Below are 72,089 nucleotides of genomic sequence, written 5' to 3'. Positions count from 1 at the left end.
ACTTCTGCTCTCAGGCTGCAAGGAAAAAAAAACTTAAGAAGGAGGCATATAGCATCCTCGTAGCCGGACACCTGAAGGGACTTTCCTTCGGCTGCTGCTAGACTCTTGCGGATATTCCAAGCTGCTTAAAAAAAAAAAAAAGGATTTTATAACAGTCTGAAAAGAGCCATTTTTAAAGACAATGGTGAAGAGGAAGTTTTCTAATTTGCTGCCAAAAAGAGAAGAGCTTCATTGCTTGGGGGTAGTTTTCTCGTCATGGAAATGGTAATGCCCAGAAACAGCCAAGTCCTTTCCTTGCTGTTGCATCTTCATAATGCATGGAATAAAATATGTGCCATTAATGAATGTACATTATAGGTCTGTGATGGCGAACCTATGGCACGCATGCCACAGGTGGCACACGGAGCCATATCGGTGGGCACGTGAGCTCAGCTGATTTTCGGGCCTTCTGGACCCAGGAGGAAACAGACTGTATCCTGCCTCCGGAGGGCCTGGGAAGGGGGGGAAGGCCTGTTTTTTGCTTTCCCCAGGCTCTAGAGCCTCCCTAGGAGCCTGGGGAGGGTGAAAATAGCCTTCCCCAGCCCCCAAGAGGCCCTCCAAAGGCTGGAAACGGCCCGTTTGCCAACTTCCGGTGGGACTGGAAGGCCTGTTTTTTGCTCTCCTCAGGCTCCAGAGCCTCTCTAGGAGTCTGGGGAGGGCAAAACGGAGTTCCCCATTCCCCCCAGAGGCCCTCTGGAGGCAGGAAATGGGCCATTTGTCACTGTGCCATTGTGTGCCAAAAGTGGGGGGAGCATGGACTTGGTCATGCGCGCATGTGCAGGGTGTGTGGCATATATAATTATGGGTGTGGGCACGCGCACGCGTGACACCCCCCCCCACACTTCCCCTGCTTTTGGCACGTGATGGCAAAAAGGTTAGCCATCACTGTTATAGGTAGTCCTCGGCTTAGGACTGCAATGGTTCTGGCCTTTCCATTGCTAAGCAAGGTGGCTGTTAAATAAACCGTGCTTGATTTTATGACCTCTTTTTTCCCTGTGGTTGTTAAGCAAATCACATCGTCGTCAAGTGAATCCAGCTTCTCCGTTGACTTTGCTCGCTGGAAGGCGACTGGGAAGGTTGCAAATGGGGAGGGATCGCCTGATCCTAGCCATGTTACAACAGGCATAAATACATACAAGTTGCCAGGCACCTGAATTTGATTGCACAATAGTAGAGATGCGATGACAGTCATCAGTGGGAGGATTGGCTGTAACTCCCTTTTTTTTTCCAGTGCCATTTGGAATACTGAAAGGTTGCTAAATGAATGGTTGTAAGTCGAGGACCAACTGTATCATCCTTTTTTTCCCCTTTGCTTTTTGTCCTGATCGATGTAAAAAAAAAAAAAAAAGGAGCCGGGTTTGATTGCATGTTGTAGTCATACTCCCAGACTGCAATATTTATTGTCCTGGCATGGAAAGTTAGGGAAAATGCTCTATTGCCAACTGTCCAGCACAGCCAGATCCAAAGGACTGGTGCAGACATTTTTTGACGTTGAAAGTGCAAAGAAAAGCAACTAAAATGATGAAAGGCCTAGAGATTAAAACATATGAAGAACGGTTGCAGGAACTGAGTATATCTAGTTCAGGGGTCAGCAACCTGCAGCTCTGGAGCCGCATGTGGCTCTTTCACTCCTCTGCTGTGGCTCCCTGTCACTCAAAATATGCATCACAACTGCCAATGTGCGACACCTGCCAGCACATGATTTATTGAGCTTTTCAACTCCCGGTAGGCCAGCCATGGATAAATCCAAGAAAAGAAAAGTTTCAGAAGAAAACAGAATGTTTAATTCAACTACATCTGCTAGTTTTGTGGCCGCTCAAGAAATAGTCAGGCACGGGAAGGGTTTTGTGGCTCCCGATGTTTTCTTTTCTGTGGGAAACGGATCCAAATGGCTCTTTGAGTGTTTAAGGTTGTAGACCCCTGGTCTAATTTAATGAAAAGGAGGACTAGGGGAGACATGATAGCAGTGTTCCAATATCTCAGGGGCTGCCACAAAGAAGAGGGAGTCAAGCTATTCTCCGAAGCACCTGAGGGCAGGACAAGAAGCGATGGATGGAAACTAAGCAAGGAGAGAAGCAATTTAGAACTAAGGAGAAATTTCCTAACAGTGAGGACAATTCATCAGTGGAACAGAAATTGCCTTCAGGAGTTGTGCCTCCCTGGAGGTTTTTAAGAAGAGACTGAAATGTTCAGGATCCCCTGATTAAGCAGGGGGTTAGACTAGAAGACCTCCAAGGTCCCTTCCACCTCGATTCTGATTCTGATTCATGGTAATGAAGGACAACTTTAAGGGAGGGAAGACAGAAAAAAAAAAGTTCTTTTCTCCATTCTCCAATCCCACAGAGGAACAAGATTGGAGATCAGAGAACTGGCACCGATACCAGTATTTTAACCCATTCTAACCCAAGCCAGGTCTAATGGTCAAGACACCACACTAGAAACCAGGAACTTGTGAGTTCTAGTCCCGCCTTAGACACAAAAGCCAACTGAGTGACTTTGGGTCAATCACCAGGAGACAGTGAGTTCTAGTCCCACTTTATGGCATGAAAGCCGGCTGGATGACTTTGGACCAATCACCAGGAGACGGTGAGTTCTAGTCCTGCCATAGGCATGAAAGTCAATTGGGTGACTTTGGGCCAATCACCAGGAGACGGTGAGTTCTAGTCCCACCATAGGCATGAAAGTCAATTGGGTGACTTTGGGCCAATGACCAGGAGATCATGAGTTTTAGTCCCACTTTATGGCATGAAAGCCGGCTGGGTGACTTTGGGCCAGTCTCTCTTTCTCTCAGCCCAACTCACCTCACAAGGTTGTTGTTGTTGTGGAGAGAGTAAGAGGAGGAAGGAGTATTAGGTATGTTCCTTGCCTTGAGTTATAATAAATATACATAATAAAAATGAATAAAAATTAATTAATTATTCTCCTCGGCTTCTCCTTTCCAATAGGAAGGAGAAAATCCCAGTTCCCAACAACAACAACTTTTTCCTTTCTCCATGTAATTTTACGGGAGTGACGGCCAATATTTGTTTCTCCCTGCTTCAGTGGTGGGTTTCAAATTCTTTTACTACCGGTTCTGTGGGTGTGGCTTGGTGGGCATGGCTTGGTGGGCATGGAAGGGGAAGGATACTGCAAAATCCCCATTTCCTCTCGATCAGCTGGGACTCGGGAGGCAGAGAATAGAGGGGGGGGCAGTCAGAATTTTCACTACCGGTTCTCCGAACTACTCAAAATTTCCGCTACCGGTTCTCCAGAACTGGTCAGAACCAGCTGAAACCCACCTCTGCCCTGCTTCCCTTCTCACAGAAGTGGGGTCAAATTGCTGTTTCCTGGAACCTCACACCTTTCCCCACTGACCAGGCATTGCAATGTCTACTCTGCCTTGGTCAAATGTTTCAAAATTATTTACACGAGGCACGGGACTTACTGCAAACTGATAAGATGGGAACTGTCATCCTTTGAAGTTCCTCCTTGCTTTCTCCTGGAATAGAAAGTCAAAACAGTTTCGCTTCGTTTCTCTGGTCCCGGACTTCATCCAGTTTTCATTTTGGGAAGCAGAAAAATGCAGAGGGGTGTCTGTGTGTGTGTTTGTGTGCGTTTGTGTGTGTGAAGGGTGAACCACATAGGAGGACAATAGGAGTTTATATTCGAGTAGGGAAAACACACTTCCCCAAATGCAAACTTTTTTTAAAAGTTTTTTTTTTTTACAAACATATCTTTAGCTTAACATATTTTTAAATTTTTAATTTTTAATTGGTTTGTCATTTTAAACTGGGGCCAAATTAATATATATTCTTTTAATTGTTCTTAATGTTTGTATTGTATGTTTTTATCTGGCTGTACACCGCCCTGAGTCCCTTGGGAGAAGGTGCGGTATATAAATTTGAAATAAAATAAAAATAAAATAAATATCAATGCGTGAACAATGTGACGCCTGGGAGTCATACATTCTAATACAATTAAAACTAATAGCATTAGTCATAGTTATTACTTTCAATCCAACATATATTTCTAATAGTGATGCATATTTATATAATCTATCTTTCTTCAATTATTCCATGTTTTCTCTTATTATTACTCTTATTTTGTTATATTCCAATACAAATAAAACTAATAGCATTGGTCATAATTATTACTTTCAATCCAACTTTTATATTTCTGACACTGTGTTTCGCTGAAAATAAGACCCTGTCTTATATTTTTTTGAACCCTGAAATAAGCGCTTGCTGGCAGAGGGTTGCAGGAGGCTATCATAGCCAAAAACAGAGCTCAGAAGACCATTTTGGCTAGCAGAGGCACTTCGGGCTGGTCCTTTGCTGTTTCCAGGGCGGCCCTGTGGGCCAGATCTAAGTATCTTGCAGGCCGGATCCAGCCCACAGGTTTTGAGTTTGACATCCCTGAACTACAACATTTTGTCCTGCCGACTCGGTGACAGCCCTTCAAGATGCTGTAAGATTTCCCCTAGGCCTTCTTCTTGTTAGGCTAAAATGTAAAGTTTCCTCTTCAGGATCTGGACTTCTAAAGAGCAGTCCAGGGTTGATCTCCTCTAGGACTGACTGTTGTTTTTTTTTTTTTGTTTGTTTGTTTTAAATTTGATTTATATGCCGCCCTTCTCCGGAGACTCAGGGCGGCCTACAATGCGCTAAGCAATAGCCTTCATACTTTTGTATATTTATACAAAGTCAGCTTATTGCCCCCACAAACTGGGTCCTCAATTGACCTACCTTAGAAAGGATGGAAGGCTGAGTCAACCTTGAGCCTGGTGAGATTCGAACTTACAGTAATTGCAGGCAGCTGGTGTTAATAACAGGGTGCTTTAGACCACTATACTACCAAGGCTCTTGCAGTCCAAGGGACTCGCAGGAGCCTTCTCCAGCACCAGAGTTCAAAGGCCTCCATTCTTTGGTGCTCAGCCTTCCTTATGGTCCAACTTTCACAGCCACACATTGCAACTGGGAAAACCATCGCCTTGACTATACGCACTTTTGTTGGCAGGGTGATGTCTCTGCTTTTTTAGTATGCTGTCTAGATTTGCCAAATAGATGGGGAAGAAATGGAGGTGGTGACAGGTTTTATTTCCCTGGGCTCCAAGATCACCACAGATGGGGACTACAGCCAAGAAATTAAAAGACGCTTGCTCCTGGGGAGGAAAGCTATTGAGAGATAGATATGCCAATTCTTCTCTACTCAGAAGATAAGACGATGTGTCCTTGGAGGGCAACCTCCAGGATTGTAGACTAGTTGGGGAAGTAGAAAAAAAGAAAAGACACCCCAACATAAATGGCAGTGATTCACCACGTTTACATCACTTCGAAGATCAAAATGCAGAAGATGTCCACCAAGTCACTACTTGAAGGAGACTTCTCCTTGATAGAAACAGAGTCAATTAGATTGAGAAGGTCCTTCTCAGCTGCCCAGATACAATGAGGGAAGGTTTCTGGGCCTTTATAGAAAACTTCCCCCTTTTAAATTTCCCCCCTAGTCAACAGATAAAACGGTATAATTACTTCTGCTTCAGAGAACACCAGGAAAAATAAACGCGTGCGGAAGTTTATACAGACAGACAAAGACGCATATATTCATAAGGGGATTTTTTTCTTTCAACCAGACTTTTAAAGGTCATATCTGCAAGTTCCCTTTAGGAAGGAAAGGTTTATAAGGCGAAAACACTTCTTCAAACCATCCTTATTGGGAACGGTACGATCCAGCGGCGATGAAGGGCCTGGTTTTGATACTAACGCTGGTCATAATAGCCAATCATATCAATCAGAACTATGGTAAGTCTCTTTTCTTTAATTTCAGCTTGACCCCATTGGGCTTAACGACAGAACCCATTTCCTGATACAGAATAACAGACATGGAAGGGACATTAGAGATCTTCTAGTCCAACCCTCTGCTTAAACAGGAGACGCCGTGTAACATTCCAGATCTCTTGTCCAATCTCTTCTTAAAAGCCTCCACTGTTGGGAGCACTCACAACTTCTGGAGGCAAGTTATTCCACTGGTTATCCCAAAGGTGCTTTTTTTCAAGAGGCAACTGGGCTTTCTGGTTTTTACAGGTTAACAGAGTTGGAAGGGACCTTATAGGTCATCTAGTCCAACCCCCCGCTCAAGCAGGAGACCCTACACCATTTCTGACAAATGGCAGTCCAATCTTTTCTTGAAAGTCTCAAGTGAGGAAGCTCGCACAACTTCCAAAGGCAACTTCTGTTCCATCGGTCGATTGTTCTCACTGTCTGAAAGTTCCTCCTCATTTCTAGGTTGAATCTCTCCTTGGTCAGTTTCCATCCGTTATTCCTTGTCTGGCCTTCAGGTGCTTTGGAAAATAGCTTGACCCCCTTCCTCTCTGTGGCAGCCCCCAAGATATTGGGGATATTGAAATGTTTTAAATTATGGGCCAAACTTTATTTAATTATTTTAAATCTATTTTAACTTTTGTGTACAAATGTTTTACTTTGGCTGTTCACCGCCCTGAGTCCGAAAGGAGAAGGGCGGTACAGAAATCTGAAAATAAAATAAAGAATAAAAATATTGGAAGGCTGCTATCATGTCTCCCCTGGTCCTTCTCTTCACTTGACTAGCCATGCCCAGTTCCTGCAACCGTTCTTCATATGTTTTAGCCTCCAGTCCCCTAATCATCCTGGTTGCTCTCCTCTGCACTTTTTCTAGAGTCTCAACATCTTTAGATGTTGCTATGGTTGCGTGAGGTCTGGTTGTAAGTCCTTTTTTTCGGTGCCATGGTAACTTGGAACAGTCACTAAAGAAATGGTTGTGAATTGAGGTCTACCGGTAAAGTTTTGCTATCAGCACTGGGTCTGCCCCATCCAAAAAGAACAGCTGGGTGTAATGAATTCGCTCCCATCATTTCTGTTCCACCCTGAAACCTGGCTTAAAGGAACAACGCTAAAAAGAAGGAAGATGCCATTTGAGACACATGATGGCACCCTTAGACAATGATTGGAGTACCTCATCTTGCTTTGCACATTCTAGATCAGTGTGCTGCCCAAACATTTTGCCACCAGGGACCCGTTTTGTGGAAGACAGTTTTTCCATGGAATGGCCAGAGGGTGGGTGGGTGGGAAACGTGCTACCTAGATCAGGGTGTCAAACTGGATTTCTTGGAGGGCTGGATCAGCATTGTATTTGTCCTCCAGGGGCTGGGACAGTGGGAGGTGGGGGGAAATAGGACAGATGGCCTCCTGTAGCATCCTGTTGGCCAAAACGGGGCACGCCCCATTTTGGCCGGCAGTGTGCTGCAGGAGGCCATCCAGGCCAAAAATGTGGTGTGCAGGGGCTACCCATGGCTCCCCTGTGCCCCATTTTCACTAGCAGAGGCACCACAGGCCAGTCCTTTGCTATTTCCACACTAGCCCCACGAGCCGGATCTAAGCACCCCACAGGCCATTTGACACCCCTGACCTAGATCCTGCAAATGCCCAGGGATTGGGGAACTCCTGTTCTTGTTAATACGCCGCACTCCAAGGCACAAAAATAGCTGGTTAAAAAGACTCTCTTAAGATGCATTACAGCAAGGGCAGCCATCAAAATACCCTGTAAAAAAAAAAAACTATAGAAAAGAAAAGATCAAAGAAGAGGGTTTAAAAAAATAAAATAAGCAAATGGTTTTTCAACGACAACAACAGCAAAAGAAGTGGCGTAATAAATAATGATAGATTTGTATTCGCCATGCTGGTACAGGTGCATGCCCCATGCAAGTATTGCCCTACTGCAGGAGTCCCCAACCAGGGCGTGGGATTCTACCGGTTCGGACCGGTTCGGGAGAACCGGTAGCTCCGATGATCAGCTGGGAGCGAACCGGTTGGCCCCGACAACCAAATGGCCTCACCCATCCCCACCCGCGCTATTTTCCTACCTTTATCTTCTCAGCTGATTCGCGCGGCAGAGCAGATTGCCGCGCCTCAGCTGTGTTTCTTTTACAAAGAAACGCGGAAGTGAAGATTTCTTCAAACTGCACACGCGTGCACAGCACACGCATGCAAAGCGCGTGATTACCGAACCGGTTGTTAAACTGGGAGGATCCCACCACTGTCCTCAATCCCTGGTTTGTGGGCTGCAGCATGCCGGCAACCAGGCTACACAAATAAACAAAGTCCCATCTGTGGGATGCAAGGCAGCACATGAAACCATGACCCCTCCGGTCAGGGTTTATTTATTTATTTATTTATTTATTTTTCATATTTGTATACCACCCTACTCCCGAAGGACTCAGGGCGGTGAACAGCCATAATAAATACAAATACATATAGAAGTTAAAAACTATTAAGAAACAGATTAAGTAATTTAGGCTCAAAGATTAAAAAACAATCCAAATTTATCTAAAGAGGTTTAAAACCCAATTTAAAAGACAGTTTAAAAGCCAATTAAAAAGGGAGAGTTAGGCCAGACCAGCTTGTTGGAATAGAAATGTTTTCAGGGCTCGGCGGAAAATGCGTAAGTCTTGGATGTTTCGTAACTCCGGGGGAAGCCCGTTCCAGATGGTAGGTGCCCCCACAGAAAAGGCTCTCCCCCTGGGGGCCGTCAGTCGACATTGTTTGGCCGACGGCACCCTGAGGAGTCCCTAGGGTTGAGTTCTACTTACCTTTACTACCGGTTTGGTAGTAGAAGAAGCTTTTGCGCATGCGCAGATCGCCAATGATGACATCCGGGGCAGTGGGCGGGGCTTCCTGCTGGTTTAACTACCGGTTCTTGCGAACTGGTCCGAACTGGGGGCAACCCACCACTGCCTCCGGTCCACGGAAAAATCTTTCTCCCAGGAACCAATCCCTGGTGCACAAAATGTTGGGGGCGACTGCTTTAGTCGTTCTCTTTTGTCCACTAAAATTCTGAATTTTTACCTTTGCTGCTGACACCCGAAACCCGAGCAGCATTTTCTTGTAAATGCATTTCTTTCAACTATTCAACATTGTGCAACAGTTACGAGAAAGTTTCTTGGTTCATAAAGTCACTAAGAATCAAGCCCAGTGAACAAAGTTTGCTTACCAATCTTTTAATTTAGATGGTTCAGTTAAAGTTTTCATTGTTTTAAGATACTGTGCCTGAAAAATCCTATGCCTAAAAAAGAAATGGGGAGGAATTAAAAGAAATGTTGGAAGAGTAACAGCATATTTAAGGTTTCTACACCTTGTTAGAGATTTGTAGTTTTGGTGGCATTCATACAATTACTTTCTGCATATGTACACTGCCCAGAGTCACTGTGTGTGAGTTGGGTGGTTATACAATTTTTTTAAAATAAATAAAAATAATAATAATTATACTTGGGTGTTTTTTGAATGTATGCAATTCAAAGTCCAGAAAGGGTGCATTTGCTCAATTTCTTAAGCCAACAGAAAACCTACACTTACCTAGCTACACTTTGCTAAACTTTGACTATTGTGCAAATACAACAATTGGGCCAGTGGGAGGTTTCAATTTTTTTTACTACTGGTTCTGTGGGCGTGGCTTGGTGGGCATGGCATGGCTTGGTGGGCATGGCAGGGGAAGGATACTGTAAAATCTCCATTCCCACTCCAATCCATGGGGAGGTTGGTGCAAAATCCCCATTTCCTCCTGATCAGCTGGGACTTGGGAGGCAGAGAATAGATGGGGGCGGGGCTGGTCAGAATTTTTACTACCGGTTCTCCGAACTACTCAAAATTTCTGCTACCGGTTGTCCAGAACTGGTCAGAATCTGCTGAAACCCACCTCTGAATTGGGCCCTCATCTGGAGAGGTGTGTTATTACAGATTTTGGATTTATGCAGTCACAATGGCTAAGATCCTATATATCATGCTAACCCATTGTTTGTTACATGAATGGCTTGTAAAGAATCCTGAGCGGCTTGTTACATACTTCAGGCATAAACCATGGTTTCCAGAACCCAAGCTTGGAACTCATCCATGATGCTAGGCAACGAAACAAAAACAAACACATCGCGACATTGTCTATTGTGTGAGCCCAGTGAATTGTGGTTTATCCATTAAACTGCAATTAAAACAATAATTTACAGCTATTCTTTCAGCCTGGAGCGCTTAACCGGCTCGAGGGCGATGACCCAAAAAAGCGAAATAGTTAAACTGTGTGATACTGAAAGCTCTTTGGAGGAAAAAATTAAGATCAAGATGTCAAGAATACACTAAGAATACATTGCAGTAAATTATAAAACGTGTGTATTGATTTGCAAACAGGTATGGCATTCGAAGGGCATGTCGCCCACTTGGGAAGATGCAAGTGCTTAAAGCAGATTTCAGGGTTTTTTGGACTCAGACAAGTGAAACGCATTCAAGTCATCCCCAGAGGAATACACTGTCGAAGAACCGAGATTATGTAAGTGAGCTTCAATCTGGATTAAACCGTCTAGAGCAGGGATGGCTAACCTTTTTGCCATCGCGTGCCAGGAGCGGGGTGGGTGGGTGTCATGCACATGTGTGCCCACACCCATAATTCTATGCGCCCTGCCCCTGCACATACACATGCGACACCCCCCCCCATGCTCCCCTTGCTCCTGGCACGTGATGGCATGGTAGGCCTATTTGTTGCTCTCCCCAGCCTCCAGAGCCTTTCTAGGAGTCTGGGGAGGGTGAAAGTGGCCTGCACCACCCCCCGGAGGCCCTCTGGAAATGACCCGTTTGCCAACTTCCAGTGGGACTAGTGGGACCGGAAGTTGGCAAATGGGTTGTTTTCGGCCTCTGGATGGCCTCTGGGGGGTGGGGAAGGCCGTTTTTGCCCTCCCCAGACTCCTAGAAAGGCTCTGGAGGCTGGGGAGAGAGAAAAAAACGGGCCTTCCCCACCACCACCCCCGAAGTCCTCTGGAGACAGGAAATAGCCTGTTTCCCTACTTCTGGTGGCCCAGAAGGCCCAAAAATCAGCTGGGAGTAAGCTCGATATGCCCACCGATATGGCTAAGTGTGCCACCTGTGGCACACTTGCCATAGGTTCTCCATCATGGGTCTAGAGCAGGGGTGTCAAACTCAAGGCCTGTAGGCCGGATGTGGCCCACGCGGTGCTTCGATCCCGCCTCCCGGGGCCGGCCTGGAAATATCAAAGGACTAGCCCACAGGGCCTCTGCCGGCCAAAACCGGGTGTGTTGCAGGAAGCTGTGAAGCAGTGGTGGGTTTCAACCGGTGTTACCACTGGTTGACTTTGCGCACACGCTTTGCGCACGCTTCGCACGTGCAGCCCCCCACCCCAGCAGCCCATTTTTGGTCAGCTGTGTGCTGCAGGAGGTGTCCATCCTGTCTCTCCCCTCACCCCCCGCCCCCTCCTCCCACTGGCCCATGAAGAAGAACTGCAATACTGATCCGGCCCTCGAAGAAATCCAGTTTGACACCCCTGGTCTAGAGGAAGCTTGTCATGTGGAACATGGGTCCCCCCCCTAAACCAGTGGTGGGTTTCAAATTTTTTTTACTACCAGTTCTGTGGGTGTGGCTTAGTGGGCGTGGCATGTCTTGGTGGGCGTGGCTTTGTGGGAGTGGCAGGGGAAGGATACTGTAAAATCTCCATTCCCTCCCCAATTCAGGGGAAGGATAGTGCAAAATCCCCATTTCCTCCCGATCAGCTGGGACTCGGGAGGCAGAGAATAGATGGGGGCGGGGCCAGTCAGAATTTTTACTACTGGTTCTCCAAACTACTCAAAATTTCCACTACCGGTTCTCCAGAACTGGTCAGAACCTGCTGAAACTCACCTCTGCCCCAACCCCCGGGCCGTGAACCGATATTGGCTTGTGGCCCACCAGAAACTGGACCACGGAAACAAGCGAAGCCCCATCCACGGGATGCAGGCAGCACACACAAAACCACGACCCCCTCCGATCCGTGGGAAAACCTCTCTCCAGCGGTTGAGGGGGCTGCGGATCTGGAAAGACTAACAGCTTCCTTTCTCTTTCAGATTCACTCTGGTAAACGAATGGAAATATTGTGTCAACCCTGACACTCCTTGGGTGATTTCATTGCTTAAAAAGCTGACCAAGAGGTACAGTCTTGCATATTTTTATTTATTTGTACTCTGTCTTTATTTTTACAAATAAGGCGGCAAACCTATCCAACCCGCCTTCTATTTTCCCCACAACAATAAACCTGTGAGGTGGGTTGGGCTGAGAGAGAGAGAGTGATTGGCTGGCTTTCGTGGCTAAGGTGGGACTAGAACTCATCGTCTCCTGGTGATTGGTCCAAAGTCACCCAACTGGCTTTCATGCCTAAGGCGGGACTAAAGTTCAGAATCTCTGGTGATTGGCCCAAAGTCACCCAAACTGGCTTTCATGCCTAAGGCGGGACTAAAGTTCAGAATCTCTGGTGATTGGCCCAAAGTCACCCAAACTGGCTTTCATGCCTAAGGTGGAACTAAAGCTCAGAATCTCTGGTGATTGGTCCAAAGTCACCCAAATTGGCTTTCATGCCTAAGGTGGGACTAAAGCTCAGAATCTCTGGTGATTGGCCCAAAGTCACCCAAACTGGCTTTCATGCCTAAGGTGGGACTAAAGCTCAGAATCTCTGGTGATTGGCCCAAAGTCACCCAAACTGGCTTTCATGCCTAAGGTGGAACTAAAGTTCAGAATCTCTGGTGATTGGCCCAAAGTCACCCAAATTGGCTTTCATGGCTAAAACGGGACTTGAACTCACAGTCTCCTGCTTCCTAGCTTTGTGCCTTAACCACCAGACCAAGGTTTCCGAGAGCCAGCCTTGTGTAGTGATGAAGGAGCTGGCTTAAGAGCAGGGGGGAGACCATCTCCCTTAGGTATGGAGGCCACTTGGGGGAACTTGGGCCAGTCACCCCCTCTCAACTTGATCAGTTTCCGTATATGTGAGAAATGGCCATAGTCCAAAACTCTTATTTGCATTATGTATATTGGTGACTTCACGGTGAGAACTAGGTAGATACAGTACAAGGCAAGATTCTCAGAAAGGGAACAAATCAGAGGATTTCATGTAATCTTCACGTAGTCCTTGACTTATGACTGGTCACTTCATTTTTAGGATCTTCCCAGGGATACCTATCAAGGGTGAGCTGATGGGTATTCGGGAGAATCTCTAGCTAGGTTTCTGTATAGTTCGGAGAACCCCCAAATCCCACTCCTGGCTGGCCCTGGAAGTCTGAAAACGGAGGGTCTCCGGAGCCTGGGGGGAGGCCACTTTTGCCCTCCTGGAGGCTCGAAAAAAGCCTCCAGAGCCTGGGGAGGGTGAAAATGCCCCCCCCCGGTGTAGTGCAGAAGGCCGAGTAGGCCACGCCCACCACGGCCATGCCCACCCAACAACTGGGCAGAGAACCAGTTGCTAAAATTTTTGAATCCCCCCCTGACTTATGGCTGTTTTTAACACTTAAAATTGTCAAAAACTTTAGGTTATGTAATAACAACAAATTTGCTTTGATTGCAGCTAATTGCAAATGGATTCCCCCCCCCCCCCCCCCCCCCCCCCCCGGGGGTGAACACCTTCTTAAGATGTCTTGAGAAAACAGCCCGTATCCTGCAAGCATCAGGTTTATCTTTCCATATGTACAGATTTAATTGCATCCGTTCAAGTGGCAATTTCTCCATTCCTTGGAAAAAGCTGGGGGCAGAAGGCAGACACGATAAAATAATGACTGTTTTGGAATGAAATGCATGATATTGTTCTGTTTGCTTAAAGGAAAGTTAACAATTCTGGCAAAGCTGCTATTGAATAATTATACTATGCAGCTACTCTGCAGTTACCACCCAGAGCTACGGCTTCACAGCAGTTTTGCTTCTAGTTGGTTTCTAAGAATTATGATGTACTCAGCATGTAGTCTCTGCCCCCCAGGACTCCACATAGTCATAATCCTGCTCGTATCCTACATATTCCCTCAAATATTTTCTTTCTATTTTGTACTCTGCAAGAATGTCTCAGCTGTTTTGCTGAAAAGAGAGGGAAATTCACAAACCATTCAGAAGTCGATAAAAATAACGGTTAATTTCGTATGAATGAAATTAACCTTTCTGGTTGTGGCTGATGGGTAACCAAGCCAGGCCTACTCTTTCTGACTTCACTTTCCAAACCACTATGCATTGCTCTGTTTGTGGTATGTATCCACAGGGGTGGGTTCTACTTACCTTTACTACCGGTTCACAACGGGAGCGCGCGTATGCGCTGATCACCCGTGATGATATCGTGGTGGGTGGGTGGAGCTTCCTACCGGTTTTACTACCAGTTCTATAGAACCGGACCGAACCGGGGGCAACCCACTACTCAGTGGTGGGTTGCCCCTGGTTAGGACTGGTTCGCAAGAACCGGTAGTAAAACCGGCGGGAGGCTCCGCCCACTGACCCGGACGTCATCAGGAAGCTTCTGGGCATGTGCAGAAGAGTGCGCGGCCCCATTGTGAACCAGTAGTAAAGGTAAGTAGAACCCACCCCTGCCACCACTGGTATCCACAATGTATTATGTTTTAGATATTTGCCGCAAACTATAACAATGCCTAATGTTGTGTTGGCTGTGTGATGAAAATATATATTCCTTTTGCAAAAAGTGCTACCAGCTTTCTTTGACATGTTGGATACATTTGGAGTTTCGAAACAAATCTTAGGAGCTGTTGCAAAACTGATCTTTATAATGGAGGCTGGCAAGAGGATTATATAATTTGACCCCGGTGTCCATTAAAAAACAATTTAAAAAAAAACGACCTTTTCCAACTAACTGAATTTATTAAAAGACATGAAGTTTGTTCAAAAGGCATAAACTATCCAGCCGCAGACATTTGGAGATTATACAATTCTTCGTTTTTTCTTCTTTCACTGCTTGAAAACATCCTCTTTTTTTGAGCCAATCAGCAAACAGGGATGACTGTCCATGCTCCCCAGAACTCCATCAGTAGCCTAGAGCAATGATGGCTAAACTTTTTGCCGTCACGCACCAAAAGCAGGGAGAGTGCAGGGGGGGAGGGTGTGTGCGTGGCCACACCCATAATTAAATGCACCCCACCCCCCGTGTGACCCCCCCCATGCTCCCCACGCTTTTGGCATGCCTTGACTTATAACAGTGTGTTTAGTGACCATTCAAAGTTATGGCACTGAAAAAAGTGACTTATGACCGTTTTTCATACTTATGACCGTTGCATACGATCATAGTCATACGATCAAAATTTGGATGCTTGGCAACAGTTGTTTCAAATTTAGGAAATCTAAATTCTTTCTTACACCTCAGGATGTTGCATCTGATGCTCACTCACTTAAAAATCGTTCCATTGTAGACTCCGTACATTTCTGCAATTTTTTTATTTATTTCAAATCTCAGGATTTTCTCATCTCTTCCATTTCTTTTGTTCTTCAACATTAACGGAATTGCTGTAAATTATTTGTACATCGATATAATTATTATTTTATTAGAATGTAATTATAAAATGTTTGTATTCATAAAATTAAAGTATATATTCATCATCACAGTGAAGATTATGCCTATCAACTGAATCTTTTTTTTTTCTTTTAATCAACACAGTAGCCAAAATTGTGGAAAACTTTTGAGAAAAGTGGATTTTCTAAAACTAGTTAATAACACCACTTTTTTTTTGGGAGTAGTACCATAACATTATACATCAATGGAAAGATAATTTAATGAAGAATGTAATGCAATAACTTTTATGAAGGATTTGCTATTAGAATAGCAGTTACAGTATAAAGAAGAAAAGGGAAACACGTAGAAAAAACGAGATATACAAAAATGATCACCATAGAAAAAAACGAGACATAAAAAAATTATCACCATGTCAGTTAATCCTTAGTTGGGTAACCTTTAGCATGAATTACGGCCTTACGACGTCTTCCTATGGAGTGAACCAAGTCTTTTAGTTCTGCAGCTGTTATCATGTGAAGCCAAGATTGAAGGATTGCTTCTATTAACTGGGTTTTATTGCTGGGTCGCTTCTGACTAACAAGTTTCTTTAGTCGGCTCCATAGATTTTCCATTGGGTTAAAGTCTGGGCTATTCCCAGGCCATTCCAGCAGTAGGATTATCTTGAAACTCCAAAAAAAAGTGGTGTTATTAGCCACCAAACCTCAAAAACACACTTTTCCCAAAAGGTTCCCACAATTTTGGCCACTACTGTAATAGGAGCCCAGCAGAGTGTCATGCCCTCGTATTTAAAACTTCATTAAACTTCTCGGGAGAGGATTTTAACTTTGACGTTATAAGGAAAATGGCAGTAAAATGCTTGTTATGCACCTCAATTTCTTGGCTTTTGTGGTTTGTACATGGAAATAATGAGTATATTAAAAATAGATCTGAACTTTTTGCCCACACACACAAAAGAGACCACAAGTGAGTTGGATTTGGTCCCCAGGAACCTAGCACCTATAACGGACTGAAGGACAGTCTCTGGTTTCTTATTTAGCAAAGAGCAAAAAATGCCAAGTAAAAAGCTGAAAGTCCCTATTTTTCTCAGGAGGACGCTGATCTTGGAGGAGGAATTAAGACAATGCCTTTTTTTTTTAAAAACCAACTAGCTCAGAGGTCTTCAAACTTGGCAGCTTTAAGACTTGTGGACTTCAACTATGCTGGCTGGAGAATTCTGGGAGTTGAAGTCCACAAGTCTTAAAGCTGCCAAGTTTGAAGACCTCTGAGCTAGTTGGTTTTAAAAAAAGAAAAAGGCATTGTCTTAATTCCTCCTCCAAGATCAGCGTCCTCCTGAGAAAAATAGGGAATTTCAGCTTTGGGGACCCCTGAACTAGCTTTTTCTATAGGTGACAAGTTCTTTCCCATTGACTATATTGGAGGGGAAGTTTTTTTAAGATACATATAAAGCCTTGCCAACTCTCTGAGCCCTTACATTCTCAAACACAAACCACTCTAAATGGAAAGTAGTGACTTCCCACCCAATAATAGCCATTATCCTGTTGATTGCACCATTGAAGCCATGGCTTGCATCCAGATTTGGCCATACTTCAGAGCACATCCCAATGAAACCAATGAGCGTCTCGAGATGCATAGATCTTAATGGGTCCTTTCTAACTAATTTTGGATCCCATCCATGAAGTCACTTTCTGAAAAGAGGTGGCTAGATAGTTTGGGGGTAACGACGAGCTGCAAAGAATTTATTCTAATAAAACGTAGGGGAGAGAATAAATGGCTTATTTTCAGACGATCTATCGATTACTGAGATGAATCCTGTTCTTTATTAAGAACTAAGAGCAAAGACAGGGGGGAAAAAAAGAGAATTAAGCTTTGTGACTAGAAATGTTCCATTATGACCAACGGCACAGTTTTCATGGATTCACTTTCGTGGCAAATGCCCAGGTGCCTGTTTTGAGTAGCCCTTCAAAACCCGTAATCCTCAGCTAATACATCCAATACTTCTGAAGGAAATGATGCAAGAGAGAGCATTGGCAGCTGCTCTGGGATGCCATGAATTCCATTTGTGTCGAAGCGGACTTTTCCCCATATTGATTTTGACCAATCTAGTTTTCTACTAAAGATAAACTACGTCAACACTTAGTAGGTATGGATTTTGTTTGCTTGCAAAGAATCTGGGCTCACATGTGGCTTGAGGTTCATGAAAGGAATGTCTAGTGCAACATCTGGGGAACCTCCGTGTGGTTTTCACAAGAGGCGGTGGCACCTGTGAGAAGTGCACATCAATCACCTGTCATTTCCGTAACCATTCCAAATGTTCAAACATAGGACCATTCTTTGACCCGACTGTGCTAAACCAGAGCTCCTGAATGAACAGAGGGTTACAAATAGATAAAATTCACTCTGTGTTTAAATTAGCTTCTATCCAATCAACCTCGCAACTGAGGCTGTAGATTAGAAGCACTGTATTGCAAACCCAACAATACATTTCAACATCCAGATAGCACCATTTATGGCTGCCCAGCCATCAGAAAGGTAATCCGTTACTCTTGCAAATCCTTATTTTAGAAAGAAAAGTATGGGCTCAGATGCAACATCAGCACTTCAGTTCGATGATCCTTTTTATTCACACGTGAGCAGCTAAACAGCAACGAAGGCTGTTTTTGCCTGTGTTAAATAGCAGTTCTTTGGCACCCTGTTTTATAATGCGCTCCCCATTATTACTTGTCTAAAAAACTGCATTTGGTTCTGCTTGGGAACTCTGGCCATCTTCCTTGTGTTTTCCTGGACCGAGACGAATGCAATGATTGTTTTATAAATAGGTAAACCAAAGCCTTGTGCAATTTCTAAAAAGGCACAAAGAAAACTGCAGAGGCCTGTTCCAGACCACACCGATTACCCAAACTGAAACCAAACCCCAAAAGGAATTTTAAGAAGTATACAAATGTGCCCAGTTTTTTTAAATTTTGTCCCCTGCTTCCTACCCTCCCAACAACATTACAAAACATGGCGTGATTTTTGTATTATTTAATAAACCGGCTCCTTTGCAGTTCATATACAATCACAGGCGATTTTTTTTTTTTAAACTCCATTTTATACAAACATCTCCAAAAATAGTTGGGAGTGAAGTATGGTGGGAACTATTGCTCACTCTGCTAAGTTAACATGCACGTATGAGAAGGAGGGAAATTGTTAGTGCATACCTCCAGAGCATAAAATAAAAGTTAAAAAAAGGAAAAAAAAATGCCTCCAAAATGATACAGATGACGACTCGAGAGCACAAACCGGACTAGGAATTCTCTTGTTCCAGCCCTACAGAAGCAAATAGGAGTTGGGGACTCTTGTATTCACTGCATCCAGGGCTGGGGCAAAGACCAAATTCTCAAAAAGGTTGTGCCCTTACAAAAACAAAACCGAAAAGGGTTAATGTCCACAAAATTAAGAGTTTTTGTCATGCTAGTTGACTTCCCAGTACTGTATCGTAATTGGCTTGTCCATTTATATATATCTTATATAATGTATCTATATACATGGCCATTTTATATAGAACCCCCTTTTTTTTTTTTTTGAGGTATGTAAGAGAAAATACCTGCACCAATGTTGAGGGTAGGGGGAATGTGATCTTTAAAAGGAGAGAAACCTTCTCATGCTTTATAATTCGATTTTAGCCTTTGGTGGGGATGGGGGTGGGAAGAGGTTAAAACAGAGCTGCTTCTTGCAAACTTGTTAGCTGGTGTGTGCAGTGTGTGAGATGCCTTCCTCCTTCCACCAAAGGGAGCCAACATGGGGGGGGGGGGCAGCGATCTGTAAAAAAGCACATTGAAAGGCCAGATGGATCTATCAAAAGTCCTGCTCCAGATTAAAGGAAGAGTGCGGCTGTCATTTTGAGTTTTCTTACACCAGGGTTGTTCAGCTGAGCTGGAAATGAATGGACCTGCACCTCTTGGGGATCTGTTTAATGCACTGTGTGAATCCAAAACTCTTACTTGTTTCCCTTGGAACCAGCCGCAAAAAGAAACTCAAAGACAACAGAATTCCTGGTTCACATACATGTTAAACAAACCACAGAGGATGTTAGCTGCCCCGACTTGCAAGAACAGCCACCAAGAAAGTTAGTGTTTAAAGCCACAGGATGATTGGGCCTATTAAAGGACTATTGCTCTGCTTAATAATTTATTTTCTTCTACTATGTAATGCAGCAAGTTGCAATTGATGGAGACCAATTCCGTTTGAAATTGGGTTGCATTCTTCAGTCATTCATTCCACTCCACCTCTATCCCCTTTACAAGCATGAGGGAACGATTCGGAGCCCGATTCTCTTTTCCCTTTTGTTATTTCAGACGCAGTTAGTCAAACAGAAAGGAGAGAGGGGAAGGTGATACCTTAAAAGCTATCCGTCTGCAGAAGCGAGGGTTCCTTAGGATTTAAAATTAACTACTTGACTCTTTTTATTTTCCTTTTTGTTTAGCGTATTTATGAGACAAATATAGCTCCTTTAAAAATTTTCATTCACATAATGGAAACCTCATTTATTAAAAATATCACATTTGTTTTTTTCAGATTAGAAATAGTAAAGTGCATGAAAAGTTTAAAATATAAGCTCAAGGAATCTCGTATAGCAGCAAAGCAGAAATACCCAAAAACATAAAAACAAATTTGCCTTTGTTGCTGCTGTTGAAAAATTAAGTGTAACTCTACCCACTAAGGCAGGGGGTGGGGAAACCTGTGGCCCTTTTACGACTTGTGGACCTGAGCATGGCTCAGGAATTCTGGGAGTTGAAGTCCACAAGTTGTAAAAGAGGCATCGTTTCCCATCCCTGCAATTAGGGGCTTACTGCTAAATGTTTTTCTTTCGCCGATATGGCTAGGCAGCAGCGACAGGTACAAGGGATCGAAGTAGGCAAGATGGAAGATGCGCCCCCTTCCAAGAGCATGCATCCACCATCTTGCTTGCTTAGTACCCCTTTTCTCTGTACTGGAACTGCCAAGCCCTACTATTCTGCTCAAGCCCATCACAATAGCAGTTGCCCCGAGTGGATAAAAACCTCATCTCTCTCTTAAAGAGATGGCATTAAAAGAATTTTTTTTTTTTTTTGGGCACCCTCCAGGAAAAAAAAAAGAAAAAAAAGAAAGGTTTTAAAATGGCCACCAGAAGCACAAGTGCACGCGAGGGGATGCTTGAAGATTTCTTAAAAGAAAGAAAATTAACAGCTTAACCTGCAAACAAGCAGGTTCCCTTTTTTAAAAAGAACAAAAAACAAACCCAACTTGATAGAAGAAGAAGAAAAGAAAAAAAGAAAGAAACAACAACAACAAAAGAATTAAAAGCCTGACATGGCTATTTGGCGACTAGGGTTCAGGAAATAAAAAAAAAAAAAAAAAAAAGGGGGGGGGGAGGAGAAATGCTGAGGGAATGGTTAACATTATTCTCATTTTTCGTATTGAAATAAAAAAAATTGCACCGAGAAAAAAAAATTGCTTGTTTTGCCTGAAGGAGGCTGAAACTAAACATTAACCTCCCACTTCACTTCTACTAACCTTTCTTAACCCAATACCTTAAAAGGGGCAAGGGAAGGGGTTTATAATTTACAAAAGATAAAAAAGAAGGGTCGCGTTTGGGGTGGAATCTCTTTGTATATGGTGGACATGTAGCAGAGGAATTCTCATCGCTGATTTTAAATGCAGGAATTCAACGTTTAATTGGATGTGCTCAATTATTGTGGTTCCCTCTCGGTCATCTGTCTCACTGCCCCCGTGTTTCTCTGAAGTCATCCAATTTGTAATTCCCTTCAAGTAAAAGACAGATGCTATCTTACTTTTCTGGTAGAGAACATGGCCTCAGGCCAGAAGTTCAGACTCATCCCTGCCCTTTAGTGCCATGGAGGTGATTCAGTGAATTTCAGACCAGAGCATGCAAACTTTTACAGTTCAGAAATGGAGGTGGTGCAAGCAGGGCAAAAGACCCTGGTGTCTTAGTGCCAGATGCAATCAGATATTTATGGAAAAGCTCTCTCCTGCATAGAGCAATTTTTTTTTTTAATGGCAGGAAGACTAACATCTCGCAACTTTGTTAGCTCAAATGGGAAGTGAACAAATTTGAACTCAGAATCAACATTAAAAACAGTAAGTGTTATTTCCAATGATATACAAATTCCCTACAGCAATGTTTCTCAACTTTGGGGATTTTTAAGGTGTGTGAAGTCCAGACGTTGTCAGCCCTGAAGCCATTTTGGGAGCATCTTAAATTCCCAAGGCTGAGAAACACTGCCCTGCAGGGCCAACACATCTTTCTAATCTAGTGCAGAGGATTTTTTTTTTTTTTTAATGAGTGATTTCGGAGCAGGGGAAGGGCTTGTCTGGCTATGACTGATAAAAAAAATGGGGGGAAAAAATACAAAACCTTTAGCTATGGATGTATACATGTAAGCAAATCCCTCCTTTCTGATTTGACCGTTGATTAAGGCAGCTTTCTGTTAAAACACGTAAAGCCCACCGCCTTTTCTCTGTATATCCTTTGTGTCTGTACCTTCAGAACAAAACAAAAATTAAAAAAAAAAAACACCCCATTGAAAAAGGGAACGAACAACAACTTTGGTTCCAGCCCTAGTGCCAAGTGGTACCAATATGCACCGAAAAAAAATGTGCAAAATTGTACTGTCAACACACACGAAAAACGGAAAAGGAGCATGAAGCAGCAGCTATTAAAAGGTTGGCCATACTTCACTCCTACAGACTTTGATTTACAACTGTACAAGTCCATAAACAAATGAACGGGGTCCCTGCCCTCCAGAAAGAGCAGCACTATCTCCTGTTTGGCAAATGGATGCCGTTGATGGGAGGCAGGAACGGAGGGTGGAGCTCAAGCTGAGTCAACAGTGAGAAGTGGTCGGAAGGGATGTGAGGGTGGGGGCACCCCGTGATGTTGTTTTCAACCAGCCAGTGAGGATCCAAAGGCCCCAGGACACCAAGCACATTCATGTGAGTGTTGGAATAAAAAATATAGTCAATTACACCCTAGAAAGGGAGAGATGGGGGGGGGGGGGGGAGAGAAAAAAAAAAGTAAAAATACAGACAGAAAACACAAACCTGCCAATAGATTAGCTTATGTTCCCCTTTAAAGAAAAAAGAAATGTTCCTTTTTATCCCTTAAATATGAAGGGGTGTGAAATGAGTGGTTTCAGATTGACAATCTGCTTGTGCTTTGATCAATTTACCAGGGAGGAATATAAAGCCTCCAATGGCTTGATTTAATTCCCAGAGGTAATGAAATGATGGTTTGTTGCGATAAAAATGATAGCTGCACAAAACACAAAGGTTGCATTGGCATCAGTGGTGGGTTTCAAATTTTTTTTACTACCGGTTCTTTGGGTGTGGCTTGGTGGGTGTGACAGGGGAAGGATACTGTAAAATCTCCATTCCCATCCCACTCCGGGGGAAAGATACTGCAAAATCCCCATTTCCTCCCGATCAGCTGGGACTTGGGAGGCAGAGAATAGATGGGGGCGGGGCCAGTCAGAATTTTTACTACCGATTCTCCAAGCTACTCAAAATTTCTGCTACCGGTTCTCTAGAGCTGGTCAGAACCTGCTGAAACCCACCTTTGATTGGCATCTGTACAGTTAGTCTTCAATTTATGATTGTAACTAAGCTTAGAGTTATGGTTGTTAAGTCATGGTGGCTAAATGCATGTGAATGTACCCAATTTTATAACCTTTTTTGGCAACAGTTGTTGAGTGAACCTGTTTCCTTCAATGGGTGTTTTTTTAAGAATCTGGAAGCAAATGCTGGAAACTGGCAGAAAACGCCAAAAAACCAGTCATGCGGGTTGTGGGATGCTGTAAATGCAAGCCAGTTGCCAAGCAACCAAAATGTGATCACATGACTATAGTGTGTTTGTGTGGCCATTGGAATCTGGAACCGGGTTGTAAGTAGCTCTGGGAAGATCTGCTGTATCTTTGAATGGTTGTTAAGCAACTATTCGTTAAGCAAGGAAACATATGATGGTCTCCTTTAGTTAAATTATACCAGAGTTCTCCAAACATGGCAACTTTAAGGCTCGTGGACTTCAACCCCCAGAATTCCTCAGCCAGCCATGCTGGTGGGGAATTCTGGGAGTTGAAGTCCACGAGTCTTAAAAGTTACCACGTTTGGAGATCCCTGAATTAGACTGCAAGCCAATCAGAATCCAGCAGCATTCGGTCATTTAGGAGCCCAGCTCTACTCGTTATGAGCTTAACGTGAAATGAGAACTTGCAACAATGAATGAATCTTTCAACTGTCAAAAATGGGTAGATTCTGCTGTGGAGCACTAACTTACAAAAACATCAGACTAAACATTCTGATCCAGAATTTATATCTCCTTTTAAATATGGTGGCAAATGTGGACTACCCGCAAAGATTTATGGGTAGTCATTCTTTTTCCACCTGGGAGTTCACAAACTACCTTGGATGGTGCAGGTTTTACAGTTCTTCTGGAGCTATTTTTTTTTTTTATCAAACAGCACTTACCTTGAAATCAAAAGTGTAATTAGTATAAGGCATCAAGTTGTTTTCATAGGCGCTCTTGAGTTGGAAACCATGGGTGATTCTTCCTTCAGAAGCCCCATTCTTTCCATTGCCACTGAAGTTCATGAGACACTCATTATAACGCAGCTCCTTGAAGTCTTTGTGGTTGTCGGCCACTATTCCATTGCTTAAGTATTCCACCACACCTGGTTTGAATAACCAACAGTTGAAAGACTGAATTGTGCCTTTAAACTCTTCAACGTTTATTGGGCAACAGCAAGCAAACAATTTCTTTTTCCTTAGACAATTATGAACATTTACAAAAAAATATTATTCAGTAGTTAAGAGCCACAATTGTTATTGAAGACCCGCTAACTGGATTTACTGCACTGCAATTAGAAAGTTGCTTAATGTCCTACCACATTCTTCTTTATGGATAAAAAATAACTGGTACACCAAATGAGAAATTACTAGTTTGACCGAGGACTTGTACATATTCACTCAGGTCAGCCTACTTCAAAAATCTCTGCCGATATTAAAATACTAATCTATACAATCTAAGCAATATGTCAGACAAAGCTTAGCTTTGAGAAGGGAAGCCACACTGTTTCAAGAACACAGATCAGAATTTAATTGTGAAGCTGCAATCCTGTCTTCACTGCATAGGAGAGAATAAACTTCCCAAGAAATAAACACAAAATGTGGGTGTGCATCTCAATTCTCGGAACATTTCAACATTTTCTCCATAGCTGACCTGGTTCAATTATAGGCTGCCTTTTTCAAATTACTTTTTTATTTATCCAATTGAAACCTCATTTTTCTATTTTGGCAAAAGCCGGAGTGGCTAATAATCATGCAATCATTCTGCAATTATTTTGGCAGAAATGCATTTTCTAGCATGCTCCTCTCTCCAAGAAAATTCGGACACTCTTATATACCTATAGTCACCATTCCCTATTCTAAGCATTTTCTTAATAAAAATATTGCAACAACCTTATAAATTTGTTATCAGATATTCTCTAGATATTAATTTTAATCTAAAAACCAATGCTTAGATCCATTTCTTCTACTCAAAACAATTGCATTCCCTAATAAAACCCCTTTTTCAAATTTAATCATGTAGAGATACCTTTTTAAAAACTCTGAGATACATAAAGAAAAGTAGATGCCATTATTGCTTGATCTATTTTGTTCTTTATTATCTAAAGAACAGCCTCTGGAAAAAACAGAGCAGGCATAAAATATCTGATTTCTAATTCCCTCTCACTCAAGTAACAATCATAATTAAACACAGTGTCTTAAACGCTGAGAGTGGTTCTTCTAAGAATATTTTTAAGTTTTGCACAAAGGTTAAAATCATTCTTAAAAAATAAAGATGTTTGGATCAAATCCAAAGTCAAGGCAACTGCTTCCAAATTACCTGAATCAGGCAGTGAGTTGAGATCTGCACACAGCACCAGAGGAATGGAATTTGTGTCTGCTGTTGGGCTTCCAGGCCGACCAGAGGCTTTTTCAAGGATATTTTTAAGTTCGGAGACAAACATCATCGTCTGGACAAGCTTTACGTCTGAATATTCAGGGTCCCAATGCATATGGGCATTTGCTATTATAAGCAGCTGGCTGTCCAGTGTATGAAGTGGTTTCATACCTAAGATCAAGGCATAGTTGTCAAAATTAAATCAATTCATCTTGAGATATGGAATTGCATTTGTGCGTCTTTTGTGCATCACAAACTTTATAGATTCAAGATTTATTTTATTTTTTTTAATTTGATTTATATGCCGCCCTTCTCCGGAGACTCAGGGCGGCTTACAATGTGCTCAGCAATAGCCTTCATCCTTTTGTATATTTATATAAAGTCAGCTTATTGCCCCCACAACTGGGTCCTCAATTTACCTACCTTAGAAAGGATGGAAGGCTGAGTCAACCTTGAGCCTTGGCGAGATTCAAACCTGCAGTAATTGCAGGCAGCTGGTCTTAATAACCAGCTTAATAACAGGGTGCCTTAAACCACTGTACTACCAAGCCTCTACCAAGATTTGCAATGAATGTTACCTTTACAGCCAGATGAGGCGCTTACAAATGGGATGGAGTTTGTAACACAACTTATTTCTCCCCTACTACCTATTTTGATACAACACACATACCTCCATGAACACAAAGTAGTTATAGATATGACACGATGCACAGGGACATCAATTGGACCTGCCTTCCCCACTTGGGCATATGGCTCATCACCCAAAATGATCAGGTCCCCAAAAGAAATAGATCTACCTGGCTGGAAGCAGAGAGGGGCCATCCATTTGGCCTGTTTCGTGAGAGCTCCTCTGTTTCTCAGGTGGCCATTTTAGCAACAGATTCACCAGGTGTCTTGGCATGGGCAGAGAAATAAATCCTCTGCCTAGTGCTGGTGAGAATGAGACCAAGCTGTGAGGCAGAGGACGAGGAGTAAACAGTGATTGTGGGACAGCCTTTGGGCCCCGTACAAAAGGTTGCCAACTCCTGCTCATATTTCTCCCTAGCAGACCCTGCCCTACGACTCCAATTAACAATAATCACGGGCCCACCTAGATTACCAGGAAGGTAAATAAATGCTTTCCCATCTGAATTCTCCTGTCATTCCACATTAATGTTACAAAGGATATCAACCCCTCTTCTTCCAGGCCTAATTTAACCCACCCAAAGATTCTGAAAAGATATCCTGGATTCACGGCTGTCTTTAGAAGAGCATTTGACCGCCGTGACCAGGAGGATTTTTCATCAGGTTCATCTGATTCGACAGTTGCGTCCCTTTCTGGATCGGGACTCCTTACGCACGGTCACTCATGCCCTCGTCACCTCCCGCCTGGACTATTGTAATGCTCTCTACATGGGCTCCCCTTGAGGAGCACCCGGAGGCTCCAACTGGCGCAGAGTGCGGCCGCGCGGGTGGTTATGGGAGCAACATGGCGCTCCCGTGTGACACCTCTCCTGCGCGAGCTGCACTGGCTCCCGGTGGTCTTCCGGGTGCGCTTCAAGGTTTTGGTTACCACCTTTAGAGCACTCCATGGCTTAGGACCTGGTTATTTACGGGACCGCCTACTACCACAAACAGCCTCCCACCGGCCGGTACGCTCTCACAGAGAGGGGCTCCTCCGGGTGCCGTCAGCCAAGCAGTGTCGACTGGCGGCCCCCAGGGGGAGGGCCTTCTCTGTGGGGGCACCCACTATCTGGAACGAGCTCCCCCCGGAGATACGGAGGATCCCGGATCTGCGCACTTTCCGCCGTGCTCTTAAGACCCTCCTATTCCAGCAAGCCGGCCTGGCCTAATTTTCTCCCCTTTCTTTTTAATTTTTTAAACTGAAATTTTAATTTGTTTTAAATTATTGGGATTTTGATTGTCTTGGGCTAAATTATTTAATTTGATTTTAAATTGTTTCTAACTTTTGTATTTATGTATTTTATTCTGTGCCTGTTCACCGCCCTGAGTCCTTCGGGAGTAGGGCGGTATATAAATTTAATAAAACATAAACAAATGGATAATGATTTCTCCTTCTTGGCTGTGATGAGCAGATCTTCATCCCCAGAAGCTGCTTTAGCAAAGCCCTGTGTAAAGTCAATGTTCAACCTGTCACAGCTTAAATTTCTAAGTAAAAATGATCTTTGGCTCCATTTGTTGAGAAAGGTATAATTTTATTAGAGGTCACGTATAAAGCAATAAGGCAAAGTCAGAACTGAGAATTCGCCTCCAAAATCACTAAATTCTACCTTCCCCTCTCTATCTGCCTCTCGCTGCCCAGCAACCAAGTTCCTACAAGATGTTTCCTTAACAGTCAATCTGAGCCCAGGTTAGTATGTGGTTCCCTCCTTCTTCCAGTTGTATGACCTTGGAGCAGCTTGCCAAGGTGGCACAGTTCCTTTCTCTCCCAAGCATCCCCCTCCAATCTCATGCTTTGTCAGCTTCACTTAAGCTAAGTAGGGCTGTTGCTACAAAAAGAGAGCCAGTTTGATGTAGTTACTTAAGGCACTAGGTTAGAAACCAAGAGACCACAATGTCCAGTTCTGCCTTAGATGTGAAGCTATCTGGGTGAATGGACCAGTCCCTCCCTCCCTCTCTGTCTCTCTTTCTCTCAGCCCAAGGAGGAGGCAGTCACAAAGCACTTCTACAATCCTGCTATGAAAATTGCAGGGACTTGTCCAGGCAGTCATCATGAATCAAGACTGACTCACAGCCTCCCGTCTCCAAATTACAAAGCTGGTTGTGTAATTTCCAGATTCTAGACTAGCCTCAAGATACAGAAGCCTAGAATGACTTTGGGCTAGTGGTTCTCTTTCAGTCCACCAGGGTTGCTGTTATGGTGGTGGCAGGAATGTGTGAGGGGGAATGGAGACCCACATGAAGTCAACTCAAAACTCTTAAAGAGACAAGCTCAGTGTCAGGGTTCCAAGGTGTTACAAAAGTAAACCTGGGGGCTTTCAGATTCGGGTTTTCCCAGATGTGTCAATATGACATCTCTAATAAAATATGAACTTTGAGGGAATGCCTGCCTCGGAGTCTTATTCGGTTGGGGGTGTTATTTGGAACCCTGACATTCAGCTATAAATATAACAAACAAAATCCAGCCTGCAACCGTCCTCATTTGGGGTATGAAAACACAAAACACCAACCTGCCCCAAACAGTTCCTTCTGCACCTCTAACACAACCGCAACTCCGATGTTGTCCTTTGTCATAACTCGATTCAGCATAGCTTCGGACCCTTCTGAGTTGGCCATCGCCACTTGGTTGAACTCGACCGTGTGCTTCTGCACCAGTGTGAACCTGGAAACAAAACCAACATCCATACATAAATCACCAATTGAAAAAAAGAGAGAAAGAAACAAATCTATAATGACTGTTGTTTGTAAAGGGGAAAAGATAAAGAAAAGCACTGACTTCAAACTACTTTTGGCACAGTAGAATAAGGTAATAATATACAACCTGGGAGCCTGGATAGCTCAGCAGACTAATGCATTGTAATTTAACTCCAGCTGCCTGCAATTAGTAAGTTCGAATCTTGCCAGGATCAAGGTTGACTCAGCCTTCCATCCTTTCTAAGGTAGGTCAATTGAGGACCCAGTTTGTGGGGGCAATAAGCTGACTTTGTATAAATATACAAAAGTATGAAGGCTATTGCTTAACGCATTGTAAGCCGCTCTGAGTCTCTGGAGAAGGGCGGCATATAAATCAAATTAAAAAAAAAAACTTTTTACTTTTATATAATAATATATTTCTATAAGAACAAACCTAAGAACAAACCAAATCCTCTTCTATTTTCCCATTGTTTTCATTTTTCTTTGTCTTTCTGTATTTTATATTTTGATAAAAATCTGGAAAAAAGACTGTTATTATTAAGAAATGGAAAAAATAAAAATGACTAGTAGGAATTCTAAGCATCCCTTCTGCATTTTTTATACGGATGTGGTGATTTCAGAACTGCTGTCAGTATGGCCAGAACAGATGCTGATTTGGGAATGAACAGGGCTGTTTACACACTCGAGCCGCAATACAGAGGAATGAATCTCTTACTTTTCTGTTTTGAAGAATATTGCACAACCGTCCACATGTTTTCGCTCCTGCTCAGACATGATTTTGGCACGTGACTTTGGAGAAAAAAATCCGTCATATCCACGCTCTTTTAATGCTGGCAGAAAGAGGGTGAAGTATTGCTCAGTTTCTACTTCCTGGAAGTGAATACAGCAGGGTTACTGGTGCACAAGAGAAAATTGTGCAAAAAAGCAACAACTTTGGCTTCTACTTGTTTCTCAAACCTCTACGCTGGAATGCAGAGAATCTACCGAAAAGAATGTCTGTGGAGATTCTCTGTCATCCAGGTCCTGGTTGTCCCAAAGGTGCTTTTTTCACGAGGCAACTGGACTTTCTGGTTTTGCTTTGAAGACGTTTCGCTTCTCATCCAAGAAGCTTCTTCAGCTCTGACTGGAATGCCCTACCATCCAGTCAGAGCTGAAGAAGCTTCTGGGATGAGAAGCAAAACGTCTTCAAAGCAAGCTCAGTTGCCTCTTGAAAAAAAGCTCCTTTGGGACTACAGAAAGGAAACCTCATGTTACTCACAGCAACAAAGCAAAGAACCTTTGAAGCCAGATTCCCTTAATGAATGCATGTTTCACTTAACAACCATGGTAAAAATGGTCATAAAATCAAATCTGGTCACATGGTGACTCACTTAAGTTCTGGTTCCCTCTGTAGTCGAGGTCTACCTTTAACAGAATCTTACAAATTTGAATGTGCCTCCCTCACTTCCTGTGCGTTAGAGAGGGCTTGTCTGAGATATTCACTGAAACTTATCTGATTGATGCCTTGGTAGCTATTTTCCCTCATGTCCTTCAATGATATTTCCAAAACCCTCAGTAGAAGAAGGAACCCAACAAATGGCCACCATGATGCTCCAAAGAGGCTTACAGGTGGTTAAGACACCAGGAGACTGTGAGTTCTAGTCCCACCTTAGGCAAGATAACAGCACTCTGGGAGGTCATGCTGGCCACAAGACCATGGCGCCCCCTCTTGCCCGAGAAGTGGGCTAGCATGTACACGTGTGCTCCATTTGCACACACACAAATGGAGCGGTGTGCACGGGCTTGCCCACTACTCACACAGAGCCATACCCTCTACCCCCACCACACCGATCTGCAAAGGCAGGAAGGTTGTGGGAACTCTGGGCTCCGCAGGGACTCCTTTACCTTTATTTTAGGCAAGATGGGTGGACATCATCTCCCAGAATTTTCAGCCAGCATGAGCTGAAATCCACACATCTTAAAAGCTTGAAAAACTTCCAAGGAAACAGTCTAGGCCAGAGGTGTCAAATTCAAGGCCCATGGGGTGCTTAAATCTGGCCCCCGGGGCTGGCCTGGAAATAGCAAAGGATTGGCCTGTGGTGCCTCTGGCAGCCAAAATGGGACCGGGCGGGGGAGGGGGGAGGCGTGCCCCCCCCGCCCTGTTTTTGGCTTGGACGGCCTCCTGCAGCACTCTGCCAGCCAAAATAGGGGACGGGCGCCCTGCACGCCCCCCCTCCCCCGATGCCCCATTTTGTCCGGCAGGGTGCTGCAGGAAACATCCATCCCACCTCTCTCCCCTCCTTCCCGGCTGGCCCATGGAAAAGAACTACAATGCTGATTCAGCCCTCGAAGAAATTCAGTTTGACACCCTTGGTCTAGGTCAGTGATGGTTAACCTTTTTGCCGTCACATGCCAAAACTGGGGGAAGCGCGGGGGATTTGCACCCATGCATGCCCACACCCGTAATTCAATGTGCCCTGCCCCCCCACACGTGAGTGTGACACCCCCCCACTCCCCCTGCTTTTCACATGTGATGGCATGGTGGGCTCAGTAGGCCCGTTTTTCGCCCTCTCCAGGCTCCAGAGGCTTTCTAAGAGCCTGGGGTGGGCGAAAACTGCCTTCCCCACGCCCCCAGAGGCTGAAAATAGTCAGTTTCCTGACTTCCAGTGGGTCTGGAAGGGCCGAAAATCAGGTGGCTGGCGCACACATGCATGCTGGAGCTGAGCTAGGGCAACACTCGCGTACCCACAGATACGGCTCCACGTGCCATTTGTGGCACGTGTGCCATAGGTTCGCCATCACAGGTCTACGCCCACCAAGTCAGTAATACTTAAGGTGATAAGAGAACAACTGAACAGAGCAGAACAGAATAACGGAGTTGGAAGGGACTTTGGAGGTCTTCTAGTCCAACCCCCTACTCAAGCAGGAGACCCTATACCATTTCAGACAAATGGCTGAGGACACCCAGGTTCAAATCCACCTTTAGTCACAGCTGTCCACTGGGTGAAGAGGCTCTCCTCCTCTCTCGGTCCAACCTACCCTCACAAAGATATTGTGGAGAACAGAACAGGAGTGGGTGTGTAATGTACACTATTTTAACTCCTGAAGGCATGAAGTAATACTGCCAAAGAGGAATGTTGCCCCTTTCCTCCAAGAAATAGTTTTAAAAACAATTTTATATCTGTAAACAGGTGTTTACAGAGTAATGTGAAGATGATACTCTGTGAGTCAGACGCTATGTTAGAATAGGCCTGTTTTAGTTATACTTACCTGAAGACTAATGATATCTGCATCCCAGTTCACAATTTCTTCCATGATTCCCTTTTTTCTATATTCCCAGTTTAAAGCCCAGGAGGGACAGTAGCCGTATAGCTGTCGGGTAGCGTATTTATCACACAATACATTGTAGCACATGACAGTAAACGAAGCTGGAGAAAAGAAAGCCAATGATGAGAACAATGACGTGTGTCAAGGATTTTTTTTTTTTGACAGAAGGACTATCTTATACAGCGCTACAGATATCAGCACTGTGACTGAGACCTGCCAATTTTCTTTTTTTTGCTGAACATTTTAATTAGGTTATTAAGTGAGGAGGAAATGGAAAATGGGATAGAGAAGTGAGGAAAGGTAGGGGAAACAATAGAAAAAGCAGCATTGACTTCCGACTGTTGCAGAGTAAAGTAAAGCATTAGCATCAAACAACAGCTTTTTGTTGAGAGCTGCCAATTTTCAAAGAAAGCAAGAGTACAGCATTCTTTAAAATAAAACAACATTTTACATGTTAGTTTGGTGTGGCGGTTAAGGCACCAGGCTGGAAACCAAAATATGGCGAGTTCCAGTCCTGCCTTAGGCATGAAAGCCGGCTGGATGACTTTTGGCCAGTCATACTCTCTGTCAGCCCAGCCCACCTCACAGGATTGTTGTTATTGGGAAAATAAGAGGAGAAGGAGTGTTAGGTATGTTAGCTTCCCTGAGTTATTGATAAAAATAATAAAGGGGAAATAAATAATAACATGCAAATAAATTTAAGCACAGTAAATCCTTTTTTGTTTTTGTATTGCAGTGCTTTCTAGAGTATTAATTAAATGCTGCACTAGGAACCAAAGGTTGATTGCTAAATGCATTATAGCAGAAGTCTTCAAACTTGGCAGCTTTAAGACTTGTGGACTTCAACTCCCAGCTGCAGGCTGGAGAATTCTGGGAGTTGAAGTCCACAAGTCTTAAAACTGCCAAGTTTGAAGACCTCTGCATTATAGGCTGGGGCCAACAGAGCATCTCTTAATTTCTTAATCCACAGCAATCATGCACTCGCTGCATATCATGTCACCTGGGTTAACTTTGGTTTCTTAAATAAGCCAGAATTGTCTTTACGCCACTCTAAAAATCAAGCAGATCACATTAGGGCTTAGTGCAATGCACAAAACCAACCAGAAATTAAAGCTGATGCATACAGCCTAGAGGTGGAGCTCTCGCCTCACAATCAGGAGGCTGCGAGTTCGATCCTAGATAGAGGCAGATATTTCTCTCTCTCTGGGCACACTGGGAATAGATTTGCTGAATATAATTCTGCATTGGCGACAGGAAGGGCAACTGGCCATTAAATACTCTGCCAGCTCCATTCAGTTGCCCAGACTCCACCCTGCAAAGGATTATGGGGTCTTTAAAAGAAGATGGTGATGATATAGCCTTCCCCAAGTTATCGCAGGCAGAACGGAATTTCCATTGCTAAGTGATGCAGCTGTCGGGTGGAACATCATGTGACACCACATATTGAGTTTAGGTAGTCCTGGCTGCAGTGGGTTAGGCAAGGACCTCATGCTTTTTCTGCCTTGCCGTGCTTGCCTCTGCTTCAACACACTCCCCTACCTGCCTACCTGATCCTCATCTCTGCTCTTTGGCCATCCTGTGCTCAGCTGTCCTGCATTCAAGTCCACAGCCACGATTGGGCACACCCCATCAGCAGTGGCAGGAAGATGGCAATGGTCAGCTGGGAGTGGTAAAGCCCAGGGCATCAGATTACAGGGTGACCAGAAGGGCAGAGATGGGGGGGGAAAGGCAGGTGGAGAGAAGTGAAGTACACACTGCAGTCATAAATGTGGGTAGGCTAAACCAGGGGTCAGCAACCTGCGGCTCTGGAGCCACATGTGGCTCTTTCACCCCTCTGCTGCGACTCCTTCTTGTCACTCAAAATATGTATCACAACCGACAATGTGCGACACCCGCCGGGATGTGATTTATGAGCTTTTCAACCCCCAGTAGGCCAACCATGGATAAATCCAAGAAAAGAAAAGTTTCAGAAGAAAACAGAACGTTTAATTCAACTACATATGCTAGTTTTGTGGTTGCTCAAGAAATAGTCAGGCTCAGGAAGGGTTTTGTGGCTCCCGGTGTTTTCTTTTTTGTGGGAAACACGTCCAAATGGCTCTTTCAATGTTTAAGGTTGCAGACCCCTGGGCTAAACCAAGCACCCACATTTTTGACTGGAGATGTGGCGTAAGTACTAATTATTCACCTCATAACTTCAAGTGGTTGCTGAATGAATGGTCGTTCTCTGAGGACTACCTTAACTTGCTACAGCTGAAGCTTCCCTCCTTTCCCCTTTAGCTTCTTGTGCTGCTGCATTTGGGTTTCTTGCGAGTCCCATTAACCTTAAGCTTTCCCTGACTGGTGTTATCAACTTTTAAATAGTATTTCTCTATTCAACTTTTAACATAACGTTTAAATGGAGCATGGTCTAAGAATGTTCTTATTTTTGATCCTTATTTTAAGACATTGAAGGTACCTTCTGCAACCCGATACTTTTTAAAATGGATGTTGCTTACCTGAACATCCTTTCTGGGCGCGCTGCTGAAGAATCCAAGAGCGTGGGTAATATCCCTCAGGTAGCCTGAAAACACTGAGTGCATATCACTTTAAATTAACTGTTGACTCCTCCCCTAGGGACTGGCTGAGGCTCAGTTTCTTTCACGAAGGAAGACCTAACCAAGAGTCACGTTCATCGATGATCAGGAAGCAGAAGCCGTAACGGGAGGGTTGGATTCTTCAGCAGCGCGCCCAGAAAGGATGTTCAGGTAAGCAACATCCATTCTCTGGCGCGCTGCTTGGAAGAATCCAAGAGCGTGGGATGTACCCAAGCAAGTCTTAGATGGGAGGGAAGGCTGAGTGCTCCCGGTTGGCCGTTGCAGAGATGACTGATTGCAAAACTCGTCGTCCGAAGGACGCCTCAGCCGAGGCAAAGGAGTCAACTTTATAATGTCGCACAAAGGGAGTGAGAGAGGTCCAGGTGGCTGCACGACAAATGTCCAGGATGGATGCTTGTGTAGCCCACGCCGCCGAAGTCGAGGCGCTCCTGGTCGAGTGCGGCAAGATGCGTCCAGGCGGGGGCTTGCTGCGAAGGGTGTATGCCATAGAGATACAAGCCTTAAGCCACCGCCCAATGGTGGCCGAAGAGACTTTGTGCCCCATCGAAGCTGGCAGGAAGGACACGAACAGCGCTTCCGACCTTCGAAACTGGGAAGTCCGTTTAATGTAGTACCGGAGAGCGCGCCGGACATCGAGTTTATGCCATTGGGCTTCTCTGTGATGTCGAGGTTGCGGGCAAAAATCCGGGAGAACTAGCTCTTGAGCTCGATGGAAGAGCGAATTAATTTTTGGAACGAAGGCAGGGTCGAGCCGGAGGATCACCCTGTCTGGATGGAAGATGCAAAGGTCTGACCGGACAGACAGGGCTGCGAGCTCAGAGACCCTCCTCGCTGACGTGATTGCCACCAGAAAAACAACTTTAAGCGTCAGAAGTCGAAGCGAAATAGAAGACAAGGGCTCAAACGGGGGAGACATGAGGGTCTGGAGCACCAGCGACAGGTCCCAGGATGGATACCTATGAACTACTGGTGGACGCAGGTTGGAGGCCCCTCGAAGGAAGGTTCGGACCCTCCGATCCAAGGACAGTGGACGATCCGCTGACTTAGACAAAACCGAGTTCAAGGCAGCCACCTGTCGTCTCAGGGTATTCGGGGCGAGACCGTCGTCCAAACCGTCCTGGAGGAATTCGAGAAGGACAGGAACCGAGGCGTCGGCCGGGTCTACGTTGTTCCTCCGACACCAGCGGCGAAAGGCTTGCCAGGTAGCCTCATAGATCCGCACAGTTGAAGCCCGGCGCGAGGCTTGCATGGTGGAAATGACGCGCCCCGACAGGTTGTCCTTTCTCAGGAGGGCCCTCTCAAATGCCAGACGGCAAGTTGGAGCCACTCCGGTTCCGGGTGTAGAATGGCCCCCTGGCTGAGAGAGACCCTGTCCTGGGGAATTCTCCACGGCCGGGAAATCGACAGCTCCAGAAGGTCCGCATACCATGGTTGTCGTGGCCAGTGCGGGGCGACCAGAAGGACTTCTGCGGCCTCCGACAGGATCTTGCGCACTACCCTGGGGATGAGAGGTATCGGGGGGTAGGCGTACAACAGGCCCCGGGGCCATGGACATCGCAGGGCGTCCATCCCCTCGGACCCCGGACTGGGGAACCTGGAAAAAAATCGAGGAAGCTGTGTGTTGCAGGGGCTGGCAAACAAGTCCAGGATAGGGCGACCGAATTTGTCCGACAGGAGCCGGAAGAGGGCCGGGTCCAAACGCCACTCCGAATGGTCGATTTGAGAGCGGCTCAACCAGTCCGCCCGAGTATTGTCTGTCCCGGATATGTGTTGAGCTGAGATGGATAGAATGGTCTCCTCCGCCCAGGAAAGAAGGGAGATCGCCTCGTCCAGCAGAGCTTTGGAATGCGTGCCGCCCTCTCGATTTAGGTGCGCCTTGGCCGTGGTGTTGTCGGTCAAGACCAGCACGTGGCGACCCCGGATGTCGGGATGGAAATGCCGGAGGGCTAAATGGATGGCCCTCAGCTCCAGCCAATTGATATCGTGCTGTAGGTCCGAGGATGACCAGAGACCTTGGGTCATTTTGGAGTGCAGATGGGCTCCCCACCCCAGTAGACTTGCATCTGTTGTAACCGCAATCCGTTCTGGCTCCTGAAAGAAGCAACCCTTGGAGATTGCGGGGGAGGTCCACCAGTGGAGGGACCGGAGGACGGGAACAGGGAGCCGGACCTTTAAGGTAGAATTGCTGCCCAGAGACTTTTGAAGAGGCAGAAGGAACCATTGGAGGGGGCGAGAATGGAGGCGAGCCCACGGCACTATGTTGATGCATGATATCAGCTTCCCGAGGAGTTGTGACAATTGCAGGATAGAAACTGTCCGGGAAGACTGAACCCGAGAGATTGCCCTGGCAATGCTGAGGGAACGATCCGGGGCCAGAAAGACGTGGCAGGAAGCTGAATCTATGATGGCTCCCAAGTGCTGGATCCGATTGGAGGGCTGAAGATGGCTCTTCTCCATGTTTAGGGAAAACCCATGCCGTTGGAGGGAATCTCGAACTGCCTCCAGATCTCTGAGGGCTCTGTGGCGAGAATCGGAGAGGATAAGGATATTGTCCAGGTAGCAGAGGACTCTGATGGGGACGAGACGAAGGGAGGCTGCCACAACTGCCAGGACCTTCGTGAAAGTCCTGGGAGCAGACGAGAGACCGAACGGCATGGCCCTGTATTGAAAGTCCTGGCCGTCGTAGGAGAAGCGGAGAAATCGGCGATGAGAGGGCCTGACCGGAATATGGAGGTAGGCCTCCTTGAGATCGATGGAAGACATGTAGTCGGCTTGTCTGATGGCGGCCAAAATCGAATGAAGGGACTGCATTTTGAATTTGTGATAGGCGATCAATTTGTTTAACTCCTTTAAATCCAGAATTCCCCTCCAGCCTCCGGCGTTTTTCGGAACTAGGAAAAATATTGAATAGAAACCTGTCCCACGATGTTCTGTGGGAACGGGCTCTATAGCGTGAATGTCCAGGAGGTGGAGTATTTCTAAGGACATCAAGCGCCTCTTTTCTGGGTTGCTGGAAACCGGGCATCGGATGAAGCGATGAGGGGGACAGGAGGAGAATTCCAGAGTGAGTCCTAGACGAATGGTTTGCAGGACCCATTCGTCCGTCGTAGTTTGGGACCATTGTTGGGAAAAATGGTGTAGGCGGCCGCCGATAGGATAGGGTTCGGTGCAGTCATTTTCCCCTCCGGAAGGGTCGGGAGGCGCCTCCGCGAAAGGGACGTTTCGATGGTTGTTGCCTCCTGTTGCGGTCCCGAAAGGATTGTCTGTCGGACGCACGATCGTAGGAGAAAGAGGAGGGACGATAAGAGGAAGAAGTGCTGGGGCCAGGGTCAGCCCGAAAGGAGGGACGCTGACTGTATGGTAAATAGCGTCGATCCGACCTACGGTAGGAAGAGGGCATGATCTTCCTTTTATCCTTATCTTCAATGAGGATAGGATCGAGTGCTTCCCCAAACAACCGGGATCCCTTATATGGAGCAGAGGCCAGCTTCCATTTGGATTTTACGTCCGCACGCCAATGCCGAAGCCACAGGAGGCGGCGGGAAGTAACGGTTGCAGCCAGAGAACGCGACACGAACCTGGTAGCTGCAAGGGCCGCGTCCGCGGAATATTCTGTGGCTGCCACCAGCTTGCTAACGTCCTGGTGGAGGCGCCGATCATCAGGCGGAAGTCGCTCCTGGAGCTGGCGGAGCCAGATCAGGGAGGCCCGATTGAAAAAAGAAACCGAGGTGGCGGCGCGTATGGCCCAAGCCGCAGTCTGATGGGCCTTGCGGAATACGAGTTCGGCTCTTCTGTCCTCAGATCGCAGGCCGTCCGCGATGTCATTGGATAACACTGCAGAGGACGTCAAGGCTGCAATGGGAGCGTCGACCGATGGGAGTTCAAGCAAATCCTGCAAGCTGGGCGCTGAGCAGAAGAGTTTTTTGTCAAGACCACTGGGCGCTGCGAGCGCCCCCGGCTGAGCCCAGGGCCGTTGTACGGTTTCAGAAAACAGTTGTGGACAAGGGATGAAGTCCTGGTCGGGATGAGGAATGGCAAAGAGGGCCTCGTGAGGGTTAGAGGATTTCTCGGGGTCTGGCAAGGACTTGGAAGATGCCAGTTGCGTAGTGGCAATGGCCTTGCGGAGAAGGACCTTGAAGAGGGAAGGTCGAAATAGGCCTGTAGACGAGGGCTTCTCTGGAGGTTCATCCTCGTCTTCCGAGAGTTCCATGTCATCCGCCTCATCCCGGTCAAATTGAGAGTCTTCACTGTGGTCGGACTCCCGAAGTGAGTAGGCCTCAGGATCGACAGTGTGGCGATGAGTTGTAGGTCTGGGAGGTTCCGAAATGTACGACGGCGGAACCCCCTGAGAATAAGAGGCCTGGGGAAGACCCCCCGCCATCATCCTAGACACTGTGGCCGTGATCATAGCTTGAATGTCATGATAAGAAGGCGGAGGACCTTCTGGTGGACGGAGGCCCGCCGCGGTGGGCGTGAAGGTTGCCTCCGGTGGTCTTACTGGAAGTGAAGGCTGATAAACTGCCGAGGAAGTCGAAGGGATAGCAGTGGGTTCAAGCTGACAGGGGTAGACGAACACCTGAGTTGCCGGTTCAGCCCCAGCCGTTAATCCTTGAGGCAGGTCCGGGTGAGGTACGGGTTCCATGAGAGATGTAGCAGGAAGCTCCTCTTCAGGACGACTGGCTGGGGGTACGGGAGGGGGGACTTTGCGTTGTGCCTGCTGGAATTGGCGTTCAAGAGCGTCGTGGCGACGTTTAGCGGCCTTATCCTCAGCCGAGGAAGACTTGTGGCCTTTGGATGAGGTAGATTTGGACGAGCGTGAAGACTTTTTTGATGCTTTCTTAGGTGCCTTACCGGACGAGCGGTCAGAGTTTTTAGGACGAGGTGGAGATTGGTCTCGTTCCGGGTCAGAAGAAAAGTCCGGATCCACCATGGTAAGTGAAGTTTATTTTTTTTTTTTATTTTTTTTTTTTACAAGGATGGGGGGGGAAAGGTAAAACGCTCACACACCCCTTCTGAGGAAAGTTTCTTCTTTTTTTTTTTTTTTTTTAAAAGGAAGGATCAACTAGTATCCAGGTAAGTGATAAGGGAGAAGGAGCAGGAAATCAAATGCCCCTTGAATGGCCAATAAGTTCCAAAGGGCCCAGGAATGTTGTGGAGACCAGGCTCTGAAGAAAATAAAATGGCGGCCGACTCAAAATGGCGGCCGCGCGGGAAAAAACGCCCAGGAGGCCTCGTCTGCTGGTCCCCGGCAGGAAAGGCCTCTCCGCAATCAACGAGGAGCCGCGGAGGCGATGAAGAGCTCTTGCGGCTGAAGATAGCGTTCAAATGCGCGCGAGCGCTAAGGAGCGCTCCAAACGCCTCTTGAATGGCCTGCAAGGATGGTCTGGAGCAGGCGCGGTTGGGGCGCGATGGCGGCCAAAGGATCGGGCCGCGAAACGATCTCCCACTGCGTTCGGGCGATAAGGGGCGCTCCTAGCGGCTCTCGAGGCTGGCGTGGGACGGCGGCTGACGAAACGGGCCGAGCAGCAATCCCCAGGTTCTTGCCCGCGCTGACAAGCGCTCCTAACGTCTCCCTCAAGCCGTCCAAGCCGAGCGAGGTCTGACGAGGCTAGGGTGCGTGGGCGGTTAAGGAGACGGGCCGCGGTAAGGGACAGGAGGCCTTCTATCGCTCAGCACAAGTAGCGCGCAGAGATGCCGAATATAGGCAGAGCTCGGCGGCGAGGGCTGTAAAGGGCACACAATAGGCTCGCAGGGATGCAGAAATAAGAAGCAGGGCCCTGCGGCGAAGAGAGGCCCAGGCGGGGCGTCTGAAGGCCCACGCCTTCAGAACGCCGCTGCTCTTGATGTAGGAGGGTTGGCCAGACGAAAATATTGAAGACAGTAAAACTCACAATAATGAAGATGGAGAGGTAGGAAAAATAATAAACTAAAACAAGGAAAATGCACAGGAGAAATTGTAATGAAGGAAGAAGTTCCAAAGGACACTCGTTCAGGCTGCACTGAGTGAAAGGAACTGAGCCTCAGCCAGTCCCTAGGGGAGGAGTCAACAGTTAATTTAAAGTGATATGCACTCAGTGTTTTCAGGCTACCTGAGGGATATTACCCACGCTCTTGGATTCTTCCAAGCAGCGCGCCAGAGAAAGTATAAGGGCTCTTCTGTAAGCACAACAATGCCTTGAGTTAGTTGGAGCAGAGAGAATACAGTTGCCAATCAAAGATGGCTGAAGTAATACCTGAGGGCAGAATTTGGTCTCGCTCTTTTAATGTAATCCATGGCCTTGGAGGCAGCTGCTCCGGATGAACTGAAATAATGATAAGAGACTGAATGTTAATGAGGGTTATAAGCCAAATCCCTTGAAGAACTGGAATTTAATGTCATAATCATGATTTAAACATGGTACCCGCATGGCACCAAGTAGCCAGTTCTTCTTAGCAAGAGCATTCAGTATAAAATATAGTGTGTTCAGAGAGCACACGTATCCTTTTAGGAGGACTCTGAATATAAAATTATTCCCCTAACAAAGCTTACATATCGTAAGTAGGATAGATCGCTGGTATCATTTAAAAAGAATTGTTACCTGCTAGATTGTCAAGCATGTAGTTCAACAATTTACGTGTCCCATCTGGGTCCTGGTAGAGGCTGAGAATATCTTGTGATAAAGGATTGCCTGGAATCAAAGCAACATTTTAAAAAGAAATGGCTTCCACAATATTCTCAGCTTGAATGAATTAATGTTTACTGTAACAATCCTTATCCTTAATTCTTTATTTATCTTGGAAGACAGCTTAATTTAGTAATCTACTTTTCATTTCTAGAACAAACCTGAAGACCCTGATAACATTTTCATTCCCAGGAAAAATGCTTTATAAAGACACATGTGAATCAACAGAATAACAGATTTGGAAGGGACTTTAGAGGTCTTCTAGTCCACTCCCCGCTCAGGCAGGAAACCCTGTACCATTTCAGACAAATGGTTGTCCAGACTCTTCTTGAAAACCTCCAATGTTGGACCATTCACAACTTCTGGAGGCAAGTTGTTCCATTGATTGTTCTCACTGTCAGGAAATTATTCCCTTAATCCTAGGTTGCTTCTCTCCTTGATTACTTTCCATCCATGGCTTTTTATCCTGTCTTCAGGTGCTTTGGAGAATAGGTTGACCCCCACTTCTTTGTGGCAGCCCCTCAAATATTGAAACACTGCTATCATGTCTCCCCCAGTCCTTCTTTTCATTGAACTAGACATACCCAGTTCCTGCAACCATTCTTCATGTGTTTTAGCTTCCAGTCCCCTAAACATCTTTGTTGCTCTTCTCTGCACTCTTTCCAGAGTTTCAGCATTTTTTATATCGTGGTGACCAAAACTGGATGCATGTATGGTCTTAACAAGGCATTATAACATAGTACTAAGAGGAAAGCACGAATTATTGTGAAATCCATTTTGGTACACAATCAGAAGGACAGTCGGAAAATATTTTGCCATCGCCCCATCAAATGAAGAGGTTTATCTCAAACTCTGTTTATCTGGCTCTGTCTTCCAAAACAGAGCCTTTCTGCTTTTTGTCCTTCATGAAATTTATTTTCTTAAATGTGTTTGGCTGAAGTATTTGGAACGTTTTTTTTTTAATTCACAGGGCTGGAACTAAAACAATATGAGCAGAAGTCATCTTTACTAGATTAATGAAAACCGCAGGTTTCAATGTTTTCCTATCTTTATCTGCAACTGGAGTTTTCAAAGTATTATTCAAAGGCAATTCTGTCCTTGAAGACATTCCTCTTGGCTTAGATTCTTTTTTAGGGCTGATAAACAGGTCAAAAACTTTTATCAGTACAATAAAACATGTAACTAGGAAACAAAAGCAAAGAATGCTTGTGGGCTTCAAAGAGGCATTCCATTTGCCAACAGAACTTGCTCTTTTAAGGAAAATTTACCTGGCTGATCTTTCTCCTAACACGAGAATAACTTTAACCTTCCCTGCCTGCTCTGCTAACTCTCTCTGAGATTAACCTAAGTGTTTCTCGAGTTAACCTTGATTCCTGGCAACTATATGGACACATGTTGGGGTTTTGATAAAAATATAGATTTGTAGTGGTTAGTGCAAAAATACTATATGCAGAACAACAGAAGTAAATTGTATCAAAATAAAAGGCTGAAAAAAACCAAAAAACACTTCAAGACTGATATAAAGTTTATTAATTGACTGCTAAAGGAAGACCTTCTAACTTGATTTAAACTGCCATAATTCCCCAGGTTTGGCCAGGCAGGATGGGAGATGATGTTAGAAATATAGAAAGGTTAGAAATAAAGAACCAGGCTAAGAATATGTAGTTTATATTTATACAGATAGTCCTTGACTTACAAGCATCCGTTTAGCAGCCATTCAGTTACAATGGCTCTGGTATGCATTTATGACAGGGATCACTTTTTGCCACCTTCTGACAAGCAAAGCCAGATTCATTTAATAACTCTGTTACTGATTTAACAACTGCAGTGATTCATTTAACAACTATGGCAAGAAAGGTCGCAAAATGGGGCAAAACTCACTTAACAACTCTCTTGCTTAGCAATGGAAATTTTGGGCTCAATTGCAGTTGTAAGTCAAAGACAATCCATATTGCCTCCAAGAGGTTAACATAGGAGGAAAAAAGACAGACATAAGGGGGAGAGGAGAGGAGAGGAGAAGAGAGGAGAGAGCTGGAAGGGACCTTGGAGGTCTTCTAGTCCAGCCCCCTGCTCAAGCAGGAGAACCTATATCATTTCAAACTAGTCACTGTCCAGTCTCTTCTTAAAAACCTTCAGTGATGGAACGTCCACTTAAGCACACAAAAATATATTTCTTACTACCCCTTACCTTTCAGACCTAGGTTTTGTAGCTGGAAGAGCCGTCCAAGTTCATAAGGCAAAACTCGTAACAAATTGTTGTTTAAAAGCAATTCCCTAAAACCAGAGTAAATTATTTAGTAAAGGTAGTTTAACAGAGGTTTTACACATCTGCATTCATTGTGATACTTTTTTAAGTAGTGAGATGGAAAACATATCAGAGCGTCTGTGTTAGTATAATCAGCCTACCTCCAAATCAATCATTTCTGAGGATAAGGTATACAGTGAGTGCTGGATCGTAATGTGTACAAACAAAATAACAACTTCTGTTTACAAGTTGCTATCACAATGGATCAATCAAAAGCTGAAGGAAGTCCACAAATGTAGCCAAGACTATGGGCTTCTGACTAATCTTTATTTCAGATTGAAATAAAGGATCAGGCAAAGAAGGACAAAACATTAGAAGAATTATTGTCCAGTTTTTAGGGGGAAATGTAAAAAATACCTCTGGCTCTAGAACAGTAGCCGAGCTTGTTTTTCAAGATCATAAACATCTTGACTTGGACGCTTAGAAATTCTTAAAAGATTTTGAACAAGTAGTTTTGCAGATTAAGCTCATTTCAAAGTACATAAAAATGCCAGAACGGTACATTAGAAGAGAAACTATTATCCAAAATAAGAGTCCCATGTTGAGTTTTCTACCATATGTAGTGACATTTATCCATAGCTTGAATCATCCTCCTTCCCCAATATTCTTGCCCATCTTATGCCAAAGAGCAAATTTAAAAATATTACTACCCCACCAGAAATTATGTAAAAGAAAAGTACAAAAATTCTTGCATCAGTACAGTAAGTAGGGCGTGTCAAATTTTTCAACTTTCAGTTTCCAAATATTAGGGGTGCTCAAAAGTTGTGACATGCCTTGAGGATTGTAAAGATATTTTGGTTACTTCAATATAATTTAGATGTGCTTGGTAAGTAACTACATAAATATCATAACTTTTTAACATTTTGTTTGTTTCATTACAGTAGCCAAAAGAAACTTCGGCAAAAACGCTTTTAGATTTGAGGTTATTTAGGAAGAGAATTCAAGACTCCTCACCTGAGAGAAACCATGTTTCCTAGTTCTGCTGGTAAACTTCGGAGTTTGTTGGATGAGAGATCCAGGTAAACCAGATTATGAAGCTTGGCAATATCAGGTGGAATGCGAGTTAAATAGTTGTCATTGAGGTGGAGAGCAGTCAAGTGTGTTAGTGACCAAAGTGATGGACTTAAATTGCGCACTCTACCTAAAATCAGAAGCAGGTAGAGAGAGTTAGTTTTCTTCTACAAGCTCAACAAATATACTTGATCTTGCAACAAAATGTACCAACTATTTACCAATGATTTCAAGCCAACAAAATTTATTCTATTCAGTGTGAAAATAACATCTTACTACACACGCCCCTCTTTGGTTAACCAACAGAAAATTCTGATTCAAGAATAATTCTTGTTTGTTTAGCTAGTTTGACACTCTTTCACACAGGCACATATATATAGAAGTCACAGTGGACAGAACCAGTAAGATACATATAAACAAACAATTAAGAATTATTCCTGAATCAGAATTTTCTATTGGTAAACTGAAGAGGCAAAATCTGTATTTCTTCCAGGCGAAGATAGATGTCAAGACCAAAGAATTAAATATTAACAATTGCCTCTTCTACAAAAAAAACATATTTTTAAAAATTCTCTGCGCATTTGGATTAAAATAAATATTTAACAATGATATATTTCCCGAATAGGAAAAATGAAAGTCACAAATACAGGATAAAGAAAACCCAGCTTACCAATACAGGTAGTCTTTGACTTACAACTAATCTCTTTGAAATTCTGATGGACTGAAGAAAAGGTACTTACAACCTAGATTTTAAGTTCTGGTGGCCAATACCACCCAAGTCACGTGACTGCATTTTGGATGCTCGGCTACCAGCCAACCTTTATGCCCATCTGCAGTATCCCACAGTCACATGACTGTGTTTACTTCTATTTTCCAACAAAAAATATGTATTGTGGACAATGGGTTCTTTTAATAACCTCAGCATTTGTTTAATGACTGCAGATTTGCTCAACGACCATGGCAATTCACTTAATGATCACCGCAAAAAAAACAAAAAAAAAAAAAACAGTAATAAAATCGGGTCAATCACAGGATAACCTGCATGATTTTCAACCATAACTCCCGATTCAATTATGACAGGGGTGTCAAACTCAAGGCCCACGGGCCGGATCCAACCCGTGGGGTGTTTAGATCTTTCCCGGAAACAGCAAAGGACCAGCCCACGGTGCCTCTGCCAGTGAAAACGTAGCTCAGGAGGGCTGCACGTGGCCTTCATGAGCTCCGTTTTCACTGGCAGAGGGTTGCAGGAGGCCATCACAGCCAAAAACAGAGCTCGGGAGCCCGTTTTTGCTGCCCCCCCGACAAGAGTGACGTTGAGCTGACCACGCCCTCCCTGGCCCCCCCTAGGACAAACTCAATGAAATCGAGTTTGACACCCCTGAATTATGGTCGTATTTGGAGGACTACCTGTATAAAAAGGATCTGCTAAAGACATACACAATCCCTCACAGAGGTTTAATAGGAACATACAGTCCAGATCACAGGGAGTTCATTGTTCAACTTTCCTTCGATCTGGTCATTTATCGGATTCCTTACCCGAGATTTCCAACTCTGCCCAGTGGGACTTCTTCCCATTGGCTACCTCTTCTGCTGACATGATGGTATATATTCTGCGAGGATCTGGAGGATCATATTTTTCCTTTGGCATCCCTGTTAGTCTGAAAGAAACAGCGTCTCATTACTACAGCTTGTAAATTATAACAACACATCTCTCATCATTAAATGACTCATAAGCATGGAAGATAACTGGTGTACAGTATGTCATGGAAGGCTTGTTTGCTGCAAAATTCTGCAGTGAAAATCAAGCTAGCCATAATGGGAGTCACCCTCTAGTCTTAAAATGTTGTATTTATTACTACAGGTGGTCCTCGACTTACAACAGTTCATTGAGTGGCCATTCAGAGCTGCAGCGGCACTGAGAAAAGTGACTTATGGCCCTTTTTTTACATTTACGACCATTACTGCATGAGGTAATGTGATCAAAATTCAGACGCTTGGCAACTGACTCATATTTATGACAGTTGCAGTGTTATGAAGCCGTGTGATCACCCATGGCCACCTTCAATGGGGAAGCCAGATTCACTTAACAACTGTGTTATTAATTTAACCACTGCAGCGGTTCACTTAATAACTGTGGCAAGAAAGATTGTAAAATGTGGCAAAACTCACTTACACATCTGTCTCACTTAGCAACAGAAATTTGGGGCTCAATTGTGGTCGTAAGTTGAAGAGTACCTGTATTGTGCCATCCATTCTGGACTGGCTTTGAAAAGCTTACAAAAAAAAAGAGAGACTGCATGAAAAACAAGAGTAAAAGCAAAAGTTATGAAATTATGCTATAATGAAAGAACTGCTCAACCTAACAACGCCCTGAAGGTCTTATCGATTAGCCAGGTTATTATGGCTCTTCTGAAACCCAGCAGGGATAAAGCAATCTTTATGTAAAAGCAAACTGTTCCATAAAAGACGGGGCCACCACTGAGAAAGCCCTGTTCTGGGTGCCAGCAGATGAAACTTCTTTGGTAGCAAGACCATCAACAAGCTGTAATTTCTATGTTTCATTGTCAAACAGATTTTATTTATTTACCAAATTCATTTGAAGCCCCCATTTTCTGGTTCAGGGCAAGATTCATTTTGGAGCGAGCAGGTCTGAAGATATCTAGAAATACCCCAATGGCAAAGAGTAGATTTAGGGTGATGGTGGCCTTATCAACAAAAGGGCGATCAGTTCAAAACAGTATTTTGGAAGAGAGACCATTGCAATTTAAGTCTTCACGGATGGCCTGTTAACTTCTGTTTTTTTATTTAAAATATTTCCCTTTATATGATGATATCACTGTGTGCGCTCTTCTGTGGGATATTACTGTTATTGCTTTTTAAAAACAGTATGTCACTTTGAAGCTTAAGTGCACAGAAAAATGATATAGAAACTATTTTAATAAATAATAAATAAATGGGTATAATTTTATACTTTACCCAGCCACTAGATTTGCTTCACATGGAAATACTATCATATCTAACTAAGTAAATACTTCTGAAGTAAAAATAGAATAAGGGAAAAAAGTTTCTTCAATACTCCCTCTAAATATGTATTATTGTATTGTATATCTAACCATGCTCCTACAAATAAATTTAAAAGCTCTATATCATGCCAAAAAGATGAGTAACATTAACCAAAAACAGTAAATTTATTGCAAGTAACTTTCGTGCATAATTTACTTTCTCAAAAATCTGCCATCTCTATAGAAATGTCGTTCTGTGGCAATTTAATTAGAGTCATTAAGTTCTTTTTTCTCAAAATAGAAACATTAATTTCCTAGAAATACTAACCACTTTTTCCTTAGAGACTTTTAATTTTTATTTTGCCGCGCAGAAGTGGTCTAAATTAATACTTATGGTAAATTAAGGCTTTCAATTATGAAATATAGCACATAATTAATTACACTGTTCCTTAGCATAACAATGGCAAAAGCTGGTATTTAGGTTTAGAACCTAAATGTGGACTTTTAGAAGAGGAAACTTCTATTTTTTTTCTGCATTTAAGTTGGAAAAGAAACTAGGAAAAAGAAATAAACCTGAAATTTGGAATTTTGAAATTCAAAATCAGGAATCATTTGGTTGATTTTACACTTGTCTGTGGCAAGGAAATGCAAAGCCAGTTGTTTATAGAGATTGTCAGCTTCTAGAAGTCTCGGGCAACAAACGTGTATTCAACATCCTCAACGCTCAGCCCTAATCCTGGATCAGATCTGGATCATCCTCGATTTATGACCACAATTGAGCCCAAAATTTCTGTTGCTAAGTGAGACATTTGTTAAGTGAACTTTGTTCCATTTTACAACCTTTTTTGCCACAGTTGTTAAGTGAATCTGGTTTCCCCACTGACTCTGCTTGTTAGGAGATTGCAAAAGGTGATTGCGTGACCCCGAGACACTGCAACCGTCATAAATATGAGTCAGTTGCCACGTGTCTGAATTTTGATAATGTGACCATGGGGATGCTGTAATGGTCGTGTGAAAAAGGGTCATAAGTAAATTTTTTCAGTGCCATTGTAACTTCAAATGGTCACTAAATGAACTGTTGTAAGTTGAGGACTACCTGTATAGACAGGCACAAGCAACCAGACTGTGGCCATAGATCTCCTTAAGCAAATGAAATAGAAGAATTTAAATATAATTTCTATAACTCAATAGCTGGACTGAGCTCATGTAAATTCTTCTGCTCCAAACAGCTGTACATCGTGAAGCTCCATTCAGAATTAGGATGTGCTGCTGCTATGTGCGTTGTTGTTGTTGTTTTTAAATATATTTCTAATGGTTAATTGTTCTTTGCCCTAGTCAACAATATACACTTACTACATTCCAACACAAAGTTTTCAAAGACTTTTATGCACAGTGGCCCTATTTGGCTGACACACAAAAATACATGAGCACAAAATATGTACCTTAGCAACTGGCATTCGTACACACTGAAGACAAAGCTACACTCCAGGCTATAGATTTACAAGGGCATCCTTGAAAACACAAGCTGCCAAAAGAGTTGCATTCCCGAATGAAGCAAATTGTATCAAGGACAAAGGGAGTGGGTGGATTGTTTTCTTAAAATAGCCACCATTCTGGATCTAACCATAATCGCTAGTGTCAAATCCTCTTTTCCATACAACTTCAGAGGAACAACACCCAAATGTGAACTTTACAAAAAAGTTCATTTTAAAAATGAACACATAAAAACCATTCCTGAAACCAAACCTAGCATAATAATCTTGTGGTCTCCATCCTTAACACTTGGCACAAATATCAGTGTGCGCTTTGATCCATGAGCTGGTAACGTTTTACAGGTAGTCCTTGGCTTACGACTACAATTCAGCCAAAAATTTCTGTTCAGTTGTGAAGTGAGTTTCGTCTCATTTTACAACCTTTCTGGCCACAGTTGTTCAGTTAGTAACACGGCTGTTAAGTGAATCTGGCTTCCCCACTGACTATGCTTGTCAAAAGGTTGCACGTGACCCCGGGATACTGCAACCGTCATAAATATGAGTCAGCTTTCAAGCATCTGAATTTTGATCACCTCACCATAGAGATGCTGTAATGGCCTTAAGTGTAAAAAACAGTCACACGTCACCTTTTTCAATGCCGTAGTAACTTTTTTTTTTAAATTAGATTTATGTGCCGCCCTTCTCCAAAGACTCAGGGCAGCTTACAATGCGTTAAGCAATAGCCTTCATACTTTTGTATATTTTTACAAAGTCATCTTATTGCCCCCACAAACTGGGTCCTCATTTCACCTACCTTAGAAAGGATGGAAGGCTGAGTCAACCTTGAGCCTGGCGAGATTCAAACTTACAGTAATTGCAGACAGCTGGAGTTAAATTACAATGCATTAGTCTGCTGAGCTATCCAGGCTCCTACTTTGAAAGGTCACTAAACCAACTGTTGTAAGTCAAGGACTATCTGTGCTTTAGGAAAAAAAAACACAAACACTGGATTGAACTTCCTACTGTGCTCCAATTGCCAATGTCTAAGAACTGCTAATTTCACAAAGGATTCGGACTTTTCTGGAGTTATATTGTGGTAGAGAACAAGCACCGTTCGTTTTGAAGCCAGCTCATTCCAAACCTAACAATGGAGCCAACAAGAGCAGTCTGTGAAATTCAGAACTACAGCTCTGAGAGCCAGATAAGAAGTCTGGGAACTGAGTTCTCTACTCTCATTTGCTGATTTTTTTTTTTTTAATTACAGGTAATCCTTGAGTTACAACCCACAATTAAGTCCAAAATTTCTGTTGCTAAGGAAGACATTTTGGCTTAACAATTGTTGACAATTCAATGGCTTTGCTAGTCAGAAGGTCGCAAAAGGTGATCACGTGACCCTGGGACACTGCAACAGTCATAAATATGAGTCAACTCTCAAGCATCTGAATTTTGGGCATCTGACCATGGAGATGCTGCAACATTCATAAATGTAAAAAATGGTCATAAGTCACTTTTTCAGTGCCCTTGTAACTTCGAACGGTCATTAAATGAACTGTTGTAAGTAGAGGACTATCTGTACTACTTATTATATCATATACAAGTAGTCCTCGATTTACAATCAGTTCCTTACCATTTGAAGTTATGACAGATCTCCAAAAAGGTGTTCCGATGGCCATACCCCCTCCATGGTCATGTGATCACGTGTTGACCTGCTTAGTGACCAGCACAACTTACATACACAATTGAGTTCTGAATGACAGTGGTAAATCAAGGACTTCCTGTACCATTGTAATTAGATTTTTGATGGTTTACAGAAAACAGACACCATTTCAATGTGAAATGCATATACCCTGCATGAAAAAAAAAATTAGAGTCAATCCAAGATTTTCAAGTTAAATGATTTTGGGAAGAAGATCTAAGAAAGCTTTTCCATCTCACACAGCCTGGAGAATTGTTATCTGTGAAACCAGGTTTCTATTAAATTCAGATGCACAAGGATTTGGATCTGGAGTTTTACTATCTTAAGAGCTCCACCTGATCATTCAATCTATTTCTTCATTTTGCTCTCAACCAGCTGTTACAATGCACAAAGACATCTCGCCTTTAAAGACCACTTGGAAATTTCCAACTGCTACAGCACGCAACCATTGGAACTATTCCAGCCTTAGATCCCCAGTTGTTATTAGACTACAACTTTCCTCACCCTAACAACCGGGGTGAAAGGGATTGATGTCTAAAGTGACATGGAAACTACAAAGATATAAGCCAAACAGTAAATACATATTATATTAGCTTTACATAGACCAGAGAGTCATTGACTGATGGGCACCCATAAAAAATAGATAGATAGATGGATGGATGGATGGATGGGAGAGAGAGAGAGATCAGACAGAAAGACAGATTGTTTCCAATTTGGTTTAAAACCAAAAGCTCAAAATTGAATATTTCCAAACTGGAGCCTGCTGGGAAGAGGTAGGCTCAGCTATGGAAAAAGCTGCCAAAAAGTTAATTATTGAATTCTGTTCTTAAGGACTTAAAGATTTTTTTCCTAAGGTTGCCTCTTGCATTTTTTAAACAAACTTTGACTATGCATTGTAATACCTTTTTTTTTAAGTAATTTTACACTAGGCCCCCTATTAATTTTTATTTTCTACTCTTGATGTAAACTTTTAAAATTATTATGGCACAGTGGTATCTCTCCCAAATAAAACTGTGGTGCGGTAACTTCTATTTGTAGATTTCAAGCTGTATGTACAAATGAAGATGTCCTAAGGCTGTGCCACACATTTGATATTTACCTAAAGGATTGAATTTGTAATATAAGTAGGATCTGCCTCCTTCATTTTACATTAGAAAACGAGGCTGGTACAAAACCTTGTAATTAAAACATTAATAAAAGATGTGGGAAACAGGCTGGGTAGCCAATCTGTTCCTACATCATACATAAATATATTGCAGTGGCTAAAACACTTTCTCTCTTCTTTGATACTGTTCCCATCAATGTTTGTGGAAAGCCCACCTTGAACAATTTATAGCAAATATAATAAACAATACAGAAAAAGTTATTTGGGGGTGGGGGGTGGGAAACAAGCCCTTGTAACCTGTTGGGTCAGAGTTATGTTACCTTCCAGTAAACAGCCAGAAGTTACTGTGGATATGAGCTATTCTGGTATGTAACTTCTTAACCACTAGACAGGACTCAATGGAAGGGAGGAAATATACCATAATTACTTCTCAGTGAAGAATACATTTCATCAAAGAGCAACTTGAAAACTGTTAAGACCAAAATGTATTAGAAGCTTATCTTAGTTTTGCCACAGTTTGGAGACCAACCTGATTTTAGAGCTAGCTTTAATGATTTATCTTAAAGAAATGTGCCGTGTATTGTATGGCCTTGAGATGCCTGTAGCACAACTCTTAGGTCAGTAAGATAGAGATGTGAACTTCAGCCCACAATCCTGTTTATGTTTTATGCAATCTCCAGCCAACTGTATTATCAGCATGTGTGGGGTCCTTGGTGCTCTGAGCTTGGTTATCTTGCAGATGTTCTGCTTGGAGCACCAAGGACCTCACAGTTCAACCCTGAACTACGAATATTCTTTTCTATCTGTACAATATCAGCATCTGCTTGCGTTCACTGAAAAAGGCCAGCTTTGAAATTCTGGATAGCACTGTTTTAAATCTATGGCACAAACTGTGCCATATTCATGCTTATGCTATAATGCACAATTAGTGTGACAGACTATGAAAAACACATCTCATTTATAATGCATAAAAGTTTAGGACTAGTCAACTTATAGCATTTGTGTATCAACTGGTATTTTCCTTAAAGTTTTTGGCACTTTCTTGGAGAAAACAATGTTCCCAGAAACTTGATTATGACAGAATCAGGCTTGTGCTCCACATTCTTTATTATCTACATGGGGCTGCCCTTGAAGACCATCAGTTGAAATTGCTCATTTCCCTTATTATCTGTCTGGCCAATTTGATCAAACATTAATAAGGAATGAAGTGTAGTAACTGCATAGTTACATATATAATTTTTTTGCAGAAATGGGAAATACATATAATTATATATGGCAATATATATGCTTATGTAGGAAGGAGAAATTGTAACTATCCAGTTGCTATGGAGCTAGAACCCCAAGCAACCCTAAACAGCATAATAAATGGTGAAGCATAGCAGAAAAAATAGTTCAGCAACATCCAAAAAGTCAGAGTGAACCCAACTAATCTAAATAAATGAACTACTGGAAAGACTTCCCTTGTCATCTACTTCCATACTGAGCTATTCCAATTATTAATCTGGCATGCATTAATTCTGTGTTGTGGCCATTTAGTTCTATCCTGTTTATTTTGGTTTGTGAGCAGAAAAGGCATTTATAAACCCCTGGGATTTTTCCCAGACATCAAATTTCCCCACTTTTTTATTTACTCTCGGTACTTTGAAAGGACTACTTCAAATTTACTCAAAGTTAAAAGCTTCTATGAGCTGATTTTTACAACATGAAATCTGGAAGGGATTACAAAAAAGATCACACAATGAACTGTTAATCCACATATCAGACTGAGAGCAGCAAAGCAATAGGGGTAATTAGCTGGCAGTTGGCTGGTCTATAAATCAAGGTTTTGTGCCCACATGCAAGATGCTTTCTGTTTTGTCTTCTATTTAAGACATTAAATACTTCTGTTAATTCAGCATCAGGTCACCAAGTGATGCAAGGCTTTTCCTGGGTCAAAACAAGCTTCTCAGCTGCAAACTGTTCTTTAAAAGCACAGATTAGATGAACTATTTTAATATACTATAGAACAGACTTTCTACAATATATCTGTCGTGTTGACTTTATTAAATAAGGATAGGTTTAGGTTGCTACATGAATTGATGCCTATAATATATCTTACGTACAATTGCTCAACAACCTATTCATCAAATACCTTCAATTTATGATTTTATAACCTCTTTTTACTTAACCCAGGTAGAAGCTACTGAATCTATACAGCAACAAAACTGAGCGGCTCTTTCATTTGTTTTTCATTTACTCAGATTTCTTGGAATGAACGGGGCACTTTGAAACCCGAGCAGTTTATTCCGAGAAACAAAATGATGTCCACACAAACAAGTCTCCATTCAGTTATCTGCCATAGTGAAAATCTGCAAAATGCACCATTTCAATTTTCCTCTTTAAAAAGATTCTAGAACCAAAAAAGAAAAAAAAAATCCAAGAAATTTAATTTTATTACACTCTAAAGCAGATGGCAAAGGAACTTAAGGCAGGATCATATGATACTTTCACACAAGTGTGTAATAATAATTCATTCTACACTGTCACAGATCCAAACAGAACTTGGACCTGATCCAAATAGCCTTCATATAAACAGGTTTTGACTTGCTCTGCAAAAACTCTTTCTCCAAGATCCTAAAATCTCACACTGCCAAACATCTCAGCTATGTTGAGAAAAGCACTGCTATATTCAAGCAAAGCTTTTAAAGCTATTTCTGAACAAGGAAAGAGCCTTGTATTTTATACCTGCAGTTACAAGACAGAAAGCTCCAATTGTAACAAACTGTTAATGCATTTCCTTAATCAAAAACCCGATTTATTTTTTAAAAATATTGCCATTAACAACTATTGCCATTCCTAATCCAACTATTGGAAGATATTTTGTGACCTGTGAATAATGTTATTTCTGAGAAAATATTCTCCATCCCAAATTCTGCCATACCTCAGAAACCCAGCTTTAGAACTATACATAACAGCAATTTATCAGACACAAATTTATAATTCAAAACTCCTTTTGACATCCCATTTCATTTAGAATAAGATTTCTTATTGCATTATAGAATAACATCTAGCTTAAAAACAACACTGATGAGCTGAAAAGTTAAAAGTATCCATGACAAAGAAAAATGCCTTGAAGCAAACAAATTTAATAAACAAAGGATCTTTTTTAAAGGATTCAAACATTATGAAATGTGTGTCTAAATTTAAAAAGCTCATACTAGTCACATAATCAATTCTGGCTCCTAAAATTAATCCAGTATTCCCGTTTATAAAACTCTAATCTTTTGTAAGTATTTTATAAAGATGGAATAGCATAGAAAAGCCACAAAAGGATTTCTTGCTTTGCCTATAATTGTCACTATCTTAAAGCTCCTACACAGCAAAGGATGATTGCCCAAACTAACCTCCGTGCCATACCAACCCAGCTGAAAAGTACTTTTCACTTCGAAGATGGATCCAACAGGAAAGGGTTGCTTCTACTGGACAAAGTAAAATCGAAAGTTGAAAAGACAGGACTTAAAAAGCTTCTTCTTGTCCTATCAAACAAAACTCCTCCCTTCAGCCCAAAGCGCTTCGATTCTTACTAATCTGCATTGTAGTAGACCTATCAAAACTTGCAACTTGTAGAATTGATGGGAGGAGGAGGAGTTAGCATGCTTCTGTGAAATTGCTTCCATCGCAAATTTTGGGCAGCTTGGACGTTCTCGTTAGTCTAAATAAGGTGGAATTGTTGGATCCATCTTCTAGTGATACTTCATAATAAATCCAACCATCCTTCTCGGTCACAATAGAGAAAGTCAAGAAGAAAGGGATATACAGGTAGTCCTCTTACAACTTACAACCACAATTGAGCCCAAAATTTCTGTTGTTAAGGGAATCACTGCAGTTGATAAATTAGTAATCTGGTTAAATGAATCTGGCTTCCCCATTGACTTTGCTTGTCAGAAGACTGCAAAAGGGGATCATACAACCCCAGGATGCTTTAAGGGTCATAAGTATGAACCAGTTGCCAAGCACCTGAATTTTGATCATGTGACCATGGGGAGGCTGCAAAGGTTGTAACTGTGAAAAACGGTCATAAGTCACTTTTTTTCAGTGCTGTTGTAACTTTGAATGGTCATTAACTGTTTTAAGTCGAGGACTACCTTTAATGTGAGGACTAAAGCATTATTGCCATGATAGGTCAATGTAACAGTTTATAGCACCCAATATGATTTTCTACAGCTCTACTCTTGAAGTAGATCCCCAGATGCTACAAATGGTTGTAAACGCAAAGCAATCATGTGTGTGACCATCAGGACTGGGTTGTAAGTACCTTTTGGAGGGCCATTTCTAATTTCAAATGGTAGCTAAGCGACCAGTCATAAATCAAGGACTACCTGTATTATTTAAGGAAAAAAACAATTGTGTCTCATCCAAGAAAAATCAGAACTGAAGAAGCTTCTTGGATGAGAAGTGAAATGTCTCCAAGGAAAATCCAAGTCCAGTTGCCTTTCGAAAAAGTACCTTTGGGCTTTTTATTGATTCTTTTGTTATATTAGATCTAGCTTAAAGCGATTATCTCAAAACAATTAACTCACGTGAGCTCAAAATGAAATGTGCCTCAATAAAACACAAATACTGATCTAAAATCAATGAGTGACGTCAGACTATAAAAATAAAACCCAGATTTCAAATATTATACAACAGAATACATTTATTCTGCCCATCAGAAATACAATTTTAAGTAAGATTTTACTGTTTCTCCAGATAAAGTTTTTATTCTACAAAATTGCAAGCTTCTGTCTTTATGTTCTTCGCTATATAGATTAAAATAACTACTCCCACTCTTTTACCTAACTTAAATAAATTATTATTCAGGGGGGTTGAAAATTACATAAATTCATTTATCACAAAATTGTCATTTGTTAACTCCAAATAGCACTTGTGCCAATCTGCGGCCTTTAAAAAAAGTGATGCAATTGATTACAATATACAGAAATAAAAACCTTACACATTTAACATTTCCTATATCTTAGAAGAAGAATTTCTAATTAGCTCCCACTCTTATACTTTTAGTATTGTAGTAGAAGCAGGTGCTTCCTTTGTAATAATCCTGATGTTGCAATGCAACTATGCTATATCTGAAGTGGGAAATGGCGTGATGTCTTTATTTATAGCAAGACTGTTCCATTAAAGATATTTCCTGCTAAGAACATAAGAATAGCTCTTCTAGATCCGGCAAAGACCCATCCTAGTGTAGCATTTGTGTCTTATGGTGGAAAATCAGATACAGGTAGACCTCAACTTACAAGTTTCCTTAGTAACCATTCAAAGTTACAACGGAACTGAAAATAGTGACTTATGACCATTTTTCACAGTTGTGACCGTTGCAGCATCCCCATGGTCACGTGATTTGGATTTACATTTGGATGTTTGACAATGGACTCACATTTATGACAGCTGCAGTGTCCCAGAATCATGTGATCCCATTTTGCGGCCTTCTGACAAGCAAAGTCAATGGGGAAACCAAATTCACTTAACCACCGTATTACTAATTTAACCACTGCAGATTCACTTAACAAATGTGGCAAGGAAAGTCGTAAAAAGTCAACAAAACTAACTTAATAAAATGTCTCACTTAGCAACATAGATTTTGGGCTCAATTGTGGTCGCAAGTTGAGGACTATGTGTACTCATGGTGTGTATGGGTGTCCAACTGTGGCAACATTTAAGACTTGTGGACCTTAACTCTCAGAATTGAAGAACACGGCTGGCTGGGCAATTCTGGGAATTAAAGTCTACAAGTCTTAAAGTTGCCAAGGTTAGAATCTCCCATTTTACATTGTTGGTTTTAAAACTTCTTCCATTCCGTTTCAATATTTCTGATCCTAATGGTTTTCTAATAAGAAAAACTGCTTGTCTGTCCACCTTCTCTGTACCATGCATGATTTTATACATTTTGATTGTATCTTCCCCTTTTTTTAAACCTAGGCACTTTTAAATATTCTAGCCTTTTCTCGTATGGAAAGTGTTTGAGCCCCATGGTTACTTAACTTGAAGTTTTTGGTACTTTTCCAGCACAAACGTTTTTCAAATGTTGCTACCACAACTAGATAAACAATATTCCAGACGAAGACATGGCAATCAATTTGTACAAAGGCATAACTGTTGGTAGTTTTCAGTCCTTTTCCTAATGATCAAACCAAATCATTTTTACATTCAATCTTTATTATTGCCTTTGAACAGCCTTTGCAGTAAAAAAAAGAGAAATAGTTTGACACAATAATTTGTTATTGCGAATGAAAAAAATAGGACAATAATACAACGTATCTATTAAAGTTTTGTGCAACTATATGACTTGGTGAAGAAGGCACCAAATCAATGTCCCTGATTGTCTTTTTACCATTGATTTGGCATTCTCTAGGGTTAACTGGTTTAAATATTCAAGATAGTAAAATTATATAGACATGATGCTAATGGTTAAAGGCATCTTCAGACCCCAATCAGTATTTATCTTTTTTATTTATGTAAATTATGCAATGTCTTTTGTTCAGGGGCTCAGGGTAGACACACACAGCATTCCTCTTTCTATTTTTCCTCCCAACAGCAATCCTGTGAGTACACTGAACTGATAAAGAATATTTGGCCCAAAATCACCCAATGAGTTTTCTTGGCTTAAAGTATCTGAATCTGAATTTCTTCAATGCCAGTGCAATGTGGCACTGTTGTGTGTGAAGTTAAATGGTTTTTTTTCCCTCTGAAAGTACATATTACATTTAAACTGAATTACAACTTAAAAATTTGCTATTTGGTTAATATTTATCCAGCTGAAAGAAACTTACCATTATTTTTGGTTTTCATCCCCAAACTCACTGTTTATCCCAAATCAAGATGATTTATGACCAAGTTGGAAATCCTTGTTTTGAATATTGAAACTTCTTCTGGAAAGAATTCCAGTCCTTTCTTCCCTGAGAAAACTACCCATTTATTCCTGTGCCTTCCTTTCTAGTTATTAAACAGATAGCAATCCTGTGTGAAGTATTTGTGTCCTTTTGGAACTTTTTTTTTAAATCTTTGCCACTGAATGTTATCAATGTTACTGGTAGGCCCTACTAAATACATAAAGGAAGTCTGAGTAAATAAAGTTTCAGATAGCATATTTTACAGTGACATTAACGAAGTGGACTGTGTTCAAAGGAAAACAATCAAGATAATAAGGGGTCAAAAGAATAAATGCCAATGCCAATGGATGTGTTAGGTATATTTAACCTGCAGGAAGACATGATAGTTGTCTTCAAGCCTCTGAAAAGCTATGAGGTGGAAGGTGGGACAAAACTCCTCAGGACTGTTCCAGAAGACAGGATAGAAAATGCAGATTTTAAACTATCTTGGATGGACATGAAAAAGAATTTCCTAACAATAAAAGCTATTTTTTTAAAAACGAAAAAGGTTGCCTGAGGAGCTAGTGTTTCCATCAATGGAGTCTTTCCATCAATTCAACACAGGCTAAATCTGTTGACAACGCTGTACTATGGTCTCTTGAGTTGAGCAGAGGATTGAGCTAGATAATCTATGTGTTTGGTACTTGTTGCATGCATTATATAAACATAAATAAAAACAAACTGTGAGATATGCCAATGTGAAAAAATTATTGACCCCATAGTTCAATTAATTTTATTGAAGGAAGAACCTATCTTAATGAAGTATTCATATATCTAGCCTAACAATCGAACTCCATAAATTTCACAAAGTTTTACTCTCCTCTTGTAAATTTCTTAATATAGAGCACGATTTCCCCACTTCAACCATTTCTAGGTTCAAACCCCAAAATTCTGTAGCACTGGCATTAATGAGAGTACTGAGAACAGGAAGATGGAAGCCATGTTCAGCCAGAATATTGATTATTGTCTCATGTTTGCCAAAAAGCCCTTGGATGAGTTTTCAGACTTCTGGAAAAAAAGAAACCAGATGAATCAAGTAATTGAATTTCCCAGATCAAATGTTACGTCTTTTAAGTGTGACAAAAATCGATCACTGAATTTCATGGTAAAGGCCTCATACAAAGTATGAAGAATGGAGGTGATTTACTCAAAGTCTTTAATGAGGAATTTTGTCAAAGGCTTTTTTGAAAACCCAAACATCCAAAACTGATATTCAACTTCATCCATCTGCCTGCTGACGCCCTTAAAAAAGTCTAGATTATTGGTGAAGCAAGATTGCAGAATCCATGCTGACGGACCTTCATCAAGGCTAGCCAGCAAGTCTATGTGCTTGTTTTTATTATGACTGCTACCAATTTGCCCAAAACAGACATTAAGCAAACTAACCAAACTTCTTGGAACTCTTTTAAAATAATTTAAAGAAGTATTTTAAGGGAGGTAAACATGGCAAAGTCAATTAGTTTAAACCAATTTATCTAAGGAACCTATGCAAGATCAGGCTCCTTTTCATCAAATTGGGTATTGTGGAATTTTTACCACCCAAATGCTTCAAATAATTTATTGGCTGCTACTGGGAATTTTTACTGTAATCTATAGATTGAATGAAGCAGTTAAAGAAACAAAAAAGAATCGCTCTAAACATTATAAAGGTAGTCCTCAACTTATAACCACAATTGAGCCCAAAATTTCTGTTGCTACACAAAATAGTTAAGTGAATTTTGTCTAATTTTACAACCTTTCTTGCCATGGTTAAGTGAGTCACTACAGTTGTTAAATTAGTAACACGATTGTTAAGTGAATCTGGCTTCCCCATTGACTTTGCTTGTGAGAAGCTTGCAAAAGGTGATCCCATGACCACAGGACACTGTAACCAACATAAATATTCATCAGTTACCAAGCATCCAAATTTTGATCACCTGACCATAGGGATGCTGAAACAGGCATAAATGTAAAATATGGTCATAAGTCACTTTTTTCATTGCCATTGTAATTTCAAAAGGTCACTAAATGAACTATTGTAAGTTGAGGTCTACTTGTAATGAGTATTGCAGAATTGCTTTAAAATACTAATACGTCTAAGACTAAGAAGTCTTTAGGTTGCACTTAAAAAGATGGCATTTAGTTTCATTGTATGAGGTGCAATGACAATAAAGTAAACTAAACTAAAAACTGAGCATTATGCAATAATGATGCAACAAACTAGTGACTCAGAAGCATATTTTTTATAATAGATTTACTCTGGAAGGATGTGTTAGAAAATGAATCAAGTAATAACAGACTAAGTAATTTCATAGATTTTACACCACACTCTATTCTGTGCCATTTTTGTGGAGAAGCTGACCACAGTGTCCACTTTTCTTGCTCCAGTAACCAAGGATACCATTCAAAGTCATTTTATAGGGAGATAATAATGTATTAATGCTACAAGGTTAAGCACAGCAAGTCAGCAAGGCAGTCACATCAAATATAAAAGGTTTGCAAATTAGATGTATAATTCATCTTCAAAAGCCATTAAAAATTATAAATAAGACCTAAAATGAAGTATGGGTCAATGAAGCTTTTCTTGTCATGAAAATGTATGTTAAGAAAAAGCGCTAGTTGTCAGCCAAACAGGTTTATCATATACACTGCAAGGACATAGGATTCCCTATCTCTAACTTCTCCCTAGAGTTGAAGAATACAAAACAGACTATCTACACCACACGGTTAGTTATGACGTACTGTGAAACATCGGGCCATTATCTTTAAAACAAAGTTAAACACATTTTTCCCTAAGAGAAGAAAAACTCACGAAGAGTACAAAACAAAGGAGGTTGGAATCTATTATTCTGTTGATGCATGTACTGTACTGATTAGAGCAACCTTGAATGATGATGCTAAAAAAACCTAGAGAATTGAGTAAGCTGAACATTAGATTTAATTTTGAAACTTAACTTGCGCAAATAAGTCCTGGTTATTTAGTAAATGCTTATTTATTTCCAAATCAAATAAAAGAATTGGAAAAAAAATTAAGTTAACATAAGAAATGCAGTTAATGTGCAGCCTGAATGTCTGTAACCCTTATTCTATGAAAAACACCAATTGCTCAAAAACATCTGTTGTATATTCTTAGTATGTCAAAGGATTCAGCTGAGAACAGAAAATCGTGTATAATGTATGCCAAGATCCCACCATTATTGTCAGAGATTATTTTAGTGTTTTACTGTAATAAAACTAATCAACCAAAACAGTCTCTCACAATTAAACAACCCATACAGAAATATGAAGTGTATTGTTATGTTTAAGTACTCCTCAACTTACAACCATAATTGATCCCAAAATTTCTGTTGCTAAGTGTGTTAAGTGAGTTTTGCTCCATTTTATGACCTTTCTTGCCACAGACGGTGAGGAGGCAGTTGGTCTTGGGATCTGGGAAGAGTTCAATCCTGTCACTCCTGAGGAAGTGGACAGGATCATGGGAAGGTTGAGTGCCACCACATGTGTACTGGACCCATGCCCCTCCTGGCTAGCTTATGCGGCCCGAGAGGTGACACGGGATTGGATCCAGGAAGTAATAATGGCATCCTTGGATGAGGGGATCTTCCCTGCCGCCCTGAAAGAGGCGGTGGTGAGACCCCTCCTCAAGAAACCTGCCTTGGATCCAACCATACTGGTTAACTTTCGTCCGGTCTCCAACCTTCGCTTTGTAGCGAAGGTTGTTGAGAGCATGGTGGCACGGCAGCTCCCATTGGCCTTGGAGGATACAGACTACCTGGATCCGTACCAATTGGGTTTCAGGCCGGGGTACAGCACTGAGACGGCATTGGACACACTGGTGGATGATCTTTGGAGGGCTCGGGACAGGGGACATTCCTCTGTTCTGGTCCTCTTGGATCTTTCGGCGGCGTTTGATACCATCGACCATGGTATCTTGCTGCGACAGCTCGAGGGGTTGGGAGTGGGAGGCACCGTTTTACGGTGGTTCTCCTCCTATCTCTCGGGCCGTACGCAAGCGGTGTTGGCAGGGGGGCAGAGGTCGGCTATGAGGCCCCTCACCTGTGGGGTGTCCCAGGGGTCAGTCCTCTCGCCTCTCCTGTTCAACATCTATATGAAGCTGCTTGGGAAGATCATCCATGGTTTTGGGGTGCAGTATCATCAGTACGCTGATGATACCCAGCTTTTTATATCCACCCCAAACCAGCCCAGTGATGCCCTCGACATGATGTCCCGTTGCCTGGAAGCGGTACGGACCTGGATGGGGAGGAACAGGCTTCGACTCAACCCTGCCAAGACCGAGTGGCTGTGGGTACCGGCATCTTGTTCTGATCAAGGCATTCCATCGTTGACATCGGGAGTGAGGTGTTACCCCTGTGGATAGGGCACGCAACTTGGGTGTCCTCCAGGATTCACGGTTGTCTCTGGAAGACCATGTGACGACCGTGACCAGGGGGGCATTTGCCCAGGTTTGCCTTGTGCGACAGTTGCGCCCTTACTTGGACCAAGATGCCCTACGCACCGTTAGTCATGCGCTGGTCACCTCCCGTCTTGACTACTGCAACGCTCTCTACCTAGGGCTGCCCTTGAAAACCACTCGAAGGCTTCAGCTGGTGCAGAATGCGGCCACGCGGGTTGTGATGGGAGCGTCCCGACACTCCCATGTTACACCCCTCCTGCGCGGCTTGCATTGGTTACCGGTTGCCCTTCGGGTGAGGTTCAAGGTGCTGGTTATCACCTATAAAGCCCTTCATGGCCTAGGCCCGGAATATCTGTCGGACCCCCTGCAGCCAGCGACAATCCCCATCGCCCGGTACGTTCCCAGACAGGGCCTCCTCAGGATGCCGTCGGCCAGACAGTGTCGGCTGGCGACCCCCAGGGGGAGAGCTTTCTCTGTGGGTGCACCCACCCTCTGGAACCAACTTCCTCTGGAGTTCCGGATGGCCCCTGACCTTCGCTCGTTCCGCCGCGAGTTGAAGACCTGGTTGTTCCGTAGCCTGGACTGGTGGGGGGGGGGTTAATTAATTTTAAACTGTTTTAAATTGGATTTTAATTTTATATCATTTAATAAGGAACTATGCATTTTACTGTTGTGAGCCGCCCTGAGACCTCAGAGATAGGGCGGCATATAAATTGCATAAAATAAATAAATAAATAAATAAGTTAAGAGAATCACTGCAGTTGTTATGTTAGTAACACAGTTGTTAAGTGAATCCGGCTTCCCCATTGACTTTGCTTGTCAGAATGGCAAAAGATGGTCACATGACCCCGGGATACTGCAGCAGTCATGAGTCAGTGACCAAGTGTCTGAATTTTGATCATGTGACTATGGAGATGCTGCAGCAGTCATTAAGTGTGAAAAACAGTCATAAATCACTTTTTCATTGCCTTTGTAACTTTGGTCATTAAATGAACTGTTTTAAGTCAAGGATCAGCTGTATTTTGGACATATAGTTAAAAGTCTTTCAGCCATTATTACTCTAAAGATCAGATTAATACTTTATTGTTAATTTTACAGAAGGTTCTCCCCCAGAGGGACTTTAGAAATCAGTAATTAATGAGTTCAGAAAAACAAATTTGTCTTCATTTTTTGACGGTTAGGTTGGAGGACCAGTTACTTTTCTCTCAATAATGTTGTTTTTAATGAAACCTTTCCTAAATCCACTCCAAATAGAAATCTTCTATAAAGTAAGTATGATTTACTTTGACCCAAGCCCACCATGTATGATTCATGTTATTTGTTTGGCTGAGTAGATTGAGGTAAACTGGAACAAGTGTTGAAATCCGATCAGTTTCACTTGAATTTGTCAAGAGCTAGACACAATGCAGATTAAAATGATTAGTCCTTTAAAACTATTTAAGGAAACCATGGCTATTTTTTATGAGCCACATGTGCATTTAGTTGTGTCTGCTATATTATTAGTTCTTACTTGTTTACATAGGAAATTTCACTGGGGTTATGGAAAATTTGCAGTTGAGTAACATTCAAGACTAATAAGTCAAAACCAACTTGGAGCTCAGAATGTATACTGATTTTTCTCTCTTGAAAAATCAAGCTAACTCGGTGCTATTTCAAATAATTAATTGTATGGAAGAATCAGGTAAAAGGGAGGATTCAGGGCAAACAACATCTCAAGTCAGCTATAGATATAGTCCCTTTTAGACAGATACAGTGTTCAACTTACATCCTTTTGTTTAGCGACTGTTCAAAGTTACAACAGCACTGAAAAAAGTGATTTATAATTGGTTTTCACAATTACAACTGGTCATGTGATCTTTTGCGACCTTCTGACAAGCAAAGTCAATGGGGAAGCCAGACTGATTTAAAAACTGTGCTACTATCTTAACAATAGCAGTGATTCACATAATGAATATGGCAAGGTCGTAAAATGGGACAAAATTTACTTAACTGTTTCACTTAACAACATAAATTTTGGGGTCAATTGTCATAGGCTGAGGACTACCTGTATGTAAAAGTATGTTAGGCAAATGCAATGCTTAGTAAAATTAAAAGCATTTCAAAAGAATTCTTTTTGGAAAATGTGTCATTATTAGGCAATTTTACAATTAATGCAGAATTATGAAATATATAAGTCTATATATTTCCTTGTTAAAAAATAGGAATAAATTGATTCCCTCCTAAGAATTTAAAACAATATTTAAGAAGAACAAACATGTTGCTTCTATGGCATAAAGAACTTTTGTGCAATTTTTATCTGAAACAAACATAAATAAAATGTGGAATGTCCTTTTCATTTAAAGGACACTAAAAACAGGACACAGAAACCTGAAAAATACAGCAGCATGGAATATGCTTGATAAAATAATTTTAGCTAATTTGGACATTTTAACTACAAAATGCTCTGCTGAGCATGAATGTTCCAGATCACAGGCGGAGAAAAAGCAGGATCAGTATAGGTTTTCATGTTATTTTCCACCTCATCTCTAATTTAGGGCTAGAGGGACAGTTTGGTTTAGTGGTTAAGGCACCAGGTAGAAAGTGGGAAACCGCGAGTTCTAATCCTGCCTTAGGCATAGAAGTCAGCTGGATGACTGGGCCAGTCGTTTTCTCTCAGCCCATCTCAGCTCATAGGGTGGTTGTGGAGAAAACAGAAAGAGAAATAAGTATTATATATGTTCTTTGCCTTGAGTTGTTATTAAATAAATAAATGATATGGTATTAAACTTGAAATGTAAGCAGTTGAATTGCCATTCATCCAGAAAGCCTGAAGAACACTATTGAAATTTCCCAATAGGCCGATTCTGAAAATATCACAGAACATACCTTAGATTGTTTTGACATTCTAATTGGACAATTGACAATACAATAATGAACAATAGAAAGAAAACCATTTAGTGCAAGCAAATGCAAAAGGTTAAAATTCATTTTACTTGCTGCCATTAAAAATGTGTAACAATAGACAATTAAGAAGGCAAAAGCCCCTGGTTTTGACAAACCCAGCAAGAAATCACATTCTTATTTAATAGTCTATCCTCTATCTGATTAAATACAGGAAATCTTGACTTACAACCACAACTGAGCCCAAAATTTCTATTGCTAAGCAAGACAGTTAAGTGGGTTTTGCCCCATTTTATGGCCTTATCACATTTCTTAAGTGAATCACCGCAGTTGTTAAGTGAGTAACACGTTAAGTGAATCTGGTTTTCCCATTGACTTTGCTTGTCAGGAGGTCGCAAAAGGAGATCTGGGTCTCTGCAACCTGGGTCTCTGCAACAGTCATAAATAGGTCAGTTCTCAAATGTGTGAATTTTGTACACATGACCATGGGGCTGCTGCAGCAGTCATTAAGTGTGAAAAACGGTCATAAGTCACTTTTTTCAGTGCCACTATAACTTTGAATGGCCCCTAAACAAATGGTTGTAAGTCAAGGACCTGTATTTGCATGCTAGCTTATTCACAAATGATTATTTATAAATGTATTACTAAATGTATTTGCCACCATCTCGCCATGGGAATGCAACTGTCCACAAAATTTAAAAAATAACTAGTTGAAATGCTGCTCTTATAAAGGCAAGGAGTTAACACATACACACATTACATACACCTAGTCAATCAAAGACAAGGACAGACTAAACTGACTCTGAATATGTAGAACTGGTTTACCCTGGAATCAATGGTTTATATATATACACAAAACAGCTGCCCCATCACCCAAGATTTGTACATCTGGATTAACACTTTAAACTAAATGGCTAATTTTAATTCTAATGGCTAGGTGGCTCAGTGGCTAAGACGCTGAGCTTGTCAATCAGAAAGCTCAGCATTCGGCGGTTTGAATCCCTAGTATAGGTCTCCTGTGTGAACAGGGGGTTGGACTATATGACCTCCAATGTCCCTTCCAACTCTGTCACTGTTGTTGTTGTTGTTGTTGTTGTTATTATTATTATTATTATTATTATTAATGTGTGTACACAGTCACCCTTTACACAACTTGTTACAGTCCAGAGTCATTCCGAGGAAAATACAGGTGCCCACACAAAATTCTTCCTCTGGAGTGAACAGGATATTCCACATTATTCACAGTTGCTGTTGTTTTCCCCACTGAATGCAAACTCTTCTAAATATTAACTACGAAGCCTTTTGCAAGGGCCAAAAGGCAGGATATAAAAGCCTATATAACTAAAAACCGGGAGCACCACATTGTCGTGGATATATTACATGTCACGCTTACACAAAGTCTTAAGAGGGGGAGCATTGTTTCTCCTTCGATCTACACAGCTTTGGTTGAAAACATGTCACGTGTGACAAATGTCATGCCATGCGAAGCAAACGTCTAGACCGAGATCCCTTGTAAGGAAACATCCTTTTAACAACCCTGCAACACTCACACCGGGCCATTCCCCCCCCACCCCACAAGACCTGTATCCTAAAGTTTCGCCCAGATTATCTATTCGAAATAAATTACGTCTTGTTTTTCCATCTTGTTTGTGCGGGGGGGGGGGGGGTTAGGTGGGGGAGAGGCTTGCAACAGCAACTGGGGAGGGGGGAAAAAAAACTACATTATAGAGCATAAGTAAAATTTAATGACACTGGGAGCTTCTTTCCAAAGCAACTTCTGGGCCGCATGTGCAGCCCGAGTAACTTTTAAGGGTGAATAGTAATAGTAATATAGATAGAAAATAAGATAGATAGATGAATAGATAGATAATGATAGATGATAATGATAGCTAATGATTGATAGATGATAGGTAGATAATGATAATGATAGATAGATAATAATGATAGATAGATAATAATGATAGATAGATAGATAGATAGATAGATAGATAGATAGATAGATAGATAGATAGATAGATAGATTAAGCCAGAAGTGTCTCGGTTTTTTTTTTCCTCCCGAGCGAAAGGCGCCTCTTTCCACACGTCCAACGCGCGTGGAAACACCGAAAAGGAGCAAGTTGCGGAAGAAAAAAAAACCCTCAAAACGCAATCACGAAAGGGCAGGGAAGTTGTAAAGGTGCACGCCAGCAATACACACACAGAAGCCAGCACACGCGAAGACCTCGGCTGACACGCAACCTCCCCGCGTGTCTGGCCAAGCGCGTTCCCACACACACACACACACGCGGGCGTGACTAACACGCGCTTGAGCTCCCTTTCTCACGCCTGGGTTCCCTTAAGCAAGGCTGGCTGGCTGGCTGGCTGGCTGACTGGACTAGCCTGCCTCCTTCTTTCCTTCGCCGCCGACCAGGCCCCGCCGCCCGCCTGGCGCTCACCTGCATCCAGCCCCCGGGGCGTCTGTCGACGGGGCTGAGGCGGCTGCTCAGGCGGCGGGGCTGAGGGCGAGAAAGACATGCAGGAGGCAGCGGCCGGGCCGGGGCGAGCGCAGGGCGGGCTCGAAGAAGCCACGGGCCTGACGCGGCGTCGGGGAGGGGGGTGGTGGCGGCGGCGAAGCGGGCAGGCGGACACCTTCCCGGGCCGTCTTTCCCTCCTCCTCCTCTTTTCTCCTCAGGCCTCAGCAACAGCAGCAGAAGCGACGGCGGCGGCGGCAGCGCGGGGATTACTGCCGGAGGAGGAGCCTGGCCTGCCTCGACGTCGCGGCGTGAAGAAGGAGGGTTTCCTCCTCCTCTTCCCTCCTCCTCCTCCTCCTGCGGCGGCGCCACTCCTTTCCCGCCTCGCCGCCGCCGCCGCCCTCCTCCTCCTCCCGCGCCTCGCGCAGGCCCATTTCGCGCCATGGCGCGCGCGTTTCCCACCTTCCTCCCGCCCTCATCGCGCAGGGACCCCCCCCTCGCGCGCTTTCCTCCTTTCCCCCCCCCCCGCCACGCGGGGGAAAGGCGAGGGCGCGTGGGCCTCATAGAACGCGCTCTCTGTCGTGAGGGAGCGCGCGTGCGCGAATGCGCCTCGTGCGCCTCTTTTCCCGCGCTTTCTTCGCCCCCTCCCGCGCGCGGCAGCCCTGAGTTGAGAAGAGGAGACGGGGGGGGGGGGGGGTTGGCAGCGTTAAGGGTGGCTGGCTGGGGGTGAAAAGGGGGCCAGGAGGGGAAGGGCTGGCCTGCCTGCAGATGTTCTGGGTGGGTGTTCCATCACTGGAGGTTTTTCAGAAGAGCCACTGGAGGGCCATTTGTCTGGAAGGGTATAGGGTTAGGGTTAGGGTATGGAATGGTTTAGGGTTAAGGTATGGAATGGTATAGAGCAGGGGTCAGCAACCTGCGGCTCTGGAGCCGCGTGTGGCTCTTTCACCCCTCTGCTGCGGCTCCCTGTCACTCAAAATATGTGTCACAACTACCAATGTGCGACACCTGCCAGCACGCAATTTGTTGAGCTTTTCAACCCCCGGTAGGCCAACCATGGATAAATCCAAGAAAAGAAAAGTTTCAGAAGAAAACAGAATGTTTAATTCAACTACGTATGCTAGTTTTGTGGCCGCTCAAGAAATAGTCAGGCACCAGACAGGTTTTGTGGCTCCCAGTGTTTTCTTTTCTGTGGGAAACGGGTCCAAATGGCTCTTTGAGTGTTTAAGGTTGCAGACCCCTGGTATAGGGTTAGGGTTAGGGTATGGAATGGTATAGGGTTAGAGTTAGAGTTAGAGCAAGGGGGTTGGACTAGAAGACCTCTCGGGTCCCTTCCAACTCTTGTTACTCTGTACAAGTAGTCCTCAACTTACTATACTTCATTTAGTGACTGTTCTAACTTACGTCACTGAAAAAGGTGACTTATGACCGTTTTTCACACTTAATGACCATTGCAGCATCCTCATGGTCACTTAACAAAGATTTAGAGGCTTGGCAACAGACTCGTGATGGTTGCAGTGACCTCAGATCATGTGATCCCCTTTTAGCGACCTTCTGACAAGCAAAGTCAATGGGGAAGCCAAATTCACTTAACAATTGGGTTATTAACTTAACGACTGCAATGATTCACTTAACTGACAGGAAAAGTCGTAGAGCCTTGGCGGCGCAGCAGACTAAAGCACTGTTAAGTAATACCAGCTGCCTGCAATTATTGCAAGTTCAAATCTCACCAGGCTCAAGGTTGACTCAGCCTTCCATCCTTTCGAGGTAGGTAAAATGAGGACCCGGTTTGTGGGGGCAATAAGATGACTTTGTATAAAAAAGAACACCGCTTGGGGGGGGGCGAAAGCCCTACTAAGCAGGTATATACAAAAGTATGAAGGCTATTGCTTAACACATTGTAAGCCGCCCTGAGTCTCCGGAAAAGGGCGACATATAAATCGAACCAATAAATAAATAAATGAATAAATAAATGAATAAATAAAATGGGGCAAAACTCACTGAACAAGTGTCTCACTTAGCAACATAAATTTTGGGCTCAATTATGGTCGTAAATTGAGGACTACCTGTATTCTAAAGGAGTGTTGGGAGATTATAAGTAAGGACAGTGCAAGGTGGGCGTGAAGGAAGAATTGGAGCAAAGTATAAGTCCTCAATTTACGACCCCAATTGAGCCCAGATTGAGTCATAAGTGTGAAAAAAACGGTCATTAGTCACTTTTCACTGCGATTGTAAGTTTAAACGGTCAGTAAATGAACTGTTGTAAACCGAGGACTACCTGTATACCAAACAGAAATTATGATAGATATACTTGGCTTCTGAAGCTTAACCTCTCTGACCTATTCTCAATTGTTCTATGAAAAAACAGCTAGAAACGTAAAAAATTTATACAGAAAAGAAAGGAGTGGGTTTTTTTAAAAAAATATTTCATTATTTTTATTGTATCTTTATTTCTCATTTTATTTTTTACATTTTTGTCAGACAATAGACACAAGCAAGTTTAAATTCTTTCAGTCAATATCCTATACAGGTAGTCCTCAATTTAAAACAGTTCATTAAGTGACCGTTCAGTTACAAAGGCACTGAAAAAAGTGACTTATGGCCATTTTTCAAACTTACAACCGTTACAGCAGCCTTGTGGTCATGTGATCAAAATTCAGATGCTGGGCAACTGACTCATATTTATGACGGTTGCAGTATCCCAGGGTCATGCGATCCCCTTTTGCGATTTGACAAGCAGTCAGTGGGGAAGCCACATTCACTTCATAACCGTGTCACTAACATAACAACTGCAGTGATTCACTTAACACGGGTCAGCAACCCGCGGCTCTGGAGCTGCATGTGGCTCTTTCACACCTCTGCTGTGGCTCCGTCACTCAAAATATGCATCACAACCGCCAATGTGCGACACCTGCTGGCACACGATTTATTGAGCTTTTCAACCCCCGGTAGGCCAATCATGGATAAATCCAAGAAAACTTTCAGAAGAAAACAGAACGTTTAATTCAACTACATATGCTAGTTTTGTGGCCGCTCAAGAAATAGTCAGGCACGGGAAGGGTTTAGTGGCTCCTGCTGTTTTCTTTTCTGTGGGAAACGGGTCCAAATGGCTCTTTGAGTGTTTAAGGTTGCAGACCCCTGGCAACTGTGGCAAGAAAGGTTGTAAAATGGAGCAAAGTTCATTTAAATGTCTTAACAGAAATTGTGGACAAAATTGTGATTGTTAAGTCAAGGAGTAATCTCTTTATTTCCATTCATATTTCTCTAATTGCTTCTTCTGTCTGGAATCCAACAATTGTCAAAGAATTGGTGATCTCCATCTTCTCTTTTATGCCTATAATAACCCCGTTGGCTTTGTTTCTTAAGTCTTCATCCCTAGTAAAAAAGGAAGATTTATTTATTTTATTTAAGCACATCTGCATGACTTAAATGCCCCTCTTTAGTCCTACTGTTGAAATATTGGTGGTCAGCCCTTTAAGACAGTTTTCCCTTTTTGTAATTGGCTAAATAAAATCTAGTTAGAGCAATTAATCAGCGGAATGGCTTGCCTTCAGAAGTTGTGGGTCACTGGAAGTTTCCAAGAAGAGACTGGACAGCCACTTGTCAAATGATAGGATCTCCTGCTTGAGTAGGGGGTTGGACTAGAAG

The 72,089-nt window shown here is 42.8% G+C and overlaps 1 protein-coding gene across 1 annotated transcript; it reads right to left on the bottom strand.

Moving 5' to 3' along the window:
* Positions 1-18,375: 18,375 nt before the first annotated feature.
* On the bottom strand, positions 18,376-68,468 carry CNOT6L (CCR4-NOT transcription complex subunit 6 like). Its single transcript, XM_070948541.1, has 12 exons — positions 68,430-68,468; positions 46,081-46,202; positions 44,488-44,674; positions 43,417-43,502; positions 41,145-41,234; positions 40,800-40,868; positions 31,916-32,073; positions 29,382-29,536; positions 28,483-28,634; positions 25,256-25,483; positions 23,839-24,041; positions 18,376-22,344 (listed from the first exon to the last, which is right to left on the bottom strand). The coding sequence occupies exons 2-12, from the start codon at positions 46,190-46,192 to the stop codon at positions 22,132-22,134; spliced, it is 1,653 nt and encodes a 550-aa protein (XP_070804642.1). The 5' UTR covers positions 46,193-46,202; positions 68,430-68,468; the 3' UTR covers positions 18,376-22,131.
* Between the last annotated feature and the right edge of the window lie 3,621 nt (positions 68,469-72,089).

The sequence above is a fragment of the Pituophis catenifer genome, unplaced genomic scaffold, assembly GCF_029215685.1.
Source record: "Pituophis catenifer annectens isolate HBS135680 unplaced genomic scaffold, rPitCat1.0.hap2 SCAF_8, whole genome shotgun sequence".
In the NCBI taxonomy this organism is placed as follows: Eukaryota; Metazoa; Chordata; class Lepidosauria; order Squamata; family Colubridae; genus Pituophis; species Pituophis catenifer.
This window is presented reverse-complemented; position numbering and strand designations above follow the sequence as displayed.

Coding starts and splice junctions, on each gene's coding strand:
- CNOT6L (XM_070948541.1), bottom strand. CDS start 46,192: ATGCCAAAGGAAAAATATGATCCTCCAGATCCTCGCAGAATATATACC. Junction 43,503..44,487: donor GGAAACATGGTTTCTCTCAG/GTGAGGAGTCTT, acceptor CTCTGGTTTTAG/GGAATTGCTTTTAAACAACA. Junction 28,635..29,381: donor ATATTCTTCAAAACAGAAAA/GTAAGAGATTCA, acceptor TTTTGTTTCCAG/GTTCACACTGGTGCAGAAGC.